The following is a 72,089-nucleotide window of genomic DNA, read 5'->3' as shown; positions in this document are numbered from 1 at the left end:
ATGTTATGTTTACAAAGAGAGTACAGCAGATAAATACAATACATGAAGTATAAATACAAATGTGCATAATATTGCAGTTGAAGCTGAGGTCAGAGTTTAAATACAGATTCATTCATACTTAGTGATGGATCACATTATAGCCTACAGCAAGATTTAGGTGGGTCCAGAATTATTGGTAAAACATATCAATATTATAATAATATTATTATTATGTATAATATTCATACATGACATTAGAGGATCAGTCATAGATTAATTCAATAATTCATAGATTAACCACTTCACAGTTTAACTTCATATTTGTTACATCCAGCACCATACCAGTGTCTGCATATGTGAAATGGTTTTGTAGTCAACAAGGGGTGCGCTCGTAAATTCACTCTGGAGTGCTAGAGAGCTCTTAGAGTGTGCTCTGGGCGTTCGTAAGCGCTCTGGGCGTTTGTCAGATTGTCCATTCGTAAATTCAGTGTTTCGCTCTCGGAGCGTTCAGAACGAACACTGGATGCTCTGGTCAAGGAGTAGGGTTGTTCTGAGCGTTCTGGCCTCACAACAGCAGTCAAGCACCCAAACTAACTGGCTAAAGTTAGCTAGCTTGCTAGCTACTTCCAGACATAAATGAGAGAATACTTCCCTCTGACCATGTTATCCAGAGTTTTGGTTAATTATGCTTTTTTTTTTTTAAACCAATGTTTACTGACACCGGCCATATTCAACAGGTGTTGAGAGTTCGCAAATTCATCAGTTATTCTGCGCTCTGTCACACTCAGACGATAGTGCTCTGAAATCGGAGTAGATAGCCAGAGTGAATTTACGAACTCACCCAAGGTAGAAGAAAATGACGCCCGGTGATGTCAAGAAGACTGGAAAGTCTTTGTTTTTATTTGAAAATTACAGATGATATCACTGGGAGTCATTTGGTTACAACCCTTTCTTCCATCTTTTTGACTACAAAACATTGAAACGCTCCATTTCCATATGTAGACTGGTATTGTCCAAGATATAATGAATATGAGGTAAAACTTCTATAAAAAAGATACCCTTTACCATAAAGAGAAAGGACATCCCAATCCAGGGAGAAGTCACTGAACAAAATGTTCCTTTTGTTACAGTGAGTGGCTAACCCTGTGTGGAACATGCATGTTGTTCACCATGGTGTTGCTAACCTGCTTGTCTAAATCACAAGGGAGGCTGACAAACTAGCGAGGACTATAACCCTGAAACACAACCATCAGGCCATCGTATCCCAGTATTATTCTTTTTTGTCAAGCCTTCACCACAGTAGAGGCCCTCACACACCATACCACAACTTTACATCATAACACAGCCCTCTCACCATAGCATCTTGAATTTCTATGCATGTCAACATTCATTCATGTGGATTTCGGTTTGTTCCCCTACCTACTATGAGAGATGTAAATGGTATGACCTAAGGTTGGTATGTACTTTTACCACGTATATCAGATTTACCGCGTACCTGCACTGTAGCAGTACACTCCGTGCTTGTGGTGCGGTGGGGCAAACCCAAAGCTGCGCACCCCTGGTTCCATGGGGCCACAGTTGCGGCGGGGGTTGTTGATGGGGTAGCGCAGGCTCCCGTCAGCAAGCCATCCGGCATCACAGCGGTCCAGGCCCATGAACTTCCAGGCAGCGTAGAGCTGGCCCACCTTGGCAATCTGGGCCCCGTCGTTGAAGCACGCCTGCTGGGCCTCAGTGAGGTTGACCTTCTGGGGGAGCTGGAGGTAGTAGACCTTACCTGGAGAAGAGGACATGGCAGAGACCGGAGGTGTATAAGGTGATCAATTCAAAGTTATCCATCTAAGGGAGCTCACTGAAAGTTCACCACAAAATGAAAGTTACTGTAAGAGTCAATTGCAGATTTCTTCAAATACATATAACAGAATGTTACACAACAGATGGACTATGCTTGACACTAGTTGTAGGGTGAATTATCTCTATATCTGCACCTGTATAGTGTGTACCTGTATAGTGTGTACCTGTATAGTATGTACCTGTACAGTGTGTACACCTGTATAGTGTGTGTGTGTGTGTGTCTCACCTCGGAGGGAGGAGGAGAAACAGAAGGCGTCGTAGCGGTGGAGGTGGCGGTGGCGTCTACCGTAGCTCCTAACCCCGGGGGCGAGGCCCAGCCCCCCACAGGGGCTCCGGGACTTGGTGATTGGGTACTGCACTGTCCCGTCAGCCAGCCAACCTGCGTTGCACCAGTCCAGCCCCTCCTCCCAGGCCTGGAACAACTGCTCGAAGGTGGCCAGAGTGGAGTCCTGCTCCTGACAGACTTGCTGAGCATCATGGTAGGTCAGATTGTAGCGCCCGTGAGGAGGCTGGTAGGGAAACACCACACCTGGAGGGGAGCAAGAGATATGTAATGACCTTTAAGGCACAATCCTTCATTAGTTTCTCAGCCAAACAGCAGCCTTGTAACACTTCAACCCATAGAGGGAACCTCAGATGTAGTGCATGACAGTACATGACATCAATAACATTGGGTAAGGCAGATGGACAGTACTAAACACATACATTATATTTTTCAATAATAAATTGATAGGCTTTATAATATATAATTCATTTAAATGACCACATAATAGCTGTAAATATTGCAGATTGCACCTTAATCGTGTGTGAGTACAGTAGTGATGGGAGGGGCTGGATGACAGTCACAAATGAGGTTGTTATACGGCACTATAATATATTCTACCTCGTAGCTCGAGGTTAACAGTGGCGCTCTTGTCCTCCAGCCCGTCGATGACCTCACAGCGGTAACGACCCGTGTCATTGAGCTGGAGTTCAGTCATGACCAGCGAAGCATCTCCTGGTGAGTCCTGTCTGAGATGCACCCGGTCCCTGAGAGATAAATAGAGGACTTTGTTATCATCAATGTGTTCAACAGATGTATAAATATTTTTGTGCAGGCAAACTCAAAATGATCCATTGTATCACAACAGTTGTGTGAAATGCACTTTTCCTCATCTATACAGCCCAGAGTGTCAGTGGTGTAAAGTAACAAAATACAAATACTTTAAAGTATTACCTATGTAGTGTTTGGGGTATCTGCACTTTATAGTTGAATATTCATGTTTGTCAACTTTAACTCCACTTCATTCCTAAAGAAAATACACTTTTTATTCCCATACATTTTGCCTGACACCCCAAAGTGCTTGTTACATTGAAACACTCAGGCAGGACAGCAAAACGTGTCCAATTCACACACTTATCAATATAACACACCACCACCCCCATGTCTGCTCTGGTGGACTAAACTCATGTTGCGTTGGCCAATTGTGTCTGAGTTTGAATGTGTCCCCGGCTGACTTTAAATCAAGAATCTGACAGTCTGGTTTGCGTAATATAAGAAATGTCATTTAAAGAATTCACATTGACTTTAGATACTTATGTATATTTAAGACCAGATACTTTTGGACTTTAACTCCACTAGTATTTTACTGGGTGGCTTAAAAAAATTATTGAGTCATTTACAACCTCATGCTAATCACATTAACCTACGTTAGTCCCGCAGGGAACACACCAATCCTGAAGAAGTTTTAAGATCGCTTTACTTTTACTCAAGTATGACAATTGGGTACTTTTCCCACCTCTGCCGAGTGTGAATTAAGCCTTTTTTAAATGTAACCTTTATTTATACAGTGAAGTCCCATTTCGACAGATGTCTCTTTATGAAGAAGCCCTGAATTCACAAAAATGCAGGAAAAGAAATGCAAGGTACATAATACGGAATTTGTGACAAAATTATAACAATGTATGACAGTTTAGAAATGAAAGGAATACGAAGAAAAAAAATGGAAACTATAAAAATCAAAGGCGGGAGCTTAAGAACTACAGTATATAAATAAACACACTCACTATACACAAATGATCATAATGGTTTTTAGAATGAACCACCTGCATTAAGAATAGCTAGAGTACCTGAAATCCCCAAAGCTGTGAATGCGGGGCCCGATGGCCACTAGAACGTCTGTCTCATGGCCCCCCACAATGGGCAGCCAGGACCACTTCACCCGCACCCTCCTGGGGGAGCTCAATTCTGGCTCGTACCAGTATCGGCAGGATAGGGTTGCGTTACTCCCCCTCAGAGCGAACACAGAGGGCTGGGAGGAGTCCACATGGAGCTTTACACCGTTAAAGTGGACTAGAAAGGAAAATACAAACGAAACAGCAGTTAGTCAGACTTCATTTGGGTCTGTGCAACCCCCTCTGAGAGTTTGAATTGATAAGCCATTTCTGGGTCGTGTTCATTAGGCACCAAGGGACTGAAAGAGGGAGGAACTACCTGGACTTGCTCAATAAGAAAGGCTCACAATCGTTTTCAATTGTAAAACATTTGTGTGTATGTTACATGGAAGGTGGATGCATTGCCCCTACCTAAGGCATGTACTCATGTTCAACTCTTCATTCATAAAACATAAGTGTATGCTCCTACTCTCTCCATTGCCGTTTCCGTTGAGAATGTCTTGGTAGAAGAATCTGTTGGAGGAGTATCCGAGGGCGGGCAAGCAGGAGAGGAGCAGCTGCAGCAATATCACCAACAGGGGGCGAGGGTGAGCCACCATCATCCTTGTCACTGAACCATAGAGGATACAAGCAAATATTAGGCTCTGGGGTACGAGTATAGTGTCTTTAGCCTCATAATACTCTCCCTTCTCCCCGAAGTGTGCACTTGTTCACTCCCCTCATGGCTATAAAAGGACTGGACTGATATCTGTTCAGCCAATTCAACCACCGTTTCAATTATTTTTAATCCTTGAGTGGGAGCGAACCAGTGCACAATGCAGGGAGAAGGTACAAAAATGGACTTGGGATGGTGTCTTGACTGGATCCCCTTCCCAGTGGTTCCCATATGGTGGGACGGGACCCAGAGGAGGGTCACAGATAATTCCCTCTGGGTAGCGGCTAAACACTGGGGCCTGTTCAGACACATTGATTTAGATTATGTGGTGGGTCTAAGAGCTGTAAAGGGTGTGGGAACCACTGACTTTGACTGACCCCAATCTCAGTTAGCACTAGCTTCTCCCTCCCCTGCTGCTGGCCTATCTCCCTAGCCCTCATACTGTTACGTTCCACTTGCATATTAACAGTAGTCGTAGCTATAAACTGCCAATAGGTGGCAGTATCATATCATGTTTCGTATGGCAAATCTGCAACTCACAAAATACTTTTAAAAATGTGAAGTTTATGTCTCTGTTTGAGCATTGCAATGGTTGTAGATTAACATTGTTGTTTTGTTTTATTTAGTACTTAGTAAACTTTGGCTCCTAGTCAAAAGCTGATTTGAAAACAACATCTTAATTTAGCAATAATTTGTCTGTGCTCTTGCTTCAGATGTCGGTGCTTCTGACCCAAATACAGTCTAGTTAACCAGGGTAAATACGGGAACAAAATGCATAATACAATTAAATCCATCTAAAACATTTTACTGCAGTTCTTTTCCCTGAATACTAGATCTGGAAGACAATTTAATTGAATGTCTATAGTAAAAAAAAATCCTGTTATTTTCTCAGAGGTTTGCCATGGAGTGGAGGGTTGTTGTGTTTGTAGGTTATTACATTTCAATGTGTTTTACAGATTATTAAAAAACAAAACTTTTGGTCACAAAAAAAAACAGTACTCAAAATATTCAATAGGCAACAATACATGTGTTTTGATTCAACATCTCAATTAGACTTCTTGATCATCATAGTCTTTGATTATAATATAGAAACCTATAGAGGCGATATGCAACGTAATAGTCAATTTCCCAGAAAGTCGGTAAGGAATATGATACTGCCTCCTGTTCTGCACACCTGACATGTATTTACACATAGCGACGATTCCAGTAAAACAATTTATCAAACTACGTAGCGGCGATACGAGTAATACAATTTATCAACCTGAATCAGAATAATATTTTTCAACCTGATACCGTTAATTTGTCATCTGTTTTATGATATTCTTCATGTGGTGATTATTATTTACTTACAGTTTAACAACTAGCTGGTATAATGCCACGTGACTTTTCTTCGAGTTTTTATTAAACCCCAAAATATTATGTCAAAGAAAAGGGAGAGATGCAGCTTCTTCTGATGGATGTTCAGCAGAAAAAAAATTGTAAGTATTTTCTTGAGCGGTCCTCAGAAAATGTACCCGCCTGTGGTTATAGTGGCACTATGGATTCTGACCCCAATGATGACACAAAAACCATATCCAAGTACTTGGCTTCAAAAGAATACATGAAAATAATCCACAAGTTGTCCCAAAAACCTTGAGTAATTTACGGTTGTGTGAATTGATTAGAAACAAAGCAAAACCGATCCATCAAACCATTTGTTTTCATTATAAACGGATCCAATGCATAATTGCCAGGTCAGCAGAAATAATGACGGACATGCTCTGATACACTGCATGAATTGAGTCACTTTCCCCAGAGTCTCTAAAACTTTAAAGGGGCAATCTGCGATTGCTACATACATTTGTTGACATTTAAATAATGATATATAGAGTGAGTTTAAAGTATTAGGACAGTGACACCTTTTTGTTGTTTTGGCTCTGTACTGCAGAACTTTGGATTTTCAATGATAACAGCACGTTTTCGACATAGTCCCCCATTTTAGGAGACCAAAAGTATTTTGACAAATTAACTTACACTATATGTATTACATTTGTCGAAAGTGTAGTGTTTGGTCCCATATTCCTAGCACGTAATGACTACATCAAGCTTGTGACTTTAGACATTTGTTAGATGCATTTGCTGTTTGTTTTGGTTGTGTTTACGATTATTTTGTGTCCAATAGAAAGTAATGGTAAATAGCTTATTGCGTCATTTTGGAGTCACTTTTATTGTAAATAAGAATAGAATATGTTTCTAAACACTTCTACATTAATGTTGATGCTACCATTATTACAGATAATCCTGAATGAATCGTGCATTTTTATTATTTATTTTTTATTTCACCTTTATTTAACCAGGTAGGCTAGTTGAGAACACCTTTATTTAACCAGGTAGGCCAGTTGAGAACACCTTTATTTAACCAGGTAGGCCAGTTGAGAACACCTTTATTTAACCAGGTAGGCCAGTTGAGAACACCTTTATTTAACCAGGTAGGCCAGTTGAGAACACCTTTATTTAACCAGGTAGGCTAGTTGAGAACACCTTTATTTAACCAGGTAGGCCAGTTGAGAACACCTTTATTTAACCAGGTAGGCCAGTTGAGAACACCTTTATTTAACCAGGTAGGCCAGTTGAGAACACCTTTATTTAACCAGGTAGGCCAGTTGAGAACACCTTTATTTAACCAGGTAGGCCAGTTGAGAACACCTTTATTTAACCAGGTAGGCCAGTTGAGAACACCTTTATTTAACCAGGTAGGCCAGTTGAGAACACCTTTATTTAACCAGGTAGGCCAGTTGAGAACACCTTTATTTAACCAGGTAGGCCAGTTGAGAACACCTTTATTTAACCAGGTAGGCCAGTTGAGAACACCTTTATTTAACCAGGTAGGCCAGTTGAGAACACCTTTATTTAACCAGGTAGGCCAGTTGAGAACACCTTTATTTAACCAGGTAGGCCAGTTGAGAACACCTTTATTTAACCAGGTAGGCCAGTTGAGAACAAGTTCTCATTTACAACTGCAACCTGGCCAATATAAAGCAAAGCAGTGCGACACAAACAGCAACACAAAGTTACACATGGAATAAACAAACGTTCAGTCAATAACACAATAGAAAAAATCTATATACAGTGTGCAAATGAGGTAAGATTAGGGAGGTAAGGCAATACATAGGCCATAGTGGCGAAGTAATTACAATTTAGCAATTAAACACTGGAGTGATTGATGTGCAGAAGATGAATGTGCAAGTAGAGATACTGGGGTGCGATCTTCTAACCCACAATGAGTAAATGTACTGCTGTCTGTATCGGTGGCTGATGGTTTATGTTTAGACCGACACTGCTTAGCAATATAATCTTGCGATGCTGTATCTTGTTTATCTCAGGGATTGACCCAGGATGACACTTAATTGCGCAATATGTTTAAATGGCAATTTATTCTGTTTTGGTTTATTAGATGCTAAATGAACACTTTATTTGCGGGAGCCTCCTCAGTTCATATGTTAGTAGAAGTTAGTGAGAGGTGAATGTATAGTTGGGATTTTATTTTGAACTCTCGTTAGAGGTCACGCCTTGCATTTTTGGCATCAGCCAGACAATGTGTTTATTATTTGTATTTTTTCCCTATTTGTGTATGTGCCTGTTAAAAAGGTGGGTTGGGGGGGGGGGGGGGGGGGGGGTAAATGTTGGGGAAAGTTGGGGGACAGGGTGGAGCTTAAGGGTGCTTGTCGGGGGGAGGGGGTCGGTTGGATACTGCTCTGGTGTAGGTGCTACATATGCTGATCGTAATGGTTTGGTGGGCCTTCTTACCTTTTTATTGAGTTACATGTTATGCAGGCCACCATATGAACTACAAACGAGAGGAGGGCGGGGCTTACATTTACTTCCTGGAATGTCAAGGGTTTAAACGAACCAATTAAGAGAGGCAAGGTCCTAGCCCACTTGAAAGCACTCTCGTCTGATATTATATTTTTGCAAGAAACCCACCTGAAAAACAATTCTCATAGCAGACTTAATTGGAGGTGGGTGGGGCAAGTGTATCACTCTAACTTCTCTGCCAAAACGAGAGGCACAGCAATTCTGGTATGGAAAGGAATTCCCTTTCTACATAAAACCACCATTGCGGATAAAGAGGGTCGTTATGTGATCGTAATAGGAGAACTCCACTCTACTTCTGTAACTCTACTAAATATCTATGGGCCAAACATTGATAACCCCTCTTTTTCAAAAGAGTCCTTGACCTGATTCCAGATATCTCTCATCTGGTCATTGAAGGGGACCTTAACTGTGTGCTAGACCAATATTTGGATAGACGCTCTACCCGGTGAACCCCTACCTCCTATTCAAGTGAATTCTTGAATACCTACATAAAAAAATCAAATTTATTAGATATATGGAGGATATCTAACCCTACGGGTAGGGAATACTCCTTTTACTCTCATGTTCACAATGTTTATACCCGAATTGACTACTTTTTGGTTGATGCGAAATTACACCCCTATACCTGTAATGTGAGGTATCAGGATATTTTAATCTCTGACCACAGTCCACTCACCTTCTCCCTGAGATTGGGTGACATTGTATCAAACGAGAGGGTCTGGAGGTTTGAATCCTCAGCTTCTCACAGAACCAACATTCTGTGAACATCTTAAAGACCAAATGACATTTTTCTTTGATACCAACAACACAGAGACTTCCCCAGCATTATTGTGGGAAACACTGAAGGCGTATTTGAGAGGCTGTATCATCTCCTTTCAGGCTGCCAGGAGTAGGCAAAACAGGGGGAAAAATTGTAGAATTGAAGGGACAAATTCACTTCCTGGATAGGGAGAATGCTACCCATCCATCCATGGAGAACCATAAAATAATTACTTGAATATAATCAGATTCTCTCAGCTAAAATTGCTAACTCTTTTCTCTATGCCAACCAAAAATATTTTGAGTTTGGTGACAAACCACACAAATTACTCGGCAGACAACTTCGAAAAAATGTGAGTGACTGAATGATTCACAAAGTTAAATCTGCATCTGGGGAATTACTCTCTTCCCCCAAAGACATCAATGACAGATTCCGTCAGTTTTACGAGACTCTATATACATCTAAAGCAGATCCTAACCCCTTAATTATACAAAAGGAAGATTCCAACTTCCTGAATAAGGAAATAGCTGTTGGGGAAATTCGAGAAACAATTAAATCTCTAAAGAGTGGCAAGACCCCGGGCCCAGATGGATACCCTGGTGAATTCTATAAATGATGTTGGTTCAGGCCAATGAGGATGGAGCTCTCCCTTCTACTTTGGATGAGGCGTTCATTACAGTTATACATAAGAAGGGTAGAGATCCAGAAGAGGTAGGGTCATACAGACCAATATCTCTCTTTAATACAGACCAAAAGATTTTAGCAAAAACTCTGGCTAACAGGATTAGCACTTTAATGGGCAAATTGGTCCATTCGGACCAGTCCAGCTTTATCCCTAACAGAAACTCATTCTTCAATCTCAGGCGCCTCTTCAACATTATGTTTGCTCAGAGGTTACCCAACGTGGACCTTGCCGTTATATCTCTTGATGCCGAAAAGGCCTTTGGCCAAGTTGAGTGGTCCTATCTATTCAAGATCCTACAGAAATGTAATATTGGAGATGGGTTCATAAATTGGATCCAGCTTTAATATAGGAACCCTTGTGCGAGAATACTCACTAATCAATCATTGTCGCCCTGATTTAACCTTTGTAGAGGGACAAGGCAGGGTTGTGCGCTGTCGCCTCTGCTCTTTGTTCTAATTATTGAACCTCTCGCTCAGGCGATCAGATCTCATGCAGCAATACACGGCTGTAATACTAAAGATACTCTAAATAAGATTTACCTATACGCAGATGACATTCTCCTCTATGTAACAGAACCCCAAGCTAGTATTCCAGCTATTCTTGATGTGATCAATTTGTTTGGTACTGTCACACCCTGACCATAGTTTGCTTTGTATGTTTCTATGTTTTGGTTGGTCAGGGTGTGAGCTGAGTGGGCATTCTATGTTTCATATCTAGTTTGTCTAGTTCTATGTTTGGCCTGATATGGTTCTCAATCAGAGGCAGGTGTTCGTCATTGTCTCTGATTGGGAACCATATTTAGGTAGCCTGTTTGGTGTTGGGTTTTGTGGGTGATTGTCCTTGTTCTGTCTCTGTGTTACTTTGCACCAGTATTAGGCTGTTTCGGTTTTCGTGTTACGTTTATTGTTTTTGTATTTGATTCGTGTTTACTTTGTTTCATTAAACATGGATCTCAATAGCCACGCCGCATTTTGGTCTGACTCTCTTTCACATACAGAAAACCGTGACAGGTACCTTCTCGGGATGCAGAATAAATTGGAACAAGAGTGAATTAATACCCATATGGTTGCAAAACACCTCTTGGTTAGAACATCTTCCAGTTAAGTTATCTCCAGAAAAATGTACCTACCTAGGAATTGTAGTTACCAAACAAAACTCGTCACTATTTAAAGAGAATTTCCCCTCTCTGATGCAAAAACTCAAGGCAAACATACAATTTTGGAGAACTCTCCCAATTTCTCTGCTCTGAAGAATTAATGGCATTAAAATGGTCTTCCTCCACCAACTGCTCTACCTATTCCAGAACATCCCAGTATTCATACCTAAATCCTTTCATAAACAACTGGACTCAATTATCAATCCATTAATCTGTGATTATAAAACACACAGGATAGGTAAAAACACCTCTGTAAATCCAAGATGGAAGGAGGATTGTGTCTCCCAAATTCTATATTTTACTATTGGGCTGCTAACCTCCTGGCGCTGTTACGTTTCTGCTGGATGACACACCTCCGTCATCCAGCTGGCTTAGTATGGAGCGTGAGGACGGACCCCTTCTCTATTGGGCTGCTAACCTCCTGGCGCTGTTACGTTTCTGCTGGATGACACACCTCCGTCATCCAGCTGGCTTAGTATGGAGCGTGAGGACGGAGCCCTTCTCTATTGGGCTGCTAACCTCCTGGCGCTGTTACGTTTCTGCTGGATGACACCACTCCGCCATCCAGCTGGCTTAGTATGGAGTGTGAGGACGGACCCCTTCTCTATTGGGCTGCTAACCTCCTGGCGCTGTTACGTTTCTGCTGGATGACACACCTCCGTCATCCAGCTGGCTTAGTATGGAGCGTGAGGACGGACCCCTTCTCTATTGGCGCTGTGATTTTGTCGCCTGTCAATCTGGAGATGTCACTTTATTGTAACAATCCTATTATACATAGCACCGTCCGAATCTGGAAGCAAATTAAAGTCCACTTTGACCTTGACCAATATCCTTCATGCTCCCTGTTGCGAGGAATCCCTCCTTTGCCCCCTCTAACCTTGATAACACCTTTGAGCAATGTGGAGAGTTGGGGATAAATACCATAGGGGATCTATACATAGAAGGGACTTTTGCCTCCTTTGAGTTGCTGAGGGAAATGTATAATCTTCCCAGAAGTAACTTTTTCAGATACCTACAGATGAGAGACTGTTAGAAAACACCTTCCGACATTTGGGAATGCTAAGTTCCTCGTCACCTGTTTGTTTCCTCCCCTATATTTGTCAGTTCCTCATCACCTGTTTATTTCCTCCACTATATTTGTCAGTTCCTCATCACCTGTTTATTACCTCCACTATATTTGTCAGTTCCTCATCACCTGTTTATTTCCTCCACTATATTTGTCAGTTCCTCATCACCTGTTTATTTCCTCCCCTATATTTGTCAGTTCCCTGCTCTGTTCCCCACTGCTGCATTGATTGTTGTTGTCTTTAGTATTAGTTTGCTGAAGCTCTTCCTGTTTCGTTCCATGTCCGTTATTTATGAAATGTTTTCCTCCCCGTACCTGCTTCGTCTCTCCTCTTTCTCTCTACCTGTCCTTGTTCTGTATGTCTTGTTTTGTATTATTTACTTTGTACCCAGAACTCTGGGTCTTGTTGTTTCTGTCTGTTCTTTTATGTTTAGATAAGAATTGCATACTTGTATTTTATTCCTATACACCATTCTTGTGTGTGTTCAATAAAAAATATTTGAACGAGATACTGGGGTGCAAAGGAGCAAAACAATACAAATACAAAATGGGGATGAGGTAGTTGGATGGGCTATTTACAGGTGCAATGATCTCGGCAAAAAAAGTGCTGTAATTTTGTTATGGTTCACCCGATATGGATGGAAATACCCTTAAAGTTGACAGTCTGCATTTTAACCTCATAGTCCAGAGCCAAAACAACAGAAAATGTGTAACAGTCCCAATACTGTACCTATTGAATACTGAAGAATATAACTTATAAATGCCTCCTGAGTTTAGTTCAACTGTTGCACCCCCATCAGAACCCAAAATGAAAATGTAAGCTTGTTTTACTTACTCTCTTTCTGTTGACTTCTGCCTGCTGTGTAGTTATGGGGCCCCTCTCATTACAGAATCCCTATCTTCTATCACTACCCCAACCATAACAAATGAGCTCATCTTGGCCAGCTGTTGGGGGAGTAAAGGGTTGGTTTGCAGCCTGCAGAGAGAGAACAGAGAGGGTTAGACTCTCTTCTGATCCATCCATATCCTAAACACACACTGTAAAGCAGATGTTATTCATCCGAGATGCATGGAGCACTCCAGCTGGCAACGGTTGTTTCTGGGTGCAACCTGTGCAACCTTTTACGGTGCACTTGCACTGTGTCCACATACACGTGTTTGTGCACATACACAGACATGCACACGCATAGACACGCAGGCGCACACACACTCTCTGTCTCTCCTCTTGCCAAACACACACACACACATTTGTTTTAATATCTTTGTGTGTATCAAACAGTTGATTCCCATTCAAAATCCTATTTTCCCTAACCCTTTAGGCATTCGCTTGCTCCCCATCTGAAACAGTTGGAAACTCTTTGTGCATATAGTGCCTTCAGAAAGTATTCATGACTTATTCCACATTTTGTTGTGTTACAGCCTGAATTTTTATCACCCATCTACACACAATACCCCATTATGACAGTGAAAACATGTTTATATAAATGTTAGCAAATTTATTGAAAATGAAATACAGAAATATCTCATTTACATAAGTATTCACACCCCTTTGCTATGACGCTCCAAAGGTCCCGCAGTTGACGGTCAGAGCAGAAACTACACCATGAAGTCCAAGGAACTGTCTGTCGATCTCGGAGGTAGAATTGTGATGAGGCATATATCTGGGGAAGGGTAGAAAACTATTTCTGGAATGTTGAAAGTTTCCAAGAGCACAGTGGTCTCTATCATGGGGAAATGGAAAAAAAGTATGGAACTACCCAGACTCTGCCTAGAGCTGGGCGTCCAACCAAACTGAGCAACCGGGCAAGAAGGACCTTGGTCAGTGAGGTGATCAAGAACCAAATGACCACTCTGACAGAACTACAGAGTTCCTTAGCTGAGATGGGAGAACCTGCCAGAAGGACAACAGTCTCTACAGCCCTTTGCAAATCTGGGTTTTATGGGAGAGTGGCCAGACAAAAGCCACTCCTGAGAAAAAGGTACATGACAGCACGCCTGGAGTTTGCAAAAAGGCACATGTAAGACTCAGAGCATAAGCAAAATATTCTGTGGTCTGATGAGACAAAAATGTAAGGTTTTGCCCTGAATGGAAAGTGTTATGTCTGGAGAAAACCAGGCACAGCTCATCACCCATCTAACAGCATCCCTACCATGAAGCATGATGGTGGAAGCGTTTCAGCGGCAGGGACTGGGAGACTGGTAAGGATAAAGGGAACAATGAAGGGAGCAAAATTCAGGCAAATCCTTGATGAGAACCTGCTTTAGAGTGCAAAAGACCTTAGACCGGGGGTGAAGATTTACGTTCCAATAGGAAAATGACCCCAAGCATACAGCCAAAGCAATGCTGGAATTTCTTCAGAAGAAGGTCAAAGTCCTTGAGTGGCCCAGGCAAAGTCCAGACTTGAGTCACATTGAAAATCTATGGAAAGACTTGAAGATTGCTGTTCATAGCCACTCCACGTCTAATTTAACAGAGCTTGAGAAAATCTGGGAGAAATGGGCAAAATCCAGATGTGCAAAGCTGATACTGACATACCCTAGATGTCTAAAGCTGATACTGACATAGCCAAGATGTGCAAAGCTGATACTGACATAGCCAAGATGTGCAAAGCTGATACTGACATAGCCAAGATGTGCAAAGCTGATACAGACATACCTAAGATGTGCAAAGCTGATACAGACATACCCAAGATGTGCAAAGCTGATACTGACATACCCAAGATGTGCAAAGCTGATACAGACATACCCAAGATGTGCAAAGCTGATACTGACATACCCAAGATGTGCAAAGCTGATACTGACATATCCAAGATGTGCAAAGCTGATACTGACATATCCAAGATGTGCAAAGCTGATACTGACATACCCAAGATGTGCAAAGCTGATACTGACATAGCCAAGATGTGCAAAGCTGATACTGACATAGCCAAGATGTGCAAAGCTGATACAGACATACCCAAGATGTGCAAAGCTGATACTGACATACCCAAGATGTGCAAAGCTGATACTGACATACCCAAGATGTGCAAAGCTGATACTGACATACCCAAGATGTGCAAAGCTGATACTGACATATCCAAGATGTGCAAAGCTGATACTGACATACCCAATATGTGCAAAGCTGATACTGACATACCCAAGATGTGCAAAGCTGATACTGACATAGCCAAGATGTGCAAAGCTGATACAGACATACCCAAGATGTGCAAAGCTGATACTGACATACCCAAGATGTGCAAAGCTGATACTGACATACCCAAGATGTGCAAAGCTGATACTGACATATCCAAGATGTGCAAAGCTGATACTGACATACCCAAGATGTGCAAAGCTGATACTGACATACCCAAGATGTGCAAAGCTGTAATCAGACCAAAGGTGCTTTTAGAAAATATTGACTCAGGGTGATACAGACATTATTGTATTGATTAATACTTTCTGAAGGCACTGTATATTATTACATTTTGTGATGTTTTTGTTTGTTTTGTTCTTCGGCAAGGGAAGACAATGTTCAGAGCCTACGGCCCTTCGTCGGTCATTGGTCAACAGTAGGGATTCTTCAATGAAGTGTTTGTTGTCATTCAATTATAGATGACTCGTTTTCATGCACATTTTAACACTTGAGAAACAAACATCTTATTTAGATGTGACATTTTGTGACTAAGATTTTGTGACAAGGATAGTAAAACCACACACACACAGTGCTAATATATAGTCTGAGTGTAGTTGAAAGCCTTGGCCAGGGGCAAGACATACCAGCCTGTGTGAATAGTAGGGAGATGAGGAGCTAAGAGGGTCTGATTACTACTACAAACACCAGTCTATTGCCCAACCAGGAGAGTCCTTTATTGGGTCATAGGTGCCCCGTCCCAAATGGCACCCTATTCCCTATATAGTGCACTACTTTTAACCAGAGCCCTATGTGCCCTGGTCAAAAGGTACCATATTTAGATGGGTGCCATTTGAGACACAGCCAGGGAATGTTTGGATGGGAAATACACAGACAGGACTATGGTCTGACCCACAATATTCCCTATTTAGTGCACTACTTTTGAGCAGGGACCCATAGGGCTTGGGTCAAAAGGCATTAGGGTGCCATTTAGGACAAACCCATGGGTTGTCTTCTGTGGTTCACACTGGACTGGCCAGACTACTTCTTAGTCCCAACATGTATGGGACACCAAAATGGACTAGACATCGAATTTTCCTTCAAAAAGGTTGAGATGATTTAGTCTAGCCTTAATGACAGTGTTTTATGAATTATTGTGCCATTGTGCAGTCGGGAAGTCGGGAACAGAGCATTATTTCTAGACAGTCATCACGCCCAAAGAGTCAACTAAATTACTGTAGTTTATACTGACGCTGGCTGTAAACACGTTTATTGCAACTATGAAGTTTAAGAGGGTCTGTTTATTTTATAAAAGCAATTCAGATTATATGCACTAACATACACAGCCCCATTAACAAGCCCCCATGATGTCACTTAATAATCAGGTCCCACTTCTGCTGGAACCAACTTTTTTCTGTCCTGCTATCCATGACACGCCCGTCCTGACAGTATGATCAGACAGGTCAGGCAGGAGAATGGGGCTCCACTGCAGAACTAGGGGGAACACAAAGTTCTGCTCTGTAACGTGCTGGCAGTGGCATGGTCACAAATTGAAGAGGAGGAAACAGTGGGAGGGAGAGAGAGGGAGGGAAAAGGAGAAGGGGAAGTAGTAGAGGGACAAAGAGAAATGAGAGAGAGAGCAAGAGCGAGAGATAAAGAGAGAGAGAATATGCCTGTCACTGAGAGTTAGGCAGAAGGGTGAAATTACAAAGGGACACCTTTTGTGCTTCTAACTAAGTTGATGCTATTACTGTAAGACTGATATCAATGTTTACCCATGCAATGTCTTATGTAATGGACATTCTTTTCAATCAAAATGTTTAACACAGAATGTTTTTCAACTTTTTTTAATTAGTGATGTCTGTTGAAGACCAACATATTTGATTTCTTAAAAAAAAAAAAATTCAAACCACAACATATTGTCTAATACTTTCTACTCACTCAATCATTTCTACTTGTCTCTTGTCTGTCTGATTTCATTTCTGCTAAATGGGGAAAAAGCAGTTTTAGGCCGCTTGGAATGCAAGATTAGTATTAGAACATAAACAAATCTGCAAAATTGGAGAAAAAAAATTACGTCATGGATCAAGTGTGAAAGGTACACTATCATACTGAACAATCCTTTGCAGCTTTTAGTTTCACTTTAAAAAACAATGTCCTTCCTTCAATTAATATACAGTATAGGTAAAGTACAGTACAATAATTCCATTGTCAGTTAACAAATTGGTTAATTTATTATGTCCAGCTATTTCACAAAAAGTATATTGCACACAGGCCCTGCTTCAATATACTACTAAGTGCTCATATCGACCAGCTGATGTGTCTACTCTCCCTTCTATACAATTAATCTATATTATGGTAGACCAGGGGTCTTTAACTCCAGGTCTGGGGGCCACATCAGGACTGCAAGAGCCTTTTTACTGTAAATCACAGTGGAGGCTGCTGAGGGGAAGACAGCGCATAATAATGGCTGGAATGGAGCGAATGGAATGGCATCAAACACATAGAAACCATGGAAACCATGTGTTTGATACCATTCCATTAATTCTGCGACAGCCATTACTACGAGCCCGTCCTCCCCAATTAAGGTGCCACCAACCTCCTGTGTTAAATCAGTGGTATTCAAACTTTTTCAGCAGGGAACCCATTTTTTCAGCAGAATTTCTGGTGACCCCAACCCAAATCTAAAAACACAACCTACATCAACAAATAACTAAGAGAACCAATCTTTCTCAAAAACGTATATTGTCCCGTACAATAATCTGTTGGCTACTCTTCATTTTTTAGGTCTTTAAGTCCACGCCGACTGGGATAGGATGTTATTTTTATTTGGCGACCCTGACTCTGAATACCACTGCTGTAAATAGAAGGCTCTCACCCTGGATACATAATGTCAAAGAGCACGGCGGGACAAGCAGCTGCTAGGTCGGCTGGCAAAGTGACATCACACAGAACTGTGAGTGTTTGGAACGTGTTGGAACTGGCAGCGCTGGGCGAAGGGTTTGTCCGACATGTTCGCTATACTGTGCTACTTTTGACCACAGCACATGTACTGCCAATAGGTCAAAAATTGTGCACTACATTGGGAATAGGCTGTCATTTCAGACATACCCTAATTCTTCAAAGAGAATGTGAGAGCCCATATATTTAGAATTGACACTGTGCCACAGTCACTGTGGAAAGGATCAAAAACAATTTGGAATTGATCAGTTTTAGCTGAAGAATAAAAAATCTGAAAAATATATGTAGAAATACAAGCTGTAGAGCAGACTTAATCTGGAAAATATTCGATTGATGCAAAGTTCTGGAACATTAGAACCTGACACATTTTCCCAATGTACATTCTATACATTACATTTCTATGTCCTGGTGTAGAGGAAGGTGTGACTGATTCCAGTGTGGACAGGTACGTTATGGAGACTGGGTGGCGCACTGGTGGATTATGGGTAATGTAGTTCTAGTAGTCACAGCCCAGCAGCTCCATGCGCAGGGTGATGCGCTCTTGCCACTCCCAGGGCACAACGCGCAGGTAGCGGGCGTAGAACGGAGGCTCAAACAGGTTCTTCTTATGCATGTTGTTGTCTATGTTGCCTTGGAAAATCTGTCAGGGAACACACACACATCAAATGGTCAATTGTTAACTACCAAATCTGTCAGGAAACGCACACACACACATCAATGGTCAATGGTTAACTCCCATATCTGTCAGGGAACACACACACATCAATGGTCAATGGTTAACTACCATATCTGTCAGGGAACACACACACATCAATGGTCAACGGTTAACTACCATATCTGTTGTATGGTGTGAATAATTCTACATCTGAACAAATATGTCTATATTTAAATATGCATGTTGAAAGGGACTCATGAAATGTATTTTTTTGCATTATACACAGTGTGCGGGAGTCCTTCTCAAGGTTCACTTCAGTTGTTCAATCTCCTACCCAGCTGTGTTAAGACATTACTTCATGTGTGTAACAGTTATTGTTCAGATAAACTTCAATATTCACCCTATTCATTGAAATGGTCAGTTTTAATGGTTCTACTGAATGGGAGGAGAGATCTAATATGAACCAATATGTAAAGGTCAAAGGTCAATGTCTGAGGCCTCCCATCAAGGATTGTAAATTGGTCTGAACTATGACCTCATTCATGATGACACAACTCCCCTCCCAGTCCCTCTGAGGAAGCCCCTGGCTACGTCACATAATGTCAAGGGTCTACACTCAATGAAAAGATTGGTTGTTTATTCGTCCCTGAAGGTCATTGAATTATTCAGCGTAGGCCCCCAATGCAAATTTAAACAGCCCCTAGCTTGCAGCACTCCCATGGGGGTGAAGATTGGCCTCTCCTATTCCACACAGAGAGGGGGGCTACAGGGGTGAGTGTCACTAGCACTGTCCCAGCCAGGGACAAAACAGGAAGTAAAGAGATCATTCACACAGAGGACCAGGGGATACACTCCACACACAGGGTGGGGGTCCGGAGAGGGGGTCCTTAAATTGGCATGGGAAACACAGTCAGGTCCCAACTCATGTCAACAAACTGTGCAGAGGTTTGCAAAACCCCTTATCCCTACTATCGAAATCAAATAGTCAGGGTAAAAATGATTATAGTATGTCTGTGTCTCTTTACTTTTAAATGGCGTCCTCTCCTTTCCTTTATGAACATTGAAATGGCTGGGTAGACTTATATCATCTAACAGATAAGATCAGTGGCGATGAAGGAGAGGAGACAAGGAAAGGAAACCAATTAAGCGTATCAGAACTATGAGGCTGAAAAATACTTATTTTGTTGGGGAACCCCAATATGTGAGACTGTCATAATTAGGATACGTTGTGAGCAGTGGTTCACAGACCTTCTCTGTGTTGGTGTTCTCATCCTTCACCAGGTTCCAGGCCTGTCCGTCGTCGCTATAGGCCACTTTGAAGGCGGACACAAACTGCACCACCCCAAAGTCCTTGGCCCCCTGGGTGATGATGCCTGTCAGATGCTTGGTCTTTTCCAGGTCAACCTGGGACAGGATCATGGAGGACAAGACAGTAACATATAGACCAGATTAATGATAATACCTTCAATTCAATGAACCCTGTATTTTGGTATTTAAGAAGTAGCTCTTTTCCCAAGGTCAAATAAAATCACAAAACGTGTCTTGGCTACAGTAGAAAAACCACAGTAGAAAAGAGAAGGATGGTTCACACACATTCATTTCAGGTGAAAAAAGGAAAAGGTTTATTCCATTTCAAACATTTCGTCCATCTGACCTTCATCAGTGTCATAAAAACCTACAACTACTACAAGGTAGACTCCCCTCACAGGAATGTCTTCACTTTTCTGAATAAGAAGTGTGTGAGCGGGGTGAAGTTTATAAACAAAGATACTACGTCAACATATGTCAGACTCCTATCCCTGATGTCTGTTTTCCCACACAATTTGTGCCCAATATTGAATAGCTGTTTCATCATATAAAATAGTATGAAGCAAGAACAGATGTCAGAATCCCACAAGGATGATAAAAATGATCCATGACTTTTTGTGTTACAAATCATATTAGGAAGAGAAAGTGATCCTTCCTCTAAGGAATGTTTCCATTGATATTTATATGGTATTCACTAAGAAATGATGCGGTAACCATCTATACACTCTGGTACGTCCTACAACTAATTCAACACAACTGGGAACTACCTGGTAGCTAAAAGTTCCCATCCTAAAGACACAAACAAGTAACTCATAGGTTATTACTGTATGAATACCATTTGACCAACTTCCAAGTAATTACCATGTCATTTCTAAGCTGTAAAATAAAGTGCTACCCGAAATCCTTTGTTAAAGTAGACAGTTTAAAATGGCAATGTGGGATTGGTACATACATGTACTTACACTACTGTTCAAAAGTTTGGGGTCACTTAGAAATGTCCTTGTTTTCCATGAAAACATACATGAAATGAATTGCAAAATGAATAGGAAATATAGTCAAGACGTTGACAAGGTTATAAATAATGATTTTTCATTGAAATAATAATTGTGGTCTTCAAACTTTGCTTTTGTCAAAGAATCCTCCATTTTGCAGACCTTTGGCATTGTAGTTGTCAATTTGTTGAGGTAATCTGAAGAGATTGCGGGTACTATTTAATGAGTACTATTTAATGAGTACTATTTAATGAGTACTATTTAATGAGTACTATTTAATGAAGCTTCAAAAACAAGGCCATTTCGAAGTGACCCCAGACCTTTGAATGGTAGTGTATATAGCTAGCTATTGGTTCTTAAAGAATAGATGTTTAGATGCTTTACTCCATCAGAATCCAAAATACTGTTCGACTCCATTGTTTGTAAACAATATAATTTTAAACAAACACTAACTTCAAAAAATTTTTTTAAATATGCTTTTGAGCTCATGGATGTTCAGTCTTTGCATCCATAGCTCTGTCTATGAATTTGAGTGTGGTTAAATTTCTCCAGGCCCCATCCCTCAGCTGTTTACCAAAACAAGTGGTTTGTTTTTGGAATCCATATTGCCCCTTTAAAAGAGGAGAGTCCGTCTCACCTGTAGCCACTCTGAGCGGTTGTTAGTGGCGGGGGACCAGGCGTTGGTCTTGCCCTGTTTGTCTAGCCGGGCGAACTGTGGGTGCCAGGTGAAGGCATCAATGCCCCAGGTGCGGAAGGCACTGGACGCCGAGAGCTGTCCATCAGAGACAAGGCGGGACTTCATGCCCATTGGCTCAGAGCAACCTGTCGTGTTGGAATATACTGTAAACGAAACAGCAGAGAGACAATGATAGACAGGAAAGGAGTGGAGGTGAAAGACAGAGAACCAATAGAGAGAAACCAATGATCGCACCAAAGTGAAGAACCACCCACTCAGTGGAGTACATTACAAGGAGCCCGTCCTCCTAATTTATCCCTCCACCAACCAACACTGCAGCTCAAGGCATGTTGATTAGCCACATGATTGATTGATTTGACAACATGACATAAACAGTGTAGGACAGATAGCGTAACATAAACAGTGTAGGACAGATAGCATGACATAAACAGTGTAGGACAGATAGCGTGACATAAACAGTGTAGGACAGATAGCGTGACATAAACAGTGTAGGACAGATAGCGTGACATAAACAGTGTAGGACAGATAGCGTGACATAAACAGTGTAGGACAGATAGCGTGACAAACAGTGTAGGACAGATAGCGTGACATAAACAGTGTAGGACAGATAGCGTGACATAAACAGTGTAGGACAGATAGCGTGACATAAACAGTGTAGTACAGATAGCATGACATAAACATTGAAGAACAGATAGCATGACATAAACAGTGTAGTACAGATAGCATGACATAAACAGTGTAGGACAGATAGCGTGACATAAACAGTGTAGTACAGATAGCATGACATAAACATTGAAGAACAGATAGCATGACATAAACATTGAAGAACAGATAGCATGACATAAACATTGAAGAACAGATAGCATGACATAAACAGTGTAGTACAGATAGCATGACATAAACAGTGTAGTACAGATAGCATGACATAAACAGTGTAGGACAGATAGCATGACATAAACAGTGTAGGACAGATAGCATGACATAAACAGTGTAGGACAGATAGCATGACATAAACAGTGTAGGACAGATAGCATGGCATAAACAGTGTAGGACAGATCTTGACATAAACAGTGTAGGACAGATCTTGACATAAACAGTGTAGGAAGATATCATGACATAAACAGTGAAGTATACTGTAGATAGCATGACATAAACAGTGTAGGACAGATAGCGTGACATAAACAGTGTAGGACAGATAGCATGACATAAACAGTGTAGGACAGATAGCGTGACATAAACAGTGTAGGACAGATAGCATGACATAAACATTGAAGGACAGATAGCATGACATACAGTGTAGGACAGATAGCATGACATAAACATTGAAGAACAGATAGCATGACATAAACAGTGTAGGACAGATAGCATGACATAAACATTGAAGAACAGATAGCATGACATAAACATTGAAGAACAGATAGCATGACAAACAGTGAAGTATACTGTAGATAGCATGACAAACAGTGTAGGACAGACAACATGATATAAACAGTGTAGGACAGATAGCATGACATAAACCGTGTAGGACAGATAGCATGACATAAACCGTGTAGGACAGATAGCATGACATAAACCGTGTAGGACAGACAGGTATGACATAAACAGTGTAGGACAGACAGGTATGACATAAACAGTGTAGGACAGACAGGTATGACATAAACAGTGTAGGACAGACAGGTATGACATAAACAGTGTAGGACAGACAGGTATGACATAAACAGTGTAGGACAGACAGGTATGACATAAACAGTGTAGGACAGACAGGCATGACATAAACAGTGTAGGACAGATAGCATGACATAAACAGTGTAGGACAGACAGGTATGACATAAACAGTGTAGGACAGACAGGTATGACATAAACAGTGTAGGACAGATAGCATGACATAAACAGTGTAGGACAGACAGGTATGACATAAACAGTGTAGGACAGATAGCATGACATAAACAGTGTAGGACAGACAGGTATGACATAAACAGTGTAGGACAGACAGGTATGCCATATTATTTCCTGTGTAAAGGCACACTACAGAAAGTCAATAATAAGACCAAGTAATGAAAGCAGGGAATGAAAAGTACCAGACAGATATTTATAATAAACAAATAACATTTGTATAAAGGAGGCATTGAAATGAATAGGAAAGGAGGCAGGGAATAGAAAAATAATGGGGAATAGGAAAATAATGGGGAATAGGAAAATAATGGGGAATAGGAAAATAATGGGGAATAGGAAAATAATGGGGAATAGGAAAATAATGGGGAATAGGAAAATAATGGGGAATAGAAAAATAATGGGGAATAGGAAAATATTGGGGAATAGGAAAATATTGGGGAATAGGAAAAGTGAGTGAAGCCCAATAGCCTTACTAGCAGCAAGTCAATTTGAACTGTAGCTCTATACACACTGAGTAATAGGGTGGGGCTGGAAACACATATGGACATGGTGTGAGAGTGTGTGTGAGTGTATGGGTGGTGCTTTTGTCAGGAACTCCGTCCCCATTGTTGCACTGCATGGGTCTCCCCCTGAATGCTGTCCAAACCATTCCCTACAGTATGTGGTCTAAACATAACTAAATCTAGACACATGTTAGGACAAAACAACCCCTCTTACTGTCAGCAAGCTGGACAGAAGAGCCACAGTGTCAACACAAGGAGACCGCATGTACCCAACTTAATGCCTTTTACTTGGTGGGCTTGTAACTTTTCTCAAGGTCTATTTGTGGTTCAGGCAGAGGACTCTGAATGTCCCTGGGGTTTTGAATGGGGTTTTATTTACAGCTGGATGTCAATAGTCTGGAGTAGCTTCCTCTCTTTATCTCCCTATTACCATCTGATGTAAAAAACAAGACACCAAATGGCCAGACCATATTTCTATCACCTGTCCTGAGTTTCCAGATCGATGCAGACGGAGACGAGGAGGAAAGGAAGCCAATTAAAACTATTGAGATGCAGTCTAGTCGTCTTTCCACTCTATTTCCCCGTGTAGAGGTGTCTGTTTACCATTGAGCTCACAGCCCACCAGCTCCATACGCAGGGTGCAGGCCTTGCGACACACCACAGGAATGACGCGGATGAAGTGGGCCACGATGGGAGGGTCAAACAGGTTGGTCTTGGTGCTGTCATTATCAATGTTACCCACAAACACCTGTGGCACAGGGCACAGAAGTGATGTCACCAAGTTGTTACAGGCATTCATGTGGGAGCAACTGTACAGATCCAAGTAAAACATGCCAGTAGGAACAGATCTAGGAACAGCTTTAACCTCCCACAATTCTGACCTTAACCATTAAGAGGATGAAACATATCTGACCCGTTATAAGTTATTGTAGACTGTAGGAAATGAGACAACTGTTTAAATGAACTTACACTGAGTCACTAACTATAAATGAATATTACTATGGTAAACTCATATTGTAAAGTCACCTTGTCCTTCCTCTGTCCCGCTGGTCTGTAGGGGGTGTAGGTCTTACCATCAAAGCTGGAAGACACTTTAAAGACCTTAATGTACTCAGCTATGCCCATTCGACTGGCACCCTGGGTGATGATGCCAGTTAGGCGCATCTTCTTTTGCATGTTGATCTAGAATCAGAGGACAGAGAGAGGTCAGACAGGGGTCAAACCACTAATCATCCTCCCCACTGGGATTTAGATGATACACTGTTAGAAAAAAGGGTTCCAAAAGGTTTCTACAGTTGTCCCCATAGGAACAATGTTTCTGTTCCAGCTAGAAAGGATTCTACATAGAACCCAGAAGGGTTATTGCTGGAACCAAAAATGGTTCTTCAAAGGGTTCTCCTATGGGGACAGCCAAAGAACACTTTTATGTTCTAGATGGCACCTTTTTTTCTGAGAGTACAGTGTATGGCTGTTTATATGTGTACTACATGCTTAGACTTTACTAGAGCTGTGTAGCATCATTCAGACAAATCGAAAAAGTGTTTCATTTCTTTTCCATGACAATGTCCATAGAGAGGCCAGATCGAGTGACTTCATCAAGTAGAAAAGCATGTTTCAAGCCAAAGTTTAGTCTGGACCCATGAGGAGCTGGCCACGGTCCACCAGTGGGTTATGACCTACCATTTGAGAACACGATTACCACAACAAGTGATTATTTACTAAACTGACTTTGGTTCTCTAACCTCCATCCAGGGGTTCTTGTCATGGTTGGCGGCAGTCCAGGCGTTGACCATGCCCTGGTTGTTGAGCCGGGCCAGTTCTGGACCCCAGCGCTGAAGACCCATAATGCCATAGTGTACAGAGGAGGCAGAGATCTGAGACTCTATGATTTCTCCTCCCTCCATCCCCATCAGAGATATACAACCTGGAACAAACACATACAGAGACATACATATGTTATGGTCTTATATAGGAGACAGAAACAGGTCTCTAATATGGACATACTGGTTGTGACTTAAAGTACACAGAGAGACAGTTCATAATGTGTAACACACAGAGTAGTAGACATGTTTCAGTCTCTCCTATGCAGCGGTTCCCCTGCCCTATACTTACGGAGCTGGCATTGCTTTCCAACGTAGGGTGAAGGGCACAGGCAGGTGTAGTCACCATCCAGATCTCGACATATCCCACCGTTCTTACATGGCTGCTTCTCACAGTCATTCACATCTAGACAGGACAAGCACAAGAGATAGACACAGTTACATAGAAGTTGGGTATGTCATCATAATAAACCCTGTCCTAACATAGGAATCTGACATGGGACTTCATAATGTCACATAATAAACCTTGTCCTAACATAGGAATCTTACATGGTACTTCATAATGTCACATAATAAACCTTGTCCTAACATAGGAATCTGACATGGGACTTCATAATGTCACATAATAAACCTTGTCCTAACATAGGAATCTGACATGGGACTTCATAATGTCACATAATAAACCTTGTCCTAACATAGGAATCTGACATGGGACTTCATAATGACACATAATACCATTCTGGATGGATTTTTTTCAGGAAGACATCAAGAAAGACTAAACATTGTTGCCCTTATCTGGTCATAAAACTAGATTTGCTCTATACCATAATGATTGAAAATACATCAGAATGAACCTGTTCTGCCCACTGGGTCTGACATCTAAAACCCTCCCTGGACCTGAGCAGGAGAGAACACAGTCCCTGATGGCTAAATGCAGTACACTTGTACCCCAAAGGTAAGTCAGATATAGCCCAGTGGTAAGACTACCTGGCATGCAGGCTAATCAGCCAGGTGGGTGAACCTTGAAGCACCACAATACCACCAGTGGGCCTCCATAATGCCTCTCTGCAGGTGTGTTCTCTAAGACACAGGGGTGATGACAGGGGCACAGCTGGGGGCAACATTGGGGCCAGGCATCATAAATGACCACAGGTGAAGGGCAGGGTTGTGGTTTTGGGTGTGTTCTATATTGTGCCTGCAGGGTGAGGTGACCTGTGAGTAGTCTATGGTAGTCTGTCCACTGCTGCAGCTCTTTCTAGTCCCCACCAGGGGGCTCAGTTGTATTATAAATAGCATGGACTAAAACTGGGCTGTATTCATTAGTCCACACCATAGCAAACCATAGCAAAATGGTGTGCAACAGAAAACACTGGTAGGTCCCCTGTTTGCTTCTTATTGAACAACAACCAAATTATTCAACAAAGTCATTGGCGTCAGGGGAATTTTACAAGTGATTATTGTTATCAGATAAAACAGTATATCCCAAATGGTGGGTCGGTACCCGTTAGCGAGTCATTACGGATTCGTTCTAGGGTGTGGACCTTCGAAAAATCTGCTTTGTTCGTTCATTCAGTGCCCGTGGGTCACAGGAAAATTCCAAAATGGTTTGGTGGGTCATCGGACAGAAATATTTGGTAACCACAGAGCTAGAGCATCTTGATATTGTAATTACTCATCCCGGGAATTTAAAAATAGGCCATAAACAGTAAACACAGTGGTTGAGAACGGTGTTTATAGCAGTCTAAGTGTCCCTGGGAGCCACTTCCAGGTTGTAATCTAGGGGGCAGACAGCACTTTAACACTACATCTTCTGTTTAGCTACTGTTCCCGTTAACTCTAAGAGGATTGGTCCCAACTCTAAAACCCATTCCGCTCAACGGCGTGACAACACACACACCCACACTGAGAAATACAAGCACACACCCACGGGCATGCACATACACAGAAAACACACACACGCACCGCACCCTCCAGTCATTCTGAGAATCTACTCGGTAAATAACATCTCTGACCTTGATTAGGTAGATTAAATGCCGTAGGTGTATCTTTAGACTATGTGTGTGTGTGTGTTTCAGCCATGTTGGACTAACAAGACAGTACTGGGATCCACCCTACCTACAGGCCTATACAATCTATGACGTCTGGTAGAACAAGAACAAATGTGGGTGGTGACAACCTAACAGCAATAACACTGGTGGTCAGACTAGCAGTTAGAGGTTATAAATATGCTATGAATCATCTACAGTTTTGTAGTCGCATCAGCACGCCTGGTTTTTCAATCAGATTCTGGACTTTCAATGGAAAACTTGGAGAAACCAAGGAAATGAATGGAAAGGACAAGGGTTATAGTGGCATTAGCCTCCTAGATCCTAATCTGGAATGTGAAAAGTCTTGTACCAGTCCATGCATGAATATCAGTTTGTTTTAATGAGATGGCAACTACTGACCCAACTAGCACTGAGGCTCTCAATAGCTAGGCCTACTGTGTAGAGAGCAGGACTGGCAGAGCTCTCCTCGCTCTGCTAAAGCCTTCTGAGATTAGAGTGGACCATGGCTAATTGCTGTAAAGGTGCCTCAGAGGGAGAGTTCCTGGCTGGCTAGGGGGGGTATTAGAGAAAACCTGGTAGAAGCTTGTATACACAAAACATGCAACTTAGAAAAAGTCAATTGAACATAAATATCCAAGATGGCTGAATTTAAAATTGGGAAATTGTTGAGCTGACATTGTATACCCCATTAATCCAATGATTTATGCTCAACGTGAGTCCAATTTTTTGCTTTTGCAAGTTCCATTTGACTTTATTACATTTTTTTGTCAGGACCAGTTTATCATTATTACATACAGTACCATGCAAAAGTTTGGACACACCTACTCATTCAAGGGTTTTTCTTTATTTTTACTATTTTCTACATTGTAGAATAATATTGAAGACATCAAAACTATGAAATAACACATATGGAATCATGTCATAAATAAACAAAAAATGTTAAACAAATAAAAATATATTCTATATTTTAGATTCTTCGAAGTAGCCTTTGCCTTGATGACAGCTTTGCATACTCTTGGCATTCTCTCAACCAGCTTCACCTGGAATGATTTTTCAACAGTCTTGAAGGAGTTTCAACACACAGTACGCTGAGCAGTTGTTGGCTGCTTTTCCTTCACTCTGCGGTCCAACTTATCCCAAACCATCTCAATTGGGTTGAGGTCAGGTGATTGTGGAGAACCGGTCACTCCATCCCTCTCCTTCTTGGTCAAATAGCCATTACACAGCCTGGAGGTGTGTTTTGGGACATTGTCCTGTTGAAAAACAAATGATAGTCCCACCAAGCGCAACCCAGATGGGATATCACTGTGGAAGCCATGCTGATTAAGTGTGCCTTGAATTCTAAATAAATCACAGACAATGTCACCAGCAAAGCACCACCACACCGTTACACCTCCATGCTTCACGGTGGGAACCACGCACACGGATATCATCAGTTCACCTACTCTGCGTCTCACAAAGACACGGTGGTTGGAACCAAAAATCTCAAATTTGGACTCATCAGACCAAAGGACAGATTTCCACTGGTCTAATGTCCATTGCTCGTGTTTCTTGGCCCAAGCAAGTCTTTTCTTCTTATTGGTGACCTTTAGCAGTGGTTTCTTTGCAGCAATACGACCATGAAGACCTGATTCACACAGTCTCCATTGAACAGTTGTTGAGATGTCTGTTACTTGAACGCTGTGAAGCATTTACTTGCACTGCAATCTGAGGTGCAGTTAACTCTAATGAACTGAACTCTGTAGCAGAGGTCTTCCTTTCCTGTGACGGTCCTCATGAGAGACACTTTTATCAAAGCACTTGAAGAAACTTTCAAAGTTCTTGACATTTTCCGGATTGACTGACCTTCATTTCTTAAAGTAATGATGGACTGTCATTTCTCTTTGCTTATTTGAGTTGTTCTTGCCATAATATGGACTTGGTCCTTTACCAAATAGGGCTATCTTCTGTATACCAACCCTACCTTGTCACAACACAACTGATTGGATATCTTCTGTATACCAACCCTACCTTGTCACAACACAACTGATTGGATATCTTCTGTATACCAACCCTACCTTGTCACAACACAACTGATTGGCTCAAACACATTAAGAAGGAAAGACATTCCACAAATGAACTTTAACAAGGCGCACCTGTTAATTGAAATGCATTCCACGTGATTACCTCACAAAGCTGGTTGAGAAAATGCCAAAGAGTGTGGAAAGCTGTCATCAAGGCAAAGAGTGGCTACTTTGAAGCATCTCAAATATATTTAGATTTGTTTAACACTTTTTTGGTTACTAAAATGATTCCATATGTGTTATTTCATAGTTGTGATGTCTTCAGTATTATTCTACAATGTAGTAAAATAGTACAAATAAAGAAAAACCCTGGAAGGAGTAGGTGTCCAAAGGTGTGTCTCTCTCACACACACACACACACACACACAGTATTTAAAGCCCATCCATCAGCAGCCCACGCTTCACCACATTGTGGGTGTGTCCCTGGGATGCACTGCAGGCAGAGTTACTTCTCCACATCATAGAAGGGTTTAGAACACTCATTCTTAGGTTTTTGTTATCCAAATAAATGTTTTAAATGTCATCATAATGACATCACTGTTTTAAAGGGGCAATCTTTCGATACAATAACAAAGCCACCCAGCTGCTGTTTTGGTTAACAGCTGAGGGAAGGGGCTGGAGAAATCAACATATTTCTAATTCATGGACAAAGCTATGGATACAAGGACTGTCCATATATGATCTCAAAATGATAGTTTTAACAAAGTTATTAAGCTATACAGTTTTTGACTGCAATTACATTGGTTTACAAACAAAGGAATAAAACAAGTTTATATTTGAGGTTCTAATAGGGTACGACAGTTGATCTAAACTCATGAGAAATGGGTATGTATAATTCATTTTAAAAGTCTAAAGATGGATGTATTTAATACAGATTGCCCCTTTAATGTCATGTTACTGTTATGTCATAGTGTGAATGAAGCCAAAGGGACATTTCTATATCATGTGGATAATACAGTTGTTTTAATCCATTCTGCTCCATGTAAGCACTTACTAAAAGTTCCTTTGGATATGAGTGTCTGCAAATGATACGAGTGTCCGGTAATGATGCGAGTGTCCGGTAATGATGCGAGTGTCCGGTAATGACGCGAGTGTCCGGTAATGACGCGAGTGTCTGCTAATGACACGAGTGTCTGCTAATGACACGAGTGTCTGCTAATGACACGAGTGTCTGCTAATGACACGAGTGTCTGCTAATGACACGAGTGTCTGCTAATGATACGAGTGTCTGCTAATGATACGAGTGTCTGCTAATGATACGAGTGTCCGGTAATGATACGAGTGTCTGGTAATGATGTGAGTGTCTGCTAATGATATGAGTGTCTGCTAATGATATGAGTGTCTGCTAATGATGAGTGTCTGCTAATGTCTTTTCTGTACTACTCACATATTTAAAACATTTTTTTTTTTTAAGTAAGGACCAGATTGGACCCCCAGTGAAGGTTAAAGAGCTAAATCACAAACTTCTTCAAAAGCTGAGATCACACTGAACATCTTATGCCTTCCAAGCAGGAGATTCATATCCACGATTCACCCAGTCACGCTGCATTTAGTCAAAATGGCTGAAAAACGCTTTTTCACTCTAAGACGCTTGGCTGGGTTGCCATTTCCTCATTAGCTAACAGCTCTCCAACGAGCTGAATGAAAGTCTTTCATGAATCATGAGCTCACCACAATGCTTTCTTACACTCATGCACAGAGTGGAAAATGTCTCAGGCGTTTCCAACTTTTACACCCATTAATGTTAATAATGCCTCAACACGACCTGCCATGACACACCATTCAGTCTGTCAGTTTGTTGTTTAGACCGGAATGGTGGAAGTTAGGATTGGGGTAGTGGACCCTACCCAAGCCAAGCTCTGGTTCTCCTCACCTAAAACAATTTGGCGTTAATTGTTTCTGATTTAAAAATGTACCTTAAGACAACAATCTAGGGGAAACGCTGAGTAGCACAGACATGTTGGCCATGTTCGGCTACTTCCCTATTACTTTCACCAATCCAACCAACCAATTCAGATCTGGGATTACTTAAAGGAAGGAAAGCCCGGATCGGCAGGGCGAATTAGGACAGGTACAGTCACAAGTAAGGAACTTACTGATCTGGCAGTGCACGCCCTCGAAGCCAGGCTGGCATTTACACACGTACTCGCTGAACACGTCTCCTCGTCTGGTCGGAGTGATGACCTCACACGACCCATCATTCCTGCAGGGGTTGGGAATGCAGGGACCTAAGGTAGGATTGACCAATTATAAAGACGGACACACTCAAGGAAAAAAATCAAGAATATGCTTTCATTGAATGAAAAACAGTCAGGTTTAACGCACAGAAATGGAAGCCAGCGCCTGGATGCCAGTCCAAGAAATTAGCTTTGCTTCTAAAAATGAAGTGACAAGACCAAAATCTCAGTATACTGAGTATATTGAATTGTCCCATTTGAAACTCAAAGCTTTTTAAATACGTCCACCTGCCTTGACCATATTTGGCTAGCTCTACTCCTCCTTACCAGTCTCATTGACCTGTCTTGACCATATTTGGCTAGCTCTACTCCTCCTTACCAGTCTCATTGACCTGCCGTGACCATATTTGGCTAGCTCTACTCCTCCTTACCGGTCTCATTGACCTGTCTTGACCATATTTGGCTAACGCTACTCCTCCTTACCAGTCTCATTGACCTGCCTTGACCATATTTGGCTAACGCTACTCCTCCTTACCAGTCTCATTGAGGTGGCAGGTGTCTCCAGTAAAAGCATCAGCACAGATACAGATGAATGGGTCCTCCCCCACCCCGGTCACACACGTCCCTCCGTTATGGCAGAGATTCACTTCACAGTAATCTCCTGGAAGAGAGAGAGAGACGTGGAGAGGGGGGAAGAGACCGTGGTAAAGAGAGGGAGGAAGATAATAAAATGAGGTGAGAGAGGAGTGTCACAGAGTGGCCACATAAAGGCACAATATGGAGCCTCCATGCACCTGCCATGTTTTAGACAGTTTGACAATCTCTGTGTCAAAAGGCAGTTATACCTCACCTCAATGGCCTCTCCATTACATGTGATCAAGCATATCTTACATCACAGCAAGAAAAGTTGGAGGGTTGATAAGGGACGTCCCTGGACTCCTGGCCCTGTATTCACAAAGCATCTCACAGTAGGAGTGCTGCTCTAGGGTCAGTATATGCTTTCAGATCATAATGAATAAGATGACACAGGCAGGGAAGACCTGATATTAGGTCAGCACTCCTACTCTGAGACACTTTGTGAATACAGGCACTGGCACTCTAACGAGAGTCGTTTCCCTCCACAAAGGAGATGTGGTGATGCTGAGGGCCCATGTTAGCTGGGAGGTCATAGAGGGCCTAAGTGCTGACTCACAGAGCACAGGAAGGAGAGGACAGAAACATCCAGAGGGAGACAGGTGGTTTTATGGTTCCACTAAGCCAAGAGTGACCTTACAGTCCTCCATGACATACCAGCATACTATTCCAGTTCAGAAAACAGAATCATAGTTGCTTTACAATGGGTAGGTTCAATGACATACAGGAGTTTGAAGAGGTGAGCTGAGAATGGTCATTAGAGTTGACAATCATGAACAAGCTCCCTGCCTGAGAAAAATAGTTGGTGTGCTCCCTGTCAAGTATTGCTAAGTAGCTTATTATAGAGTTACAGGTATACTTGATGTACTTACCCTCTTGGTACAATGTAATTACTAAGTATTTTAGATACCCAGGTCTATGTAATGTAGAGGACTGCATGCTGGGGATCTCACTCATCTCACCATTCACCTGGGCTGTTCTATTGGGGCGGCAGGGTAGCCTAGTGGTTAGAGTGTTGGACTAGTAACCAAAAGGTTACAAGTTCAAATCCCCGAGCTGACAAGGTACAAATCTGTCTGAACAGGCAGTTAACCCACTGTTCCTAGGCTGTCATTGAAAATAAGAATTTGTTCTTGCCTAGTTAAATAAATAAATAAATAAATCAGTGGGTTTTACAGCCTCTGTCAACCTTTTGTAGTGAGCATACTGGCTTTACTACCAACCGACAACAGACACGTTGTCGGTTGGTAGAATACCAGGGTTAAAACACTTCCTTTGAGGAGCTGACAAAGGGGTGAGAGAAAGTGTTGTGTTGAAAGTGTACGAGGCATTTCAAGTTAAAGGCATTTCATGATTTTGTGGAGATTCCTATATAAAAAAGTTGCTATCTAGAACCTTAAAGGGTTCTTTGACTGACCCCATAGGAGAACCATTTTTGGTTCCAGGTAGAACCCATTTGGGTTCCATGTAGAACCCATTTGGTTTCAGGTAGAAACATTTTGGGTTCAATGTAGAACCCTTTCCACAGAGGGTTCTACCTGGAACCCAAAAAGGGTTCTACCTAGAACCCAAAAATTCCTCTGCTGATTACACTCAGGAAAGTAAGGGGATGGAAAGGGGAACAGAAGTGACACCTGTCTTTGAGTTTATGGTTCATGACAATAAAACATCAATGGTATCAACCCGTTTCAGTTTCTTTCACCAACTGTCAGCTATTCAAGTGGAACGTGACCCTCGTGTTGTGTACAAGCATTTCGCTACACCTGCAATAACAATGAAGTGCGTGGGTGCAAAATAACTTATGTTCTGCTTTTCCTGCTGCTTGGATACTAAGAAACACATTTAAACACAGCGAAAGATACATTTTATTTATTTATTTATTTTACCAGGTAGGCAAGTTGAGAACAAGTTCACATTTACAATTGCGACCTGGCCAAGATAAAGCAAAGCATTTCGACAGATACAACGACACAGAGTTACACATGGAGTAAAACAAACATACAGTCAATAATACAGTATAAACAAGTCTATATACAATGTGAGCAAATGAGGTGAGAAGGGAGGTAAAGGCAAAAAAGGCCATGGTGGCAAAGTAAATACAATATAGCAAGTAAAACACTGGAATGGTAGTTTTGCAATGGAAGAATGTGCAAAGTAGAAATAAAAATAATGGGGTGCAAAGGAGCAAAATAAATAAATTAATTCAATACAGTTGGGAAAGGTAGTTGTTTGGGCTAAATTATAGGTGGGCTATGTACAGGTGCAGTAATCTGTGAGCTGCTCTGACAGTTGGTGCTTAAAGCTAGTGAGGGAGATAAGTGTTTCCAGTTTCAGAGATGTTTGTAGTTCGTTCCAGTCATTGGCAGCAGAGAACTGGAAGGAGAGGCGGCCAAAGAAAGAATTGGTTTTGGGGGTGACTAGAGAGATATACCTGCTGGAGCGTGTGCTACAGGTGGGAGATGCTATGGTGACCAGCGAGCTGAGATAAGGGGGGACTTTACCTAGCAGGGTCTTGTAGATGACATGGAGCCAGTGGGTTTGGCGACGAGTATGAAGCGAGGGCCAGCCAACGAGAGCGTACAGGTCGCAATGGTGGGTAGTATATGGGGCTTTGGTGACAAAACGGATTGCACTGTGATAGACTGCATCCAATTTGTTGAGTAGCGTATTGGAGGCTATTTTGTAAATGACATCGCCAAAGTCGAGGATTGGTAGGATGGTCAGTTTTACAAGGGTATGTTTGGCAGCATGAGTGAAGGATGCTTTGTTGCGAAATAGGAAGCCAATTCTAGATTTAACTTTGGATTGGAGATGTTTGATATGGGTCTGGAAGGAGAGTTTACAGTCTAACCAGACACCTAAGTATTTGTAGTTGTCCACGTATTCTAAGTCAGAGCCGTCCAGAGTAGTGATGTTGGACAGGCGGGTAGGTGCAGGTAGCGATCGGTTGAAGAGCATGCATTTAGTTTTACTTGTATTTAAGAGCAATTGGAGGCCACGGAAGGAGAGTTGTATGGCATTGAAGCTTGCCTGGAGGGTTGTTAACACAGTGTCCAAAGAAGGGCCGGAAGTATACAGAATGGTGTCGTCTGCGTAGAGGTGGATCAGAGACTCACCAGCAGCAAGAGCGACCTCATTGATGTATACAGAGAAGAGAGTCGGTCCAAGAATTGAACCCTGTGGCACCCCCATAGAGACTGCCAGAGGTCCGGACAGCAGACCCTCCGATTTGACACACTGAACTCTATCAGAGAAGTAGTTGGTGAACCAGACGAGGCAATCATTTGAGAAACTAAGGCTGTCGAGTCTGCCGATGAGGATGTAGTGATTGACAGAGTCGAAAGCCTAGGCCAGATCAATGAATACGGCTGCACAGTAATGTTTCTTATCGATGGCGGTTAAGATATCGTTTAGGACCTTGAGCGTGGCTGAGGTGCACCCATGACCAGCTCTGAAACCAGATTGCATAGCAGAGAAGGTATGGTGAGATTCGAAATGGTCGGTAATCTGTTTGTTGACTTGGCTTTCAAAGACCAATCTCGGAACCCAGAACCTAAACTTGCAGGCTGGTCAGCTACAGTATGTTAACAGTCTTTCATGGGAACTAGCCACAGATTATTGCTCTGGGTCCAGACAGACACACTGACATGTTAAATGGACTGTGCATTTTATTCTCACCTCCCCCTGTGCTTTACTTCACTAACAGTATGTGTTTGTCTTCCAAACTAAAAGAATGCAGGATTCCCTAGATTATAAACAGGCCAGGGATATACTGTACCTCGAAGGGGATTCCCATTTTCCTCATTTCAGAAATGACCAACACATCAAATCAAATTTTATTGGTCACATACACATATTTAGCAGATGTAGCAAAATGCTTGTACACAACACTAGGGTCGCATTCCACTGCTCAGACGTTGCATGCATCAACCAATGGTTTCTGCGTGCCAGGACACTTCATTGACTGTGTCATCGACTGACAGACGGATGTGGTTAACTGATAGGTAACATACCTATACAGATGTTGTAAGATCTGACAATGTGTAAGCAGTGGAATGCGATTTAGGTGTGTCGAGGGTCAGGGGGCTTGAGCCAGGTATACCACCTAAACCTATCAACACACAACATGAACAGGTGGTCGAGGTAAAAATTCCTGGTGCACAAATAAGAGTGACTATACAGAGCTCATTCTATCACCAAAGTGAAACTGGTTCTCTAAATTCTCTGAAGATAATCTGAAAATCTCTGCATTATAAGTATTCCAAGAGATGTTGCAAATAAACATATGTTTCGCTGTACAGTGATGCGGATATAATTGAGCACATTGTTGCCTAAGCTTACAGGTAGACCTTTCATTACAGTAGCCATACTCCTGTACACTCTTAGGGAAAAAGGGTTCCAAAAGGGTTATTTTTCCGTCCCCATAGGAGACCCCTTTTTGGTTACAGGTAGAACTCTTTTGGGTTCCATGTAGAATCCTTTGTGTAAAGGGTTCTACATGGAATGAAAATGGGTTCTACCTGGAACCAAATGGGTTCTACCTGGAACCAAAAAGGGTTCTTTAAACAGTTATATGGGGACAGTTGAAGAACCCTTTTAGGTTGTAGATAGCAAGTGGAGGGTTGCCGGGTAGAATCACAGGCCCGACAGTAAAAATCTGGTGAGAATTGAATATCCTAGTTGCCATCTGCTCCAGGGGTGCTGCGCAGTGGCTGACCCTGTGCTTCCAACCCTTCTGTGTGTGCATTGGGGTGGGTTGAGTAACAAAAATACATTTCTGTTCTCCAAAAAGAAAATGGACATTAAGTGTGGTTCCTCTTCTTCCTTTTCAATAACCTACAATGATTTAGAGTAAACAACATGCCTCTTACAGGAATCACTGGTTGAGATCGTAGACAATAAACATAAGACTGTGCTGCTAACCATATCTTTACATTTAAGTACAGGGTTGACAGTCTATCATCAAAAATCACATGGCAACAATATGTCAGGCGTTCAATGATCTACATTGACTCTACAAATAGCAGACAGAAATAATGCCCTTCACACTTTTGAAGCACCAACTTTGATGATCTTTTAGGTTTATGGGGGTTGTCATCACTAGAACCATGGTCTGAACAACTGCACTCACCTAGACCATTTGAGAGAGGTACAGCCCTCTGGATCGAGGAATTGTCTGAGGCAAAGAGTAGCAATTTTCACTATCTAAGCTCTAGTGATATATTTTCAGTGGTGATATGTGATAAATGTTTAAAATATGATTTACACAATTAAATGAAAGCAGAGCTTGAAAAGTGTATTTGAGTACGTGAGAAAGAAAATCACTTGACTGAAAGCACACTTCAAATGTAATTCTTAGCTGAGCAATGCAAGCACGCAGCATTTTATTCATGATGAGTTAAATGATAAACTAATCATTGATCATAGAAACTGACATCCCTTCATTTTACAGACCTAACTACACAAAAAAAGTAATGACAAGAAAAGAACTGTTTCCTGATTAAAAAGAGTGTTTCAATAACTTTTTTTCCTCGCATTACGTTTATCCCTTGCTGTCTCTGCCGGTTCCTCTCTCTCCACTGGGATTCTCTGCCTCTAACCCAATTACAGGGGTTGAGACACTGGCTTACTGGTGCTCTTCCATGCTGTCCCTAGGAGGGGTGCGTCACTTGAGTGAGTTGAGTCACTGATGTGGTGTTCCTGTTTGGGTTGGCGCCCCCCCTTGGGTTGTGCCGTGGCGGCGATCTTTGTGGGCTATACTCGGCCTTGTCTCAGGATGGTAAGTTGGTGGTTAAAGATATCCCTCTAGTGGTGTGGGGGCTGTGCTTTGGCAAAGTGGGTGGGGTTATATCCTGCCTGTTTGGCCCTGTCCGGGGGTATCATCGGATGGGGCCACAGTGTCTCCTGACCCCTCCTGTCTCAGCCTCCAGTATTTATGCTGCAGTAGTTTGTGTCGGGGGGCTAGAGTCAGTTTGTTATATGTGGAGTATTTCTCCTGTCTTATTTTTGTTTTACCTTTATTTAACCAGGCAAGTCAGTTAAGAACAAATTCTTATTTTCAATGACGGCCTAGGAACAGTGGGTTAATGGCCTGTTCAGGGGCAGGACGACAGATTTGTACCTTGTCCGGTTACTAGTCCAACGCTCTAACCACTAGGCTACCCTGCCGCCCCTTATCCGGTATCCAGTGTGAATTTAAGTATGCTCTCTCTAATTCTTTCTTTCTTTCTCTCTCTCAGAGGACCTGACCCCTAGGACCATGCCTCAGGACTACCTGGCGTGATGACTCCTTGCTGTCCCCAGTCCACCTGGCCGTGCTGCTGCTGCTGTTTCAACTGTTCTGCCTGCGGCTATGGAAACCTGACCTGTTCACCGGACGTGATAGCTGTCCCAGATCTGCTGTTTTCAACTCTCTAGAGACAGCAGGAGCGGTAGAGATACTCTCAATGATCGGCTATGAAAAGCCAACTGACATTTACTCCTGAGGTGCTGACCTGTTGCACCCTCGACAACTACTGTGATTATTATTATTTGACCATGCTGGTAATTTATGAACATTTGAACACCGTGGCCATGTTCTGTTATAATCTCCACCCGGCACAGTCAGAAGAGGACTGGCCACCCCTCATAGCCTGGTTCCTCTCTAGGTTTCTTCCTAGGTTTTGGCCTTTCTATGGAGTTTTTCCTAGCCACCGTGCTTCTAAACCTGCATTGCTTGCTGTTTGGGGTTTTAGGCTGGGTTTCTGTACAGCACTTTGAGATATCAGCTGATGTAAGAAGGGCTTTATAAATACATTTGATTTGATCATCCAGCCCACATTTGGATGTCCAGCTCCTGTGACATTTAACCTTTTCACTAAGACCTACAGGTGAAAAGTTGGGACATTGCGTTGTAAATGTCTGATGCAAGAGGTATGGGCCAGAGCAGTCAACACAAGAGAGTTGGACATGAGAGTGACAGGCAAAATCAGCAGTTATATCTGGCATTAATGAAGTGTTGGCCTACAGAGAGTTACTTTGCTTAGTTCTTTTACAGTGAAAAATAGTCATCTGAATAAAATCAATACAGGTAAATGATACAAATATGAACACCTGTGAGTAACCAGTACGTGTGTAATGGAAGAAGGATGCCAGAAACTTGTTGTAACTCAGAAATACTGTTGGTTGAAACAGTGTACTGTACAGTAAGTGTATACTTTATGTTTGTAAAATAATTTGTATCTAATACGAGAGTAGAGGGCTTTATGTTTCTAGAACCTTAGCTGGAGTCTTTGGCTGTTTTGGCTGCCAGAGCCAGTCTACCTCTGAATGTAACATATGAAGTCCTTGCACATTAAAAGGGACAATCTGGAGTTAATACCAGTTTTTTGATCTGTTAAATTAATGACATATAGCCATTGATTATTGAAGAATATAATTTATAAATGCTTCATGAACTTCATCAGAACCCAAAATATAAGCTTGTTTTACTCCAATGTTTGTAAACAAAGTCAATGTAAATATACACTGTAGGTCTATTGCGTCAACACATGGTTAAAGCTGTCATTCTGATCTCATGGATGGTCAGTCCTCATGGATGGTTAGTCTATCTGTGAATTTGAGAGTGGTTATATTTCTCAAGCCATATCTTTCAGCTGTTTACCAAAACAAGTAGCGGGTCAATCGCTTTGTTATTATTTGAATTCCGGATTGTCCCTTTGAAGGATTAGACTTTAACAGTAGATTCTTGCGATAGGGTTGGATGAGCTAACCAACTAAATAAACGGGACTCACCTTTCACTGAGCAGACGGCAGCGATAAGGACACAAGCGCAAATAAATGTCAAAGGGCACAAAAACCCGTGACGTTTCATGTTGATTTCTCGAGAATTCCCCACTCTTTCCGAGAGTAGACCAGATGGATAATATAATACGGTTATACCGCTAGTTTCCCGGCTGAGATTGACAGGGAAGTTGGGCGGGTTCTAAATTAGCGGGTTCCATGGATTAATGCGCGGGTGGGCGCGTCGGAGCCTGGGGTAGATCCCTAAACCTTGTACTGTAAAATTAGTGTTAACATTTGTGTTTCACTTTATATATATTTTTTACAAACACTTTGGAATAGACATATGTACTCAGAGAACTTACTATGTTGTTGAAGTCTGGCTATAGTATATGAACAATGGTAGGTTAACATTTTTCGCTATATGTAACTAATTTACCCTTTATAGTGGGTACCTTTACCCTTCCCTCTGCAGATCTGGACCTGGGGGGTTTGATGTCCACATTTGGAGTTTTATCGCTTCCTAGTGGACGTTTTTCCCAATGAAATAGAACATATTGTGGCTATGGTCAAACCATAGAGATAGATAGAGGACTCTATAGTGCCCAAAAGCACGTTTTAGCATGGGCAGCGCCATTGAGCATGGGTAGCGCCATTTTGAAGTAGTGTACTGGGTAGGGACTTCCTATGGGTTAAGGAAGGATCACATAATTCCATCCAGGTCATCACAATTAATTATACTTGTGAGCAAACATTCCATAACTACAGGTGGCAGTAAAACGCCAACCATGGCTTATATACCTGTTCAAACAACACACTCCAGGTGGCAGTATGCACCCTTTCAGTTTGCTTGCCAACTCATAGAAGTAATTGAAGAAGAAAATGGACTACTTCAAAATGTGTCGTCGTCCCCCCCCCCCCCCCCCCCACACACACACATTTTGTCACGGGGTGCATCAGTTTTTTCACTTTTAAAGCTAATTTCCTTGCAATTCAATTTTGCCATGTCTAGTGTGTATTTATTTGATATTTGAGTGACTGAACGTTTTAAAATGTTACATCCCGGGGGCGCGCCCCACAGTCTGGGAACCACTACTGTAACTATCTCTATGGGTCAAACTTACATCAAGTAATTACAGTAATTACAGATCAAAAGCCTATAAGTACATTTGACTCTTGAAAATGAATTTGTTATAGTGTTGTGAATGTGTGTGATTCATTGGGAAAGTTGTGTGTTTGCACAAAAGTTATTGCTTGAAGGAATAAGAAAGGTTTTGTAAGACAAGTCTTTACATATTCAGCTGAAATGTGTAGGTTATCTGAACAAAGTGCTCCGATTTTTTTCTAAAAGGGAATGTTTTGATTGATGTAACATAACTGTTGTTTGGAGGCATCCTCATGCTTCTTGCACATTCTAAGAAAGACTATATGCTATTGATCATTTGATCAATGAAATGGATTATACGCTCCACACGTTTCAGCAATAGGTTGTGATCATTGAGCTAGCTATATATTAAATCACGGATGAATATGTAAAGCGTGTTATTTTCCTGAATATATTTTGGGGGATACAATTATATTCATTTTCTTTAGCCAATCGCTGTAAAGAAACTGGAGCCGCGCTGTGTAAGAGATGGGGAAAATACGTCAGAGAAATTACGCATCTGCGTTTGTAACCCAATAGAATAAGGGAAATCATATGCAAATGATAGGAATAGGAAGTGAATTCCGAGATGTCAGTCTAGCGGTAGCTACATGTTAATGCATGTCCATCGACAGAGAGGGAAATAATAGAAAAGACGGACCGTAAATTATTTCGAGATAAATATAGAAACATCCCTATGGAAAGACACGGATTCAGACACAAAGGAGAAAAGGAAAAGACTGGACACGGTGTAGGAGAGGACGGTAACGAGGTTAGTTTGCCAGCTATTTCTGTCTGTTACGATTAGGGACGGGGCGCAGGGAGCTGTGTTGTTTTCTTCGGTTTAGCTAGCTGAACACACCACTATCGAACTAAGCAAGGTATGCTAACTACCTAACAAATGTAATTTTCCATTTGAACACATACCTTGCTTAGTTCGCTAGCTGTATGTTGGTTTGACATACTGCGAGAGAGGTTGTCAACATTCATTCCACCACTAGCTCGTGGATGCGCGAAAAGCAGTGATGGTGAGTTGGGGCCCTTTGCCAAATAGCATCGAGCTAACGTTACAGTACTAGTCCTCTCTTACTTGTTTACTATATTATTACTTATGTCGACAAAAACATTTTTATTTTACTAAAGCCATCTAAAATATTGCTGTGTCCAGCATTACCTGTCGGTGGCAAAGCCATTGATAGAAAAAGCAGCGGGGACTGCATGGTGCGTACTGTATGTAGCTGGTGGTGGGTTTCCCTTGAATAGGCTTGACTTGCTGCGCACCATGATAATCTGCATTTACTGAGATGGCTAACTAAATTAGCTTGCTAGGTAATTGTCTTCTCATGCAGTGTGTTCCTATTCCTATATTGTCATCATCACACACTTAGGCAAATTCTTCCTGCACCTGCCTACCAATACACATGTGGAAAAAATGTGGTCCATGTGATGATAACTAAAACAGGAGAGTTAAATTTGGGGTAAACCATCGCTCTGCATTCTCACTCATGCCCAGCTGCAAGTGTTCGCTACTGTGACAGACAGATTAAAGAGTAGGGTGATATGGGGCTGAGCCTGTGGTGGTTTCCCTAATCTCTCAACTACGCAGCTCTGGAATGTTATTGTATCTCATGATGGCAGGGCAGGCGGTGATTCTTAGCACAGGCTATCCGTGGCCTATTGAGGCACCTGCTCCCAAATGATTTAAGGCTACATCAGTGATCATGCTGGATGACTGACTGGCCTTCCCACATCGGAGGCAATCTGCAGTTTACATGAAACAACAACAAAGCGGCCACCCATCACTTGTTTTAGTAAAATGCGGAGGGATGGGGTTTGAGAAATGTAATAACACTCAAATTCATAGACAGAGCTATGGATGCAAGCTCTGAGCATCCATGAAATCATGCCCCCCCCCCCCCCCCCAAAAGTGACTTGTAGTTACTGCAGTTGTTATTAGGACATAACTAATGCATTCTAGATGGTATAGAGGAGAACACACAGAGCCTAGTTTACATCCCAAATGGCACCCTATTCCCTATATAGGCCTAGTGCACACAGCTTTAGAAAGGATTCATAGAAGTGCTCGGCCTGCTGACCTTAGTGGCCATGGCTAATGTAATTGATTCTTATCAGATAGTGTTCTTTCTGATTGGAGAGCGCAGTAATTCCATACTCTACAGGGAATTCCATTTGGAGCAGTGGAGGACAGCGGGGATCACTGTTAGTAATGGGGCTATTAGGATTGATCATTGCACATTCTCTTGTTAACCAAGGAGACAAATGAACTTTATCACATCCGTCACAAATGACTGGTTTGAGGTCAGTGCTTAATATTGAAGAGGAACTACAGGGATTGTAGAACCATGTTAAAGGAAAGAAGTCTAGTATGGAGATATGAAGAGGCACAATTTCTCTGTTCTGTTGGGTTGTCTTGGCAGATCGTGCAAATTCCTAACACCTGTTTTAAAACATGAAATAAAAGTGTTTGTTTTTCTTCCAGATTTGACCACGTCACTGTGACTCTGTCACTGCACAAATAAAGGCTGTTGGACAGAGTGGATCATCTTTTTATTGAATTTAAACCTAAATTGTAAGTAAATAATTGTTTGATAGAATTGCTCAACTCTTTCCTATCCATGTTCTGAAGTTTGTTTGTTGGTTTTATCTAAACTACCTCATCATCTGACTCTCATATTTACATACCACAAGTTCCTCTTTTTGGACTGTAAACCAGCCTACCTCTTTCTCCTCCATCTCTTTTTGTTTTGGCCAGTCTGTTTACCATCATTGGCTTTGTTAATTTTCTGCTTCTGTCATTGCTGCTAGCAGGCAGCTGAAACATATTTAGCTGTTGCTAAGCTACATGCCTTGAATTCCTCTTTTTGACAGAGAAATAGCTAGACCACTTTGTGCCCTCTGTTTGTTCCATGGTCCACACTGTTTACTGCCACTGATTTAAGTTTGGTGAACAAGATGTAAGTTTTAAAGTGACATTAATGTAGTTTTGTTGTCCTGGGTACAGTTAATCAGAGTACTAGTGAGCATGGCTGATGTAGGCTAGTTGATTTAATGTGTTCCGTGTAGCAGGATCATCCGTACTAGCTGTATTTGTTCTAAGTGGAGTATTTACAGTCTAACGCTTTGTTTACTTCTCTGTGTTTGTCTCTCTCAGAGGCACCATGGCCACCCAAGACTCGGGCTACTATGACTACACCATCGTCGCCCCGGAGATGCCGGCCATGTTTGACGGCATGAAGCTGGCAGCGGTCGCCACGGTGCTGTACGTCATCGTCCGCTGCCTGAACCTCAAGAGTCCCACCGCCGCTCCTGACATCACCTACCAGGACACGCCCCTGAACCGCTTCCTGCTCAAGTCCTGCCCCATCCTGACCAAAGAGTGAGTGACCTTTCTGCCTGTGGTTCAGTCTTTGGCCGTGTTCTGCGACCATACAGGACACTAGTCTAGTGCAGGTCTTTACCCCCAATATATCTTAATGCTGAGTGCCAAGCAGAGACCCATCAGGTCTCATTTTTCCAGTCTTTGGTATGACTCGACCGGGGGAACCCAACCTTCCAGTCTCAGGGCGGACACACTAACCCAAGGCCACGAGTATTTTATAGCTTATTGGGGTCCTATGATTTGTTCACGGGGTTTTCAGTAGCCTGTAATTGGACCACTGCACCCATGATCGCCTTGCCAAGATCGCACCAACACTTCTGTTGTCACTCTACACTATAGCCTACATCTAGTCCCACATTCCAAAGAACTCCTGTGTGTTGTGGAAAAAAACGATACTCCTGTATGACTAGAGGTTTCTCTGAATGTGTGGCATGGTTCAGAGCCAGTACTCTACTCTACTGGCCTAATAGTCCTGTCTTAAGGGAGTCTGAAGCCCAGTGGGAGACTCTGGAGGCTTCCCTCAGCTGCTGTCTCATTATGTAAGCCTCTGTTACTTCATCTCAAATCTCTGGCCACGAGTGCTCCCCTTACGGCTCTGGAGACTAGTGCACGTAGGGAATTGGGATGCAGATACTTTTTATCCAAACAGACTGTAGATGTAGTTTGAGGTTTGTGTGTGTTCATCTGCACTGTTTGCTTTTGTTTGACAGTCTGTCTGTGTGTTTTAAGACTGGTGTGTTTTTAGCCGTGACTAACGGACCTGGAATGTTCCAGACTTCCTCAGGGAGGGATGCCCAGTTAAACATTTGCCGTCAGTTCGTTTTATCTAGTCATAGGCTTAATAAGTATGTGATAAAACTATTTGTTTATCTCCAACTCTTGCATATTTTATAATTTAAAGGTTCATTATACTAATCAGTAGGTGAATTGCTTCTTAATTAAATACATTTTAATCTTAATTTTGCACTATATCCCTCCTGGGCTGTACTCAGTCAAAAGCTAGCCAAGACAGAACGTGTGTAAAAGGATATTGGGCTAGTAGGGCTGTCTTTCATTCATCAATTGCTCCTTGGCACTGTTTATGCTGACTAATGGTCCAAGACGGTTTGTGTAACTCCTAGTGACACCCAGTCGAGTTGCATAACACTGTTTCCAGCACGGTGACCACGGACAGATCAATCATGGAGAAGGAGAGAGGTACACAGTGGAGGAAATATGAGACAAGGGGGCAACGACTCTGTGTTCAAAGCAGTCCATGCATTCCATCTGTCATTGTATTCTAGAAAATAAGGGCGCAGCTGAAATATTTTATTCAATTTAGCCTACGGAGAGTTTGGGAATAGCCTAAGTAGTTTGGGAGTTCGCCTCTGAAAGGGCAGGTCCTGCACTGGAGTGATGTGCAGCAGAGCCATTCTTCTCTGATGCTGAGTGAAGCCAGGTTTCCATGATCAGAGGTCTACTTGGCCTTTTATCTCAATCTGTCTCGGATGGCTTTGTGTTCAGGAAACCAGCCCTGTAAAGGGGCAATGTGAGATTGGTACATCTGTTTTTGAATGTTTAAATTAATGATATGTAGCTATTGTTTTTTTTTGAAGAATATAATTTATGAATGCCTTGAAGAGCTTAGGTTTTGTTTAGCTCCAACTCTTACCCCATGATTTTACCCCCAAGAAGTGTTGTGGTTACCCCTTCAGGCAGTAGATCAGAGGGATGTGTATTGCATCATATCAAAAGGCTAGTTATTAAATCAGACCACCTATATAACAGACCTGTGACTTTGATCTGTACCTCAGACCACACCCTTAGTTGTCTATCTATCAGCCCACGCTGGCTTCTGTTTCCTTTGCTTTGGTCTGCTGCTGACTGTCAAGGGCAACAGCAGGTTACAGTGCACACACTCGTGCACATAGACATGCATGAGGACACAAACTTGCGCACAGACATGCAGGTACATGCGTGTGGACACAGGTTTGCTGGAATGTCTTGACTGGAGCACCCAGACCTACACCACTCTAAAGTGTAGGCAATATGACAGACTGATTTCATTCACACAGTAGATATTCAAAAGTGTAGCTTTCATCAGTCATGTCAGATGAGTAATTTGAACAGTATTGGGCCATAGCCTTTGCTTGTGGTCTTAGCTGTTCTGTTGCGCCCCCCCCCCCCCTCGCCTGCCTGCCTGGACTCCTCCCCTTGTCCTCTTAGTCCTCCTGTGACAACATTACGTCATCCCTGCCAGTCGAGGATAATTCGCAGAGCGAGAATGTTCTGGGGAATCAAACCTGACCAAGACTTTAGTGTATTAGTCTATATCGGGGATATTTAAATCAGAGCCTGGAGGTCCAGAGTACTCTTGCTTTTCTGTTCTACTTCATGCTACCTCCCTAACTCTACCTACGTCAGAGTTGATAATGATGTTTACACAGGGGTTGGAGGTCTTATCTGTAATATTAGTAATGGTGTGGGGAAGCATCAGCGGTCATTGTGTGTTTTGAGATGAGCGTTATGTAAGGGAAGTAATGTCCAGGTGCTCAGACTGCTCTAATGACAGTGAAGGAAGATGAGATTGAGGGGGTTGTGTAACTGTTAATTTAGCAACAGACTTTGCTCACTGACGATATTTACTGTACCAGTGTGTACACTCCCCACCCATGTTTGTGGACCCTCAGTCCATCCTTTGACTGGGAGAGGATCACGCTGACCTTGGTTCACCCTGACCTTGGTTATCTCTGCAAACAGCCTCACAGCTGCTGTTCTCTCCAGTCAGGGAGCGCCCTAGCTGTTCTCTCCAGTCAGGGAGCGCCCTAGCTGTTCTCTCCAGTCAGGGAGTGCCCTAGCTGTTCTCTCCAGTCAGGGAGCGCCCTAGCTGTTCTCTCCAGTCAGGGAGCGCCCTAGCTGTTCTCTCCAGTCAGGGAGCGCCCTAGCTGTTCTCTCCAGCTGTACCTTAAACTATGGGATAGCATAAGGTGTCAGTGTTTTGCATAAATCACTAAATATTGTTATGACCTAGTTCTATTTATCTCAATTTCATCACAGGGACATTAAATCTTAAGGCCAGAGTGAGTAGGCCAAAGCTACATTTGAGGAAATTGCAATTGTCAACATCGATCTCCTTCTTTTGTTATCGTGGCTGCTAATCTATAAACAGACCTAAAATGGAAACCACTACTTGTTTTTGGCCATTTGCCAAGGGTTTCCTGCTAAATGTTCGGTGTACGTCTGTGCTAAACTCAGTGTGCGGATGTGAGATGGTAGATTGTATGACTGTGATATGACTAGCCCAGCTCATGTCTCACTGCAGTGCTAGCAGCAGATAGATCCACTTTGATCTCCTGCAGGGTTGGACCCTTACCTACGTCTACTCCCATACAGATACAGTACCAGGGCAGATGCATGATCAAGGATGGTCAGCTTCGTGTGTGTTCTACTTAGGAATGTGAATCTCTTCCCTGTCCCCCGCTGTGTGTAAATGTTGTTCCAACGCACTGTGACTGAAAGTCAACACAGCAAATAAACCCCCCACCTTTTTACCCTTGTTGTCTGTGCCTAACCACGTTTGTGCTGTTGTCATGCTGTGCTGTTGCCACTTTGTTGTCGTGTTGCTACTGTGTTTTCATATTGTTATTGTGCTGCTGCCATGTCATGTTGCTACTGTGTTTTCATATTGTTATTGTGCTGCTGCCATGTCATGTTGCTACTGTGTTTTCATATTGTTATTGTGCTGCTGCCATGTCATGTTGCTACTGTGTTTTCATATTGTTATTGTGCTGCTGCCATGTCATGTTGCTACTGTGTTTTCATATTGTTATTGTGCTGCTGCCATGTCGTGTTGCTACTGTGTTTTCATATTGTTATTGTGCTGCTGCCATGTCATGTTGCTACTGTGTTTTCATATTGTTATTGTGCTGCTGCCATGTCGTGTTGCTACTGTGTTTTCATATTGTTATTGTGCTGCTGCCATGTCATGTTGCTACTGTGTTTTCATATTGTTATTGTGCTGCTGCCATGTCATGTTGCTACTGTGTTGAGCTGCTGCTTTGTTTTCATGTTGTGTTGTTGTCTTAGGTCTCTCTTTTTTATGTAGTATTGGTGTCTCTTTTGTCATGAAGTCTGTTTTGTCCTACCTTTTTTAAATGGTTTTATCCCAGCCCCGTTCCCCACAGGAGGCCTTTTGCCACTTAGTAGACCTTCATGGTAAATAACAATGAGTTCTTAATTAACTTGCCTAGTTAAAGGTTTAATACAAGTACAATTGTATACTACATTAGCTGACTGACCGAAATAAGACACAACTGGAAGCAAGAACAAGTCATCAAGTAAAGTTATTCTATTACTTCAAGGGACATCCTAATGCTGATGTGTGCTTGTTTCTTACAGAAACCTCTTATGGACACTGTTGCACATTCCACACATGTTTCTGTGCACAGATCTCGAGTTAGCATGGCATTGTAGAGTGTACTGCATGTGTGCGATTTAGGCTTCTAGCCTATGTGTTAGAGCTCCTAGGGCCTATATACCAAGAATTACAATGTATTTTATTACCTGCAAATAAACCTTTCATCTCTTGAATAAAGTAAATTAAGTAAGTAAGCCTTGTCCGAGCCAGAACCGCCCATAGTGAATCTCTGTGTGTTTGTGTGTTTTGCAGGTACATTCCGCCCCTGCTGTGGGGTAAAAGTGGCCACCTACAGACAGCACTGTATGGCAAGATGGGGCGTGTGAGCTGCCCTCACCCCATAGGCCTCAGGAAGTACTTACCCATGCAGGATGGGGCCACCGCCACCTTTGACCTCTTCGAGCCCATGGGGGACCACCGGACAGGAGGTGGGCTATTTCAATCATTCATGGATCATTTATCAAGAATAGAGAATCTCTATTGGCACAGGACTCTCTTTTTTTTCAATATAAACATTCAAAAACAAACATCCCCCTCAATTGAGATGTGCTTGCCTTACCTTTTCTATGCCTACGTTAACTGGTTGAGAAACATTGTCATTTACAGCAATGACCAAGGAGAGAAGTGCAATGGGAAGGAAAGCTGTTGAATGAGCTCATTGGAAGCATGAGAGCAAATTCATCAGCCCAATGTTGTGCTATGGACCTGTCCTATGTACGGTATCAGTCCTGTCTGGGCTCAGTTTGTCAGGGCGGTTTTGACGCCTTTGGTCCATTGACTTGTTTACCCTGTGGTTCCATTTCCCGTTCTGTAGGTGATTATTGTGCCAGTGTTGTTGAGGACACAGATTTACAGACTGTGACTCTTGGTAAAATCTACTATCTTTACTTTTGGCTAAGGTGATGAGATCAGGGGCTACTACCCAAATGGTACCCTATTCCCTATTTAGTGCACTACTTTTGACCAGACTATTGGCCATGGTCAATTGTAGTGTACTGAATAGGGTGCCATTTGCGACGTAGATCATTTGTTTTGACCTCCGAGTTGAGATGTAGTAGTTTCTAATGGTCACTAGTTTGCGTTGCCATATGGAAGGAAGCATGTTGCTTTACTTTACACATCCACTTTGTTTCCTGTTCTAGTTGTGCTGTTGCCAGTGGCTTCTGTCTGTGTTGTCCGTTTTATCTTATAGTCATTAAAACATATAGAGTTGTATCCCTTTTGCCTCTTGTCAGGCCGTCATTGTAAATAACAATTTGTTCTTAATTGACTAGCCTGTTAAATAAAGGTAATGAAGAGCCTCTGGTAACTAGGCTACTTGTTTTATTATTTGAGTGACTGGGACATCTCATCCTATAAGGTTTTATTGAGGCACCATACTGTCTCTGTTTGCTGCCTGTCATATTTCCGTACCACACCGTGCAATGACCGGCCCATGAGGACGTGTAATCTTGCCTTTACATATTTTCATTTGCAAACGGCTCACTGATCCATCTGTCCGTATGTTTGCTATTCCAACAGATGACGTCACCATGGTGATATGCCCGGGGATCGGTAACCATAGCGAGAAGCACTACATCCGCACCTTTGTGGGCCACTCTCAGAAGGAGGGTTACAGGTGTGCTGTGCTCAATCACCTGGGTGCTCTGCCCAACATCGAGCTCACCTCACCTCGCATGTTCACCTACGGTGAGGACTACACAGGCGTGTACAAACACACACATACTCCTAATAAAACACACACAATAGCAACAAGAAGAAGTTATAGGCGAAAGACAGGTTTTCACCACACCATCCTCATTTCAGATCAATGGCCATGAATTATGCTACCAAGGAAAGGAACCAACTCCAAGCCCCAGTATGTAATGTCTTTGCTCTGGTCCTTGTTCTGGTAGGTTGCACGTGGGAGTTTGCGTCCATGGTGGGTTACATCAAGAAGATGTTCCCTCACACCCACCTCATAGTGGTGGGCTTCAGCCTGGGAGGCAACATCGTGTGCAAGTTCCTGGGAGAGAACCGGACCAATCAGGAGAGAGTGCTGTGCTGCGTCAGCGTCTGCCAGGGATACAGTGCACTCAGGTGGGCTACGGTCTTAAGACTTATTTAAACCCTGTTCAAGTACGCAAAGGCAACATGTAAGAGCTGCTCAAAATGGCTATCCAGTGTTCATCCGTGGAGTTACACAAACGTGTGCAGCACTGCAATTTGTATTATAATTGCTACGCAAGGACACAGAATGAACATTTTGCCTAGCTAATGGTGTTTGGTAAATTACATACTATATGCCCTTTTTACACACAGCTGTATACTAGGTCATTGAAGGTGTCATAAACATCAAAATATAAACAGTGGAGACACTTTTTCTTTTTCTTTTTTAGAGGCAGTGTTATGCTTGTTAGCAATGAGCTGTAACGTAGCCAACTTAATGTAAATAAGTGTTTTGCCCCAACTTAGTGAAGTTAGCTAGCTGGTGTTTCTATTTACTGTGCAGTTGGTTAGCATCCATTGCTACTCTTTTGCAAGCTATGGTAAAACAGCTGTCAAAAATGACATACTGTTCAGTTGTGTTTTACTAATGGTGAAGGTGCATAAAGATGAAGGAATTCAGATATGTCTTAGTTTGAACACTATCCACTGAGTTTGTAAACTACGGCACGTGACATGGTTCAATGTGCCAGTAAATAAGCACAATTAACTTTTTAGTTTTTTCTAATTGCCACTGTCTTGGCGCTAGAATTAGAATCATGTATACTGTGCTAATGCCAATAGAATAAATTAGTAACAGAGAGCAATGTACAATATGGCAAACTTAGCAAACGAGGCGTTTTATGGTAATTACATTACTGTAAAAGGAGGTTCACTCAGATGGAATTCACTTTGCCCAGCAGCTTTCTGTCTGACAAGATGGCAACAAAGCTGAGAGTAGCTGGGATCCTGTTTTTTCTCCAGCATCATTGATCATTTCCTGTAGTTTGGCTTTATCTGTGATCTCAGTGGACTGGTGACTAACACAACAAAGACAGCGGACAGATCCTTGCCTGGGTGCCGGTCTGTCTCCGCTGTAGACAACTGGTTGTTGCCTTGCCAAGTCTTTTGAGGTAGGCAAAGATGTAGGCTCCAGTACAGTAGTTCTGTGTTATTGAGTACTGAAACAGACTCATACTATTGGCTGCTCCGTTAACCTGGGTTGTTCGTTTTCATGCACCATGCAGTTCTTCCATGGAGGTTGTTTCAGTGTTTTCCCTTCTGTCTTAGTCCCTGTAATCTATTTGATTACACTTGGGTCTAAAGCAGACTGCCTGTTATCATAATGAGCAGAGACTTTGTAACCACTTGAGCTTTTGTCGTGACGGAGAGAACTTTTTATCATGATACAGTGACTGAAACCGCACAACTCTGGTGTTTCTAGATGTGGTATTGCACAAGCTCTGGGATGGAGTAGATGGAACTCTGTGAAACATGTGGTGTTTCTGAACCACACCTTTGAGTTTGAAACGTGGCCAACGTCTCTTGGCAGGAACACTCTGCTCTGTCCAGAGAGTAAACAGCGTGTTCGTGTGTGTGTCAGGACCAGGCAGACTGGCCTTTTGTGAAATGGGAGTAGTCTTTATACCTCTGTTTTATTTTCCATTCCTGTCTGTCATGGCTAAAGCCTTGTCTTTTGTCATTGCCCATGCCATCTGTTGAATGGGATTGTTATGCCTGCTGCGTAGTTCTCACTATATATGCTACCTCTGTAGTATTTCTCATCAGGGTTGGGTGGGTAGGTTACTTTCTAAATGTAATTTGTTAGTTACTAGTTACCTGTCAAATTGTAATCAGTAATGTAACTTTTGGATTGTCCAAACTCAGCAATGTAATCGGATTATTTAAGTTACTTTTTTGATTACTTCCCCCTTAAGAGGCATTAGAAGAAGACAAAAAGGCTCCATCAAACACTTTTAGTGTGTCATCATAGAGGTCTCTGAACTTGTGGTCAGGCAAAAAAAATCAGATTTAGCCTACATGTAACTGATAACATGTAATCAGTTACTCCTCAACCTTGTTTCACATGTGCACTAGCAGATATGAAGTTGGTCTAGATAATTGTTAGATAGGTACTGCTAGCTTGTTGCTAGCTAGTTATTAGCTTGTTGCTAGGTAGTTATTAACTTGTTGCTAGCTTGTTGCTAGCTAGTTGCTATCTAGGTAGTGTTGGTGAGTTCATAGTGCAGTAAGAGATCGTTCTGCGGATTTAACGTGTGGGGTGATGGTTAGCATGGCAGCTTCAAGAGTACAAAGTGTTGTTGGCAGCAGGTTTTTGTTGTCCTGCATTGGCCTACAGTGATGAAACCTGTGTTTCATGCTTTAGCCAACTTTTGAGTATGTTGGTTGTCAGGCCAAACCGATATAAACATGACAACAATATAATTAGTTCTCTCTCTACACACAACTGACTTCCGTGTGTGTGTGTGTGTGTGTGTGTACAGGGCCCAGGAGACGTTCCTACAGTGGGACCAGTGCAGACGCTTCTACAACTTCCTCATGGCCGACAACATGAAGAAGATCATCCTTTCACACAGGTACTCAGCCCTGTTCCAATACTTAGCACATTCACACTGGTAGCACATTCACACTGGTAGGCCCAATCCCAAAGAAACCCCTAGCCCCTACCCTAGGGCCATGACACTTCTCATACTTCTGAAATGGCCAAATTACTGTAAAAGCCATATGGTGGAAACTCCATGTGGTGATTGGGAGCTATCATCACATTATAACACCCATTCAAGCCCTGCTGGGGCCACCCATAGGAAATCAAACTAAATCAAATCAGAAATCAAACTGTCTGCTAAATGGCTTATATTATTTAAGATCTATGACAAATGGCTTGGACTTAACTCAGTCACAACCCAGCAGATCAGTCAAATTCCCCATGGAGGAGAAACACCAAACGCGTACAGAGCAGCTCCCTGAGGCAAACTATTTAACCAAAGAAATGGAGGCAATTAGGCATGGAAATTCCTGGTATAGGTATAGATTTTACTGAGAATAACTAGTGTTGTCACGTGTTTCAACGCCATGTCCCAACATTTTGTTTGTGTGTTTACAGGGGCAGTCTGTTTGGAAGTGCAACGAAGATGGAGGATGCAGACCTGAGCCGGCTCTACACGGCCACCTCCCTCATGCAGATCGATGAAACCATCATGAGGTATAGGACACACTTTCCCCCCCCAATACATTTGAGTAAAAGACACTAAATAGAATCTAATAAGGAACACATGCTAAAATGACTCACAATGCAGTTATTCCTGTGAGCAACCGGTCTCACATTGACCCCCTGTGAAATCAGTGTTGAGTCCTCAACACTGCAATATTTAGAACTGATTTCACAGGGGGTCAATGTGAGATTTATGGCTGTATGTTTAAAATGGACTGACAACACTCAACAGCACCTGCTGAAGTTCAAGCCAAACTTTTAGAGTTTTGTCAATACATAGGAACAATATACTAGGAGCCATTGAGCAGGGCTGGGCGATTATCGCCTAAAACAAATTCTAACTTATGGGAGTTTCTCGATTTTAAATCTTGAAATAAGCTTTGTTGCACAATTTAAGGTCAAAACACTGCATTTCATAAGGAATTCAGGGCTTGTAAAATTATACCTAAGCCTTCAACCATAAGACCCATTAATAATTAAATAATTTAACCTGCTTTTTGGCAATAATCACTGATCTGGCTTTCAAATCTGTCTATGAAAATGCCCTTTAAAAAAAAAACTTACCCAGAACCAGAACCAGGCACAATGTACATTCACTAATAATGACTAACTTAGGGTAGCAGGCATAGATAATGAACACAGGTCAACCTCTCAAGCGCACCTTCAAATGAGTAGCCAGCTAATCTTTATATGTCAAGTCTAGCCAACTAGCTAACATGGTATAACAGTTGAACTGTTCTGAATACACCCTCCTGTCCATCTCCACCTGTTTGAACAAACAGTTGGCACATAACAGTATGTGGCTAAAATGCTGCTAGCGGTGGTGTTACCGCAATGCTGCGCACGACAGGAACTGAGCAGACATTTGCCCAAGTCGTTGATACTCACGTCTTAGTAAGGTCTGCTCTGTTCTACATGTTGGGAGTTGAGACATGAAAAGGGTATCATTAGAATGGTTTAGTTTAAATGCAGATAGAGATTTTAAACTGTTCGTTGTCAGAGAGGAAGAAGTGCTCTTTAGTCTTTGTTGTGGTGAGTGTCAGGGGGAGGGGCTTGGTGTCTGTGCCAGTGGGAAGGTGCACAGTGAACACAGAACAGAAGGAGCAAAGGAAACGAGAAAAAAGACAGTTAAAAAAAATACATATTTTTACCTTGATTCTTGCGATACAGGCATTTTGAACATTGTTCTAAAACATTAATTTGCTATATCGCCCAGCCCTAAGAAAGGCCTCTGAGTATCTTGCTGTGCATGGTTCATAGGGATGTGCTCACCCACATAGTATGTCACTTAATAATCCCTCTCCAGTTTCCACAGCATGCTGCTTTGTTTTGTGACCTGTCACCCCTCCTGTCTCTGCAGGAAGTTCCATGGGCACAACTCCCTCAAAGAATACTACGAGAAGGAGAGCTGTGTGCATTATATTCACAATGTAGGTTGATACTCTTTATCCTTACTTCTCTCTCTCCTGTGTGAATTAAGAATACTTTTCTAAACATGTATGTGTGTATGAATATCAGAAATGTACTACAGGAAGTGCTTAGAACAGTGTGAGGTCTTCGGAGAGTTCATGATTTAAGTTTGTGTCTAAGTGGACTCTTATACTGTATGCAATACACAGGCCCAATATCTAATTATGGTTGTATTTTTTAGGTTGACGTGCCACTTCTGCTGGTCAACTCTGCAGACGATCCTCTGGTGCACGGGTCTCTGCTCACCATCCCTCGCACACTGGCAGGTAACAAACACCTGCATTAGTACACACGCACACACACACACACGCACACACACTTTCTCTACTCAGAGCTCGTCCCTACAGAGACACAGGGCCATTCGGCTCGAACCGCCCTATCCGGTCCCCCAGGACACCTTTTCCCCAGAGATAATCATGTGTAATTCCCCACTTGAAAACATGTCATCTATACTTGGACTGTCTGTGTCCTGCTTCTGTTATAATGCAATGTCATTATAGTTAACACAGACAAAGACGTTTGTACAACATGTTGATCATGTTGTTTATAGTTCCAACTAATGGTTACAACAGATGTTTGTACAACATGCCTTTATGTAAAGCAGAGGGAGCAGTGGAGCTACATTACAGTAATTGTGTGCTGAAGTTCTGTTTTTTTTAGCTATTGAGAAGAGGCATCCAGAGAATCCGATCAGGCAGCCACTCCATAAGAAGTTAGCCAGTACTGTAACAGTGAGAAAAACACATGGCTAAAATTAACTTGGTGTTTGGTGTCAGCAAGCCACTTTGAAAAGTCACTTTTTAATGTCCAGAACAGTATGTGCACATGTTATTTGTGTACTAACACAAGGGAAATCATTAGAAGTCTACTGTGTTTTCACCAGTTCAACACCTGGTACAAAGTTCTCCCTTACTTTGTCTCTGAAACAGCAGAGCTTGAATAGGCAGATGAATCCTTTAAGTCCCACACCCAGGCCAGGGAGGGGGCGGTATGTACAACTAGGTGTGTTGGGAATGTCTGACTGATTAACACTGGCTCTAACTCAAACACACACACACACGGTAGTGTATCACACAGATGAGAGCCTCTGTCTCCTCATGTGCTCGTGACTTAGACTCTAGACACCACTAGGCCTTTTTTAGATATGCAAACTAAAGTCTGGCATTTTTTTCAACACTAACTGATTCTAATGATAGAACACCAATCATGGTAACCTATCATTTTAAAATAGAACACTGAGAATAGCGGCCAATCAGCTCAATCCTCAAGGCTTTACTGGGTTGATCAAATGGAGCAGTAAAGGAAAGCATGCTATTTATGGAAACAACCACCTCAGCACTACCAACTAGTCACCATTTGTTGGATATATTAAATCCATGGACTGGACAGTACTCTAGCCAGTTCTCATCTCTCACGGGATTTCTGGAACAGCCCATCCCAAATTGCTCTCTATCCCTCTCCCTTGGCCCTTTTAATGTAAGCATGTCTGAAGGTTCTGGTTGGGTATAAGCTGTGTAGTGGTAGAGCTTCCACAATATTGCTTCCCACCTTACAGATCAGCAAACATTTGAAGGGGTAGGTCTAAAGAGAAGTTCCCTACTGAAATGATCACGTTTCCTCAAAGTGGTGCTGAATGTGTGGTGGTGATGTCACCTGTTATTTATAGAGTCCCAGAGCTGGGATGGAGGGCAACACTAGCTCACTGGCTTGTTGTGTCCTGCACTACACAGAGATGCAGGGTGGAGATATAGGAGATTCTCAGCTGGTGCCCTGCCTAACTCTCTGATAGGGGAAATCAGCTGGTGCCCTGCCTAACTCTCTGAAAGGGGAAATCAGCTGTTGCCCTGCCTAACTCTCTGAAAGGGAGAATCAGCTGTTGCCCTGCCTAACTCTCTGAAAGGGAAATCAGCTGGTGCCCTGCCTAACTCTCTGAAAGGGGAAATCAGCTGTTGCCCTGCCTAACTCTCTGAAAGGGAGAATCAGCTGTTGCCCTGCCTCACTCTCTGAAAGGGAGAATCAGCTGTTGCCCTGCCTCACTCTCTGAAAGGGGAAATCAGCTGTTGCCCTGCCTAACTCTCTGAAAGGGGAAATCAGCTGTTGCCCTGCCTAACTCTCTGAAAGGGAGAATCAGCTGTTGCCCTGCCTCACTCTCTGAAAGGGGAAATCAGCTGTTGCCCTGCCTAACTCTCTGAAAGGGAGAATCAGCTGTTGCCCTGCCTCACTCTCTGAAAGGGGAAATCAGCTGTTGCCCTGCCTAACTCTCTGAAAGGGAGAATCAGCTGTTGCCCTGCCTCACTCTCTGAAAGGGGAAATCAGCTGTTGCCCTGCCTCACTCTCTGAAAGGGAGAATCAGCTGGTGCCCTGCCTCACTCTCTGAAAGGGGAAATCAGCTGTTGCCCTGCCTAACTCTCTGAAAGGGAGAATCAGCTGGTGCCCTGCCTCACTCTCTGAAAGGGGAAATCAGCTGGTGCCCTGCCTAACTCTCTGAAAGGGAGAATCAGCTGTTGCCCTGCCTAACTCTCTGAAAGGGAGAATCAGCTGGTGCCCTGCCTAACTCTCTGATAGGGGAAATCAGCTGGTGCCCTGCCTAACTCTCTGATAGGGGAAATCAGCTGTGGGTTCGGTCCCCTTTGCCCTAGAAGAGTCAGGCTGACTCACACTGGCCACAGGAAGCCTGGAAACATGTGAAAGCTGTTGTATAACTAATGTGGTCACATCACCTGGAATCAAACTGTAAGCTGCATAGTAGTTGGCACATGTCATTAGGACTGTGGCGGACAAATCCGGCCAACAATCTTTTAGTTGGAACCTCAGTCAGGAGTCTTGTGCGTAGTGCTTAACCCAGAGTTAAAGTCGATTCCATTTCATTTTAGGATTTAAATGGAATGTTATTCAAATGCAGAATATGACAGCATTATTATTACTTAACAGTGTGTAGTGTAGATGAATTAGGCTTCTGCTTTGCTCATACTTATCTTCCGTGACACAAAATGGAAGCTGCATATTAGACATAATTTCTGTTTTAAAGCAAGCTTCAACTTTTCCCTGCGTCTAGTTCATGGTCGATTTTTAAAATGCTATTAAACAATTGATAGGACCGCTTCCCAAAAGATGCAGCCAGCCAAACTGAATGGTTTATTATGGATGTGTTCCTACATCAAACCCTCCTTCAGGGTTCAGCCTAATGGAAAGCTGGGGTGTCCTTTTTGAATTGTTTATAAATATGAGTCATTTCCTAGAATCACCTAGGCTATTATAACCCCAGATAGTGTATGGTTGGTACAAGCCCTGTGGGATCACACTCACCAGGCGGACGCTGCAGTTTCCCCCACTAACCCAGTTAGAGCTGGAGAAATTAGGGCTCCATGTCTGGATGCCACACTAGTGTTCTGTTCAGGGTTGGGGTCCAAGTGATTTTTTTCAATTTTAAAGTATATGGTTTCTACTTTTCTGTTTAATTTAGAAGTAATGGAAAATAGGGGTCCATTTTTATTATTGAATTGGAATATCAATTTACTTCCTTAATCAGCCCAACCCTGATTCTGTTAATCAGCCCAACTCTGGTTCTGTTAATCAGCCCAACTCTGGTTCTGTTAATCAGCCCAACTCTGATTCTGTTAATCAGCCCAACTCTGATTCTGTTAATCAGCCCAACCCTGATTCTGTTAATCAGCCCAACCCTGATTCTGTTAATCAGCCCAACCCTGATTCTGTTAATCAGCCCAACCCTGATTCTGTTAATCAGCCCAACCCTGATTCTGTTAATCAGCCCAACCCTGATTCTGTTAATCAGCCCAACCCTGATTCTGTTAATCAGCCCAACCCTGATTCTGTTAATCAGCCCAACCCTGATTCTGTTAATCAGCCCAACCCTGATTCTGTTAATCAGCCCAACCCTGATTCTGTTCTACCAGTTGTAACTGGTAGGCAGCAGCTGGGGAATACCTGTAATACTGTTGTTACCTGCTACCTGCTCAGTCATTTCACAAAAGGTTCTGTTGTGCTATTTTAATCTGTTATTTACAACGTTCTAACAGTTTATTTCAAGTTAATATATGAACACTAACCTCACTAAATAGGTTCTAAATCGGCTGTACTGTACAGCCTATAATCAGTGACTTGTCCCATTTTGGTTGACGTGCACCTCCCAGTGGATTGGGTTGAACAATTGGTGTTTCAACAAAAACCAAAACCGAATGGTATGAAGTAGCTCAGCTACAGTCATGAGTTAATTGTTCTAGTTGGTCAATCCTGATAGATATGACATGTTTATTGCCTTTATCAAGGCTCTATCTTTCATCAGGGTTATTGAGCTACCTGGTGATAGTGATTGATGTTAATGCACTGGACCCTGCTCTCCTTCCTCTCCCTGTCCTCCTAGACGCCTGACTCAAGATCTCTGTCCCTTTACACGGATGACGCCATTTTACGACCTTGGTGTAACATTGTGTGCTGTTTGTCATTTTACAGAATGTATGGCATCATTCCTGACATAACTGTCACTAAACAATGACTCCCATGTGGTTCCGGGGGCTGGTCCGGTGGTTGTGCTGCCGACCCGGATCACATGCCCCTGGAGGCAGTGGTTCCATCTCCCGTTCCTCCACTTGCTTTCTGTACTGTATCCCTCATCTCATTCCTCTCTTACATTTCTATCCATTTGTCTATCAACTAAAAAAATCTGTTTTAAAAGATGCTACTATCTTCTAATTCTACCCCCTCCCTTTCTGTTCCCTATCCCCCTCCAGAGAAGAAGCAGAATGTCATCTTCGCCCTGACACTGCACGGGGGGCACCTGGGCTTCTTTGAGGGGGCTGTGCTCGTCCCCCAGCCCCTCACCTGGATGGACAAGGTGATCGTGGGTTACGCCAACGCCATGTGCCAATGGGAAAAACAGAAACCACCATGCCAAAAAAGCGGGAACCTGAATACATCCTGTCCTGAAGAGAAGGCAGCGTAAATGTTAACTTCCTGAACTCCTCTCTCGCTCACCTCTGACCCCCCTCCCCACTCACTGAGGAGAAACCTTAACCAAACTTGAACTACTACTCTCTCCTCTCACGCCTCTTCTCGGGCTACTGTCTCAACCCTCTCCTCCTCCTCCCGGGTACCCCTATTCCCTCAGCCTCTACTCCTCCTGCTGCCCCCCTCTAACCAAAACCACCTTACACGTGAAGGAACTAAAACGACTAAATGCCTTTGTGCTTTGTCTCTGAGGGGAACTAGTGGAGTGGAGAGGAACAACTACTTTTGTCCTTATGTATACATTACCAAGAGATCCCTGAGATCCAACCATGGAGACTTTGACCAAATATTCACTTTAAAAAGGGATAAAACAAACTGGCATCTGACAAGTAGAGAAAAAGAGGGAGAGAGAGCGACATGGTAGATGTGTAGTTGTAGAGAAAAAGAGAGGGAGAGAGGGCGACATGGTAGATGTGTAGTTGTAGAGAAAAAGAGAGGGAGAGAGAGCGACATGGTAGATGTGTAGTTGTAGAGAAAAAGAGAGGGAGAGAGAGCGACATGGTAGATGTGTAGTTGTAGAGAAAAAGAGAGGGAGAGAGAGCGACATGGTAGATGTGTAGTTGTAGAGAAAACGAGCACAGAAGAAACCTCCTAGTACTATCTCTGAGGACTAATGAAGCTGCAGTGACTGTACGCTACAGTGCACTCACTGCTGACGACTGCCAAGGCTTTAGCCTAGTTTGCCGTCTTAAACCAACACCGCCTCTTTATACAATGTATGTTACTCGCAAATAATGTATAAAAAGACAGTTTAGTTTAGCAGGCCGTGTGTGCTGAGAAGGAGAGCTGCGGGATAGCTCTTAGTATGTGACCTTTTCTATTAGGTTGATCTGATTCTCTGTTCTGTCTGTTTTAGTCCTAAATATGTTTTCTTGGTGAATAGCAGCCCTTTTTGGAAGGTATACAAATATGGAATAGTTTATTATTATTATTATTATTATTATTATTATACAATTATTTTCAGATCACGAGTCCCCCATAAAATGAGTATCTATTTCGCACTTAATTCCATGTAGAATCAAGGGGTATGTCTCACAATGCACCCTAGTTCCTATGGTGAAATATAGTGGACCTGGTCAAAAGTAGAGCACTACAAAGGGAATAGGGTGCCTTTTGGGATGCATCCAAGATCTCACTCGCCCCTCAGTGATATTAAGCAGTGGAGGTAGGTTTTTACCTCTCGGACCTGACCTGTGGTCAATCTCAATGAGATCCATGCACATTCCTACTGTCTCGTTGTTCTATCACCTTTATTCAATGCACTTTATATGTTGTATGTCACATTTCTTTAGTCAACCGTTTTGTTATTCTTTCTTTTATGGGACTAGCGGAAGACAAAGGTTTAGAAACTTTTGTTTTGCGTAACGTTTAGTTCAGTGACACTAACGAACGAACGGGAGGGAGAGAGGTTGATAACTCTTCAAGTTAGACGGCCCAAATGATCCCCACGTTCACTAAACCCTACAGTCCACCCTCCCAGTAGAGGATTTTTGTACTTAAAAATAAGACACTTTTTCCAAAATAGTGCCCTACATGTTAGTACACTATGTAGGGAATAGTGTCATTTGAGATTAGCCCTCAGGGTGAGTCTTCCTTGGCTGTCTGTCCTGTGCAGTCAACCTACTGAGCCTTACTACTAACCCTAACCTACTCAGTCCTATACCCATGATCAGTTCCAGGTCTTCTAAAGCATGACTGACTATAGAATCATTCCCTTACACAGAGTAGCCCACTGCCAATACACAGACACTCCAGTGTCAGACACTCGTATGGAAATGGACCTAGCAGCTCAGACTCAATATCACTCAAATACATTTTCAACCAAAGTCACAACGTAGATAACTTGCTGTGATTACTGGTTTATCACATCTGATGTTGAACCTTTCATTGGCGAGGGCACTGTACAGACATGAACATACACTCATGTAGATGACTGGTATTATAGACCATGTGTTCATGGGACCTGAGCTGTGAGGTGTGCTGAGTAGGATGGCCATAATCATTGTGTTAATGACTTCCAACAGACTCCATTTTGTTGAACCAAAAGTCATCACAGAAAATAATTTTTTTTAGTTGAGCAGTGGTAGAATACTGATAGAATATTGGTGTCAGTGTTGAGGTCTACCAGAGAGGAAGTTTATTATACATGGGAGTGGCCCAACTTTGTTGCTAGGGAACATTATCTTTCAAAGGGGGAGAGAACTACTTTCCATTTAGTTTTGTCAGGACAGAAGGTCTTAGCACACACGTTTGTGTTTGAAGGAATGCTGGAATGTTAATGCTGAAAGATGCTGAGGTGTATGAGAACGATGAGTAGGTGAGAATCTGAGGTTTGCAAAGACTCAACCCCGAACTCAAGGGGGAGTGGTGCAAAAGATCAAGTTTAGACGTTATAGCTCAGACGTCATAGCTTTCTGTGTTTCCTCTTCTTCTTATATATAATGGCCATGCAATTCCCCTTCAAAGCCTGCAGAGGCAGCCATTCTGGTGGTGTGTTGTCATGACATGTCCAGTCCAGAGGTCCAGCCAAGTGAACTGTAGGGAGGTAAAGCTGGTGATTCACTGTACATTAGTGTTATGTCCCAAATGGAACCATATTCCCTATATAGTGCACTACTTTTACCCTGAGCCCTATAGACTGGTCAAAAGTAGTGCACTATATAAGGATTAAGGTGCCATTTGGGATGCTATCCAGGCGTATCAGTCTCACCCAACCCATACCTTCTGTGTAGCATAATGAGCTCTTTCAACATCACCTCATGCCAGTCATTTGGCTGGGTGAGTTCTTTCAGCCTTGTAAACCGTCACTCCCTTCTCGAACTTCATCTCAGTCAACTGGCATCCAAACACAAGGGTGCCATCTGCAGGCTTGGAGAGCAAACTACAACTTCTGTCTTAAATCCAGCCAGTAGGTTACTGTACTGTAGTCCTTTAGACATTATTGATGTTAACTCAGTGAGACAAGATTTTAATACAGCTGTTGAACTGATGTTTATTACCAATGTTTGTTACCAATTTTTAAGGACACTTCACAGTTTTAGTTAAAAGTTTATAGAAAATCAATTAGTCAGTGACTCGTCCAGTCTAACCGATAGTCATGTGGTTCTGAGATATCCCAGCGAGTAAGATCTGAGTCTTAATACACCAGCATAACAAGCCGTCTTTGCTATGACTCCACACCAACAGGGTGTGTTCTGTCTAGAAATCCACTTATCACCTAACTTTGCACAGAAATGCAGGTTTGGATTGTATCTCTTCAAACTACTCCCAGAATTGAACGTTTAGTTTGTTTTTCAGATGTATTTTTGAAATGTGTTTTGTATTTTGTATTATTACGGTTATTGTCTTGTATGTGCAGATCAGAGTGAGTGTATATGAATGAATGTAGGTGTGTATGATGAGTCCTAACACCATCTCTGGTTTGGAAAACCAAAACATGTCTTCACTTTTTAAAGATACAAATGAATTAAATGTATACATAGTTCGGTCGTTCCACCAATTCAGTGCCTTTTTAGAATTCAGCTGGTAACATTCTCTCAAAGTGCACATGTTCAACTTAATTAAAGACACTTCCCACCTCAAGAGGTTAAATAAAAATGTGACTATTAAGTGTGAAGTAAAGTAATAGGGTTGGTGATCATACATCTCATTGTGATGGAGGGAATGGGAGCCTGTTGTGTACAACTGGGAGGGGCAATTGAATGCAAGCTTTTAAAAAATGAAAGTACAAACATTTGTAGCCTGTCGATATATGGAGTAACAGGGTTGTGGTGTTCTGCTCCACCCACTCCGTTTCCCACCACAAAACACCAGAACCAGCTCACCTGCTTTTACACTGGGATTTCACTATTACATATTAGTTTCTTTAGGTTATTATTATAGTTTCACCATTTTAAAACGAGAGTTCAGTTTACATAAGTAACAGAGTTAATCTTAAAATGAAGGGACTTTGTTTCCCTTGAAATGAATTACTCATCACATGAAATAAATTACAATCTTCAGAAATGACTGCCAAAGCAACTAAGTAACTAGGGCTTTACAATGGAGAAATGTTGAACTTAAGTGGGTTAAAATGTTCATGTTCATGGAGGGACATGTCAATGCTGATATTATATATATTTTTTGTGCACTTTAGGAAGTCTATTCATATAAAAAGTGGATTTATAGAATTTTCCATGTGATCTATATTAAAGGGCACTTCAATGAATGTAACAGGCTTTTAAAATGCAATAATGTTACACAATTTCCTACTTTAAATATCAAAGGGATGCAAAAGGCAGTCATTTGGTGAAACGACCCAGTTATATGTTACCGTATGACAGGGACCAGGGGCCATTTATAAAAGATTAAGGCAATAATCAATAGGGATTTGTTTCTCTCAAGGTGTAAATGCAAACGTGAGGGAAAGATGAGTACAAAATGAAAGTGGGAGAACAATCTTATTTATGCAGTTTTGTTTGGCTCCAATCCATGTCCGATGTTCATTTTAGGATTGATACGAAACAATGTATTAATCTTAACTTCCGCTTGTTGACCCTAATTGTGTAAGTGTGACTGACTATGGTCTTGCAGGTCCTGCTTTTGAGAAACAACCCTTTGAGACTGGATGAGGTCACCAGACTGAGATCAGAGGCCAAATGTAATTAATGTCTCAGAGTAGGAGTGCTGATCTAGGAACAGTTTTGGCTTTTAGATCAAAATACATAATTGGCTATATGGACATTCAGGACCTAGATCAGCACTCCTACATCCCCAGGGGTTTATTCCATGGGCTGAAATGTCCAGAACGATGCTCATAGAAAAGTAGTGCATAGAACCAACATGGTTCTCGATTCCACAAGAAAGAAAGCTCTGTAAATGCTATGCAATCCATTTCTATCTGAAACGTTCTGACCATGCCGCGCTGGTGAACACACCTTGATATGAGGAATGGAGCCCTTTCCACCAATAAGAACACAGTGATCCATGACATCAACAAATGTTCACTTTAACATTCTAGAGCTTTATTCTTCTGTTTACAATCTGTTTCATTGTACGAAGATGTTAGCTGTTTTGGAAGGGTGGTGGATGTGGAAATGTAATTTTGGTGCACTGATATAATCATACAGTATGACATTATGAGTTCAGATCACTGGTGTGTTTTTGTAAAGAAAACCAATGGTGTGTGTGATGTACTAATAAAACATATGGTTGTGTTCCAAAAATAAATTATTTTCTTGTAAAAAAAAATGTTATTGTCTTCATGATCAACTGGTGGTCTCATGTTCAGTGCCTTCAGAAAGTATTCACACCCCTTCACTTTTGACATGTTTTGTTGTTACAAAGTGGAATTAAAATGGATTTAATAGTATTTTGGGGGGGTCAATGATCTAAACAAAATACTAACAATGAAAAATAACATCTTGATTAGATAAGTATTCAACTTGGTAACAATTGACCACCAGCATCATGTCATAAAATGTTCATAAAACTGTCATGACATATATTGTGTTATGTTATGGCTGGTTTTGACACCCACATAAGAGTGTCAAAACCCACAAAACATTCCATTACATCATAGCCTACGTGTCAACAGTATGTTTGTTATATAACATTTTCTGAAATGTACCATATTCAATTATTGTAATTATGCACATTGATGTCAGACATGCACCTACCCCAATGCTCTGTTGTTGATGACTGGGATGAATGCAGGAGCAGGATGAGACACCCTCTTTTTGACTGATGACTGACATAGGCCTGTCACGTACATGCCCATCTGGCTTATATGATTATGATGGTCATAATGCTTGACAGTGTCATAAAGTGTATTTTCTACAAGATATTTATAATGTTATGAAAACATGACTGTAAAGAATTCATTACAACAAAGGATTTAAGAAACAAACCTTCAAAGACAGTAAACTTCTTGGCAGAGAAAAAACACTTTGAATAAATGTGGGTTTTGACACCCTTATGTTGGTGTCATAACCAGCCATAAATTAACACAATATATATACATATATATTTACTTTAGTTTATTTAATAAATATATACAGTGCATTCGGAAAGTATTCAGACCCCTTGACTTTTTCCACATTTTGTTAAGTTACAGCCTTATTCTAAAATTGATTCAATTGTTTTTTCCCATCAATCTACACACAACACCCCATAAGGACAAAAAAATCCTACAATGTGATTTTCTGGATTTATTTTTCTCATTTTGTCTGTCATAGTTGAAGTGTACCTATGATGAAAATTACAGGCCTCTCTCAGCTTTTTAAGTGGGAGAACTTGCACAATTGGTGGCTGACTAAATACTTTTTTGCCCCACTGTATATACACTGCTCAAAAAATAAAGGGAACACTTAAACAACACAATGTAACTCCAATCAGTCACACATCTGTGAAATCAAACTGTCCACTTAGGAAGCAACACTGATTGACAATACATTTCACATGCTGTTGTGCAAATGGAATAGACAACAGGTGGAAATTATAGGCAATTAGCAAGACACCCCCAATAAAGGAGTGGTTCTGCAGGTGATAACCACAGACCACTTCTCAGTTCCTATGCTTTCTGGCTGATGTTTTGGTCACTTTTGAATGCTGGCGGTGCTTTCACTCTAGTGACAGTGAAGATGAGGTCTCAGAGTCTGATGTTCAAGAGGTGGACATTGAGGACGTCCAGGGAGAAGACATGGAAGCCTGAGAGGAAGACAACCAAAGCTTTAGTTTCTAGACTATCATTTTAAAGATGTATGTTAAACTTGTTTGGGAGATGCGATGGTGTAACAGTTCTCCTCGTCATCTGAGGAAGAGTAGTCCAGATCGGACCAATGCGCAGCGTCGTATGTGTCCATGTTAATATTTCATAAATCAACTGAACACTGAATAACAAAACAACAAAGTGAAAGACAGAAATGAAACAGTTCTGTCTGGTGCAGACACACAACAGAAAATAATCACCCACAAAGACATAAAGAAGAAACTAAGGTCAGAACGTGACAGATGGATCATTCAATATTTCCTTTCTTTTGTTGTCCAGTGAAATCATCCCATGTGAAGAGTCAACTCATTTAATTAAAGTTCAGTTCGTAACTAAATCGTTTTAAAAATTGATTTTGGAAGGATTTAATCATTTGCAATTATGTTTACTTTATGATAAGGTAAAAGGTTTATGTTTCTGTCTCCATATGATATGGTAAATATATCCAATGCAAAAAAACAATTACATTTAATTGGCATTAATATTAATTTGCATATATTTCCATTAATTCCCATATATTCCTGTTAATTCCCATATATTCCTGTTAAGTCCCACAGAAAGTTTCCACCTCTGAATATTCCCCAAAATGTGCAACCCTAACACCATCATATACGTACACTGAGTGTACAAAACATTACAAACACCTAATATTGAGTTGCACCCCCTTTTTTCAGAACAGCCTCAATTCGTCGGGACATGGACTCTACAAGGTTTCGAAAGTGTTCCACAGGGATGCTGGTCCATGTTGACTCCAATGCTTCCCACAGTTGTGTCAAGTTGGCTGGATGTCCTTTGGGTGGTGGACCATTCTTGATACACACTTGAAACTGCTGAGCGTGAAAGACCCAGCAGCGTTGCAGTTCTTGACACAAACTGGTGCGCCTGACACCTACTACCATACCCCGTTCAAAGGCACTTAAATATTTTGCCTTGTCCATTCACCCTCTCAATGGCAAGCACACATACACAATCCATGTCTCGATTTTCTCAAGGCTTAAAAATCCTTCTTTAACCTGTCTCATCCCCTTCACTGATTAAAGTGGATTTAACAAGTGACATCAATAAGGGATCACAGCTTTCACCTGGATTCACCTGGTCAGTCTGTCATGGAAAGAGCAGGTGTTCTTAATGTTTGTACACTCGTGTATATATTTATATTCCGGACTCTGACATTCCTCATTCTGATATTTCTTCATTCCTTTCTCTTAATGTTTTGGATTTGTGTGTATTGTTTTGTGTTGTTAGGTATTACTGAACTGTTGGAGCTAGAAACATAAGCATTCCGCTGCACCTGCCATAACATCTGCTAAATGTGTCAGCAACCAATAACATTTTATTTTATTTGAACTGGGTGGGACTTCCTATGGTTTAAGGAAGGATCAAACAATTCTATCCACGTCATCAGGAGGGATCAGCCAATTAATTATACTTGTTCAAACACACTCCAGATGGCAGTGGATCAGCAGCGCCACCTGCCGACAGAAAAGAGAACAGCAGCCGTGAATAAATAAAGATGTAACATCCGTATGTCACCAGCAGGGGTCAGGAGAGGCTAAGGGAAGCAGCGTAGGCTGAGGGGAGAGAGAAAGAAAAAGAGAGAAACATAGGAGGGGGGTTAATGCAGCAGGTGTTATGGTCTCACAGTTTTAAATGTCACCCACATCTCTTATTTCGCTATCTGTTTAACGACCCTGCTCTGTTAGTCCTTTACACAATCACAGCAGTACACAGAAGAGGGAGGGGAGAGGGGAGGTAGAGGAGAGAGAGAGAACAGCTGTCTTTGCATCTTTATCCTTCTAAACAGACAGAGATGGACTGATAAGGACACAATACCCTGTCTTCCTCTGTGATGTCTCTGTTTTCTACCCTTATATTTTCTTGACCCTCAAGCTCTAACCCCAAAAATGCTGTAATCAATAACAATGTAATAGTAAAAATAACAAGGTAGAACAAAAACACACAAGATAAGAAATAGGAAGAACACAATAAAGTAAGTAAGCTAACTATAGTGAACAGTGATGAAAGGGATTCTGTCACAGTAATGAGGATACAGGTGTATCAGCCCACTGCCATCCGTCCTACTGTCTAAGTTGCAATCATTGGAAAATAAAATTGATAAAAAGATAAAAGATAAATAAAAAGATTATCCTACCAACGGGACATTAAAAACGGTAATATCTTGTGTTTCACTGAGTCGTGGCTGAACGACGACACAGACAATATAGATCTGGCGGGATTTTCCATGCACCGGCAGAACAGAGAAGCTACGTCTGGTAGGGATGGGGGGTGGGGGTGGGGGTGTGTCTTTTTGTCAACAACAGCTAGTGTGCGATGTCTAATATTAAAGAAGTCTCGAGGTATTGCTCGCCTGAGGTAGAGTACCTTATGATAAGCTGTAGACCACACTATCTACCTAGAGAGTTCTCATCTGTATTATTCGTAGCCATCTATTTACCACCACAGACCGATGCTGGCACTATGCTCATCCAGAAGTGCCGTTTCTAGTGGCCGGGGTCTTTAATGCAGGCAAACTTAAATCAGTTTTACCACATTTTTACCTGCATGTCACATGTCGAATCAAATCAAATCAAAGTTGATTTGTTACGTGCGCTAAATACAACAGGTGTAGGTAAACCATACAGTGAAATGTTTACTTACAGGCTCTAACCAATAGTGCAGAAAAGGTATTTGGTGAACAATAGATAGGTAAAGAAATAAAACAACAGTAAAAAGACAGGCTATATACAGTGGCGAGGCTATAAAAGTAGCGAGGCTACATACAGACACCGGTTAGTCAGGCTGATTGAGGTAGTATGTACATGTAGATATGGTTAAAGTGACTATGCATATACGATGAACAGAGAGTAGCAGTAGTGTAAAAGAGGGGTTGGCGGGTGGTGGGTGGGACACCAGAGGGAAAATAATTCTCGACCAGCTTCACTCCACACACAGAGATGCATATGAAGCTCTCCCCCGTCCTCCATTTGGCAAATCTGACCATAATTATATCCTCTTGATTCCTGCTTACAAGCAAAAACTATAGCAGGAAGTACCAGTGACTCGCTCAATAAAAAAGTGGTCAGATGATGCAGATGCTAAGCTACAGGACTGTTTTGCTGGCACAGACTGGAATATGTTCCGGGATTCATCCAATGGCATTAAGGAGTACACCACTTCAGTCATCGGCTTCATCAATAAGTGCATCGACGATGTCGTCCCCACAGTGACCGTACTTACATAACCACAAGCAACATCCGCATCGAGCTATGGGCTAGAGCTGCCGCTTTCAAGTAGCGGGACACTAATCCGGACGCTTATAAGTATTCCCGCTATGCCCTCAGATGAACCATCAAACAAGAAAAGCGTCAATACAGGATTAAGATTAAGAAACAGGCTCTGACGCTCGTCGGATGTGGCAGGGCTAGAAAACTATTACGGACTACAAAGGGAAAGCCAGACGTGAGCTGTGCAGTGACGAGAGCCTACCAGATGAGCTACATGCCTTTTATGCTTGTTTCGAGGCAAGCAACACTGAAGCATGCACGAGAGCACCAGCTGTTCTGGATGACTCTGTGATAACGCTCTCGGTGGCCGATGTGAGCAAGACCTTTAGACAGGTCAACATTCACAAAGCAGCGGGGCAGATGGATTACCAGGACGTGTACTCAAAGCATGTGCGGACCAACTGATAAGTGTCTTCACTGACATATTCAACTTCTCCCTGACCGAGTCTGTAATACCTACATTATTCAAGCAGACCACCATAGCCCCTGTGCCCAAGGAAGCGAAGGTAACCTGCCTAAAATATTACCGCCCCGTAGCACTCACGTCGGTAGCCATGAAGTGCTTTGAAAGGCTGGTCATGGCTCACATCAACAGCATCCACTTGGACATCTTAGACCCATTCCAATTCGCATACCGCCCCAAA

The 72,089-nt window shown here is 42.2% G+C and overlaps 3 protein-coding genes across 7 annotated transcripts in view; 1 reads left to right on the top strand and 2 right to left on the bottom strand.

The window, feature by feature from the left end:
* LOC109878479 (hyaluronan and proteoglycan link protein 3) overlaps nucleotides 1-13,220 on the bottom strand; it is an 18,211-nt gene extending 4,991 nt beyond the window's left edge. Inside the window, exons 1-6 of one of the 2 annotated variants that reach the window (XM_031812918.1) lie at nucleotides 12,997-13,220; nucleotides 4,454-4,594; nucleotides 3,940-4,162; nucleotides 2,714-2,859; nucleotides 2,057-2,359; nucleotides 1,475-1,753 (exon numbers count right to left, since the gene is read on the bottom strand). In XM_031812918.1, the coding sequence (XP_031668778.1) occupies nucleotides 1,475-1,753; nucleotides 2,057-2,359; nucleotides 2,714-2,859; nucleotides 3,940-4,162; nucleotides 4,454-4,594; nucleotide 12,997 (1,093 nt within the window). In that variant the 5' untranslated portion in view covers nucleotides 12,998-13,220. Of the gene's footprint in view, nucleotides 1-1,474; nucleotides 1,754-2,056; nucleotides 2,360-2,713; nucleotides 2,860-3,939; nucleotides 4,163-4,453; nucleotides 4,595-5,989; nucleotides 6,425-12,996 lie in introns of those variants that run through there. The other variant, XM_031812919.1, reaches the window with a different exon arrangement.
* Nucleotides 13,221-17,101: 3,881 nt separating this feature from the next.
* LOC109895306 (lactadherin-like) lies at nucleotides 17,102-41,054 on the bottom strand. Of its 4 annotated transcripts, none has more exons than XM_031812917.1 (10): nucleotides 40,794-41,054; nucleotides 32,923-33,048; nucleotides 32,307-32,438; nucleotides 26,392-26,505; nucleotides 26,022-26,203; nucleotides 25,306-25,461; nucleotides 24,883-25,027; nucleotides 21,824-22,008; nucleotides 20,135-20,290; nucleotides 17,102-18,871 (listed from the first exon to the last, which is right to left on the bottom strand). In XM_031812917.1, the coding sequence occupies exons 1-10, from the start codon at nucleotides 40,870-40,872 to the stop codon at nucleotides 18,728-18,730; spliced, it is 1,419 nt and encodes a 472-aa protein (XP_031668777.1). In that variant the 5' UTR covers nucleotides 40,873-41,054; the 3' UTR covers nucleotides 17,102-18,727. The 4 variants fall into 4 exon arrangements, with proteins under 4 accessions (XP_031668777.1, XP_031668776.1, XP_020344507.2 ...); XM_031812916.1 differs by having other exon boundaries at nucleotides 21,824-22,026; nucleotides 40,794-41,009; XM_020488918.2 differs by lacking the exons at nucleotides 32,923-33,048; nucleotides 40,794-41,054 and adding an exon at nucleotides 32,536-32,655 and having other exon boundaries at nucleotides 21,824-22,026.
* A 1,436-nt stretch (nucleotides 41,055-42,490) lies between these two features.
* LOC109895209 (monoacylglycerol lipase ABHD2) lies at nucleotides 42,491-66,621 on the top strand. The gene is made up of 11 exons (XM_031812915.1): nucleotides 42,491-42,697; nucleotides 44,426-44,515; nucleotides 45,098-45,322; nucleotides 49,974-50,149; nucleotides 51,243-51,410; nucleotides 51,617-51,800; nucleotides 54,191-54,283; nucleotides 54,811-54,909; nucleotides 56,279-56,348; nucleotides 56,570-56,654; nucleotides 61,137-66,621. The coding sequence occupies exons 3-11, from the start codon at nucleotides 45,105-45,107 to the stop codon at nucleotides 61,346-61,348; spliced, it is 1,305 nt and encodes a 434-aa protein (XP_031668775.1). The 5' UTR covers nucleotides 42,491-42,697; nucleotides 44,426-44,515; nucleotides 45,098-45,104; the 3' UTR covers nucleotides 61,349-66,621.
* Nucleotides 66,622-72,089: the final 5,468 nt, after the last annotated feature.

The sequence above is a fragment of the Oncorhynchus kisutch genome, unplaced genomic scaffold, assembly GCF_002021735.2.
Source record: "Oncorhynchus kisutch isolate 150728-3 unplaced genomic scaffold, Okis_V2 Okis03b-Okis08b_hom, whole genome shotgun sequence".
In the NCBI taxonomy this organism is placed as follows: Eukaryota; Metazoa; Chordata; class Actinopteri; order Salmoniformes; family Salmonidae; genus Oncorhynchus; species Oncorhynchus kisutch.
The sequence above is the reverse complement of the archived record's forward strand: the minus strand, read 5'-3'. Positions and strand labels throughout refer to the sequence as shown.

What these genes read in the sequence shown, in the direction of transcription:
- LOC109895306 (XM_031812916.1), bottom strand. Translation starts at nt 40,872, where the DNA reads ATGAAACGTCACGGGTTTTTGTGCCCTTTGACATTTATTTGCGCTTGT. An exon ending in CTGCCACCTCAATGAGACTG is followed by an intron (nt 32,439 to 32,922) that starts GTAAGGAGGAGT and finishes ATCCTACCTTAG; the next exon opens with GTCCCTGCATTCCCAACCCC. An exon ending in TGGAAAGCAATGCCAGCTCC is followed by an intron (nt 26,204 to 26,391) that starts GTAAGTATAGGG and finishes TGTTTGTTCCAG; the next exon opens with GTTGTATATCTCTGATGGGG.
- LOC109895209 (XM_031812915.1), top strand. Translation starts at nt 45,105, where the DNA reads ATGGCCACCCAAGACTCGGGCTACTATGACTACACCATCGTCGCCCCG. An exon ending in ACCTCGCATGTTCACCTACG is followed by an intron (nt 51,411 to 51,616) that starts GTGAGGACTACA and finishes TTGTTCTGGTAG; the next exon opens with GTTGCACGTGGGAGTTTGCG. An exon ending in CATCCCTCGCACACTGGCAG is followed by an intron (nt 56,655 to 61,136) that starts GTAACAAACACC and finishes ATCCCCCTCCAG; the next exon opens with AGAAGAAGCAGAATGTCATC.